Raw genomic sequence first — 60,948 nt, forward strand, 5'->3', positions numbered from 1 at the left:
TGCTTTTTACGTCTTTCCCATTATCATCTTTTGTTTGGTGAGAAGACTCATAAAGATAAACTTCTAAACTAGGAACAAATATTTGTACAAATACAGATATCCGCTTAAAGCAGAAATTGAATTTGTGATTCATTAATCAACATTAGTCACCACTTACTTCGTTTAGCTCGAATTGTCAATCTTTTCTTAATTGTTAGGAAATTAAATCCACACTTCACACGTATGTCGCTGAGTTAAAGAGTGAATTAGCAACGCTAAATTTCTAAATATGTTTAATAATCCATTTCAATGTGGTTAACTACTACAAAAAAGGCATTTTCTTTCAAACTTATACATCAGTTAGTTCAGCTTATTGCAGTCCATTGCTGGACATAGGCCTCCCCAAGTTCGTGCCAGATATCCAAGTTTAACGCGATCGGTACCGTAGCTGGGAATAGTGATGCTGCCGGGAACAGAAGGCCGAAACTGATGCCGCGTGCTCATGAGGATTTTCCCCATAGTCACTACGCTGGGCAGGCGGGTTGGTGACCACAGGCTAGCATTATTGCACCGAAGACAGTAGTAGTTTTTTAATACTTCTTGCACTGTTTCGCCAGCTATATAAAACATTTTCTCATGAGTCCAGCTTTGTTATCAACTTTATAATTACGTTATAAAGTTAATAGCGAAGGTAATGTATGTATATATATCAAAACGTAGCCTTTTCAATGCAATAAAACTTAATTAAAATCGGACTACTCGCAAAGAAATATGCTTGGTCATACTTAAAGTTAATATATAATATTGAAATGATTACATATTATTCATTAAATAAATAAATTCAATGCATAACCAACGACGAATGAATCAAAACAACTTTCATCACGAATATGTACAGAAAATACAAAAAAAAACTAAAATTACTAATTGAATATTTTCGAATTGGACAATATATGACAAGATATTATAAATAAACTAACAATAACCCTTTTTACGCGGTATATTTTACGTTATACTGGTATGTATGTGTTATTGCTACAATTTTTATAATTATACATTTAAAAATCAGCGCTCTGTTGGTTAATATAATTGTCGCACGCTAGAAATAATCTCAAGTTTAAACAAACGAAAGCATTGATGCTCGAACTTGTTAAATTAACGTAAAATGGTTGGACTTTTTAAATCGTTTGCTCAACTCAAATACTATTTAAATGAACTGTTCATTAAGCTGCTTTCTGGTTATAAATATAAGAATGAAAAGTTTAGCTTGGTATGTAACTTACATTACTTATAAAACTAAGAATGAAAAGTTTAGCATGTAAATTAGTACATTACTGTTTTTACATATGTTGTTATAATACAGCTTCTACAGTAATAAAAATACAACAAAAAGTATAAAAAGAACGCGTAGAAATCAGAAAAAAATAAAATAAAAGGAAAGCTATTCCTGTCACCAGTCGAAGCAATGAGTCAATTAAATCACATAAATTAAGTCACATAGATCTTTTGGCGTTGCTTCATGGAGTTCCAATTTTTTATGATTTTTATAAGTGTAGCTATACGCTAAGAGAATCTATACATATAATAAAATGGTAGGAAATTCAAAACTGTATATTAAATATTTTTTTAAATGAATACTTGGGGTGTGTTCTACAATCGATACCGAAGCCAAAAATATAGTTTTTAGAGTTTTTGTCTGTTTGTCTATATTTATGTCCGGGATAAACTCAAAAACTACTGGATAGATTTACTTCAAATTTGGCACGAATATTATTAAGAAGTCGTGTCAACATATATGCTACATATTATTACGCTATCACCTACGGGGAACGAGCAGTGAACCTTTATTTCTTCAACGCATTCTGTAACAACGTGTAACCTAACGACAAATATTCGAATGTTGTTCTTATTATGTTAATAACCATGCTATAAGCTAGCTTCACACTATAAATAAAGACATTCTGTCGTATATTTATTATCAGCATTGCACCCATGCGAAGCCGGGGTGGTTCGCTAGTTGAAAATAAATTACATTCAAATTCGTTTTCGAAAGTTTTGCATTTTTATCTCATTTATCTTCTGTGTCAACCAAATGTTAAACATCAAAAATCCTAAAAGCTTTTCCTAGTATCTCGTATAAATGCACAATGACATAGCAAGAAAATCGGGACAGATGGGTTTTTTGTAATGCCAGGTCATTGAAAAAGTCAAGTAAATTTATCATCGTTTATAGACATTTTGTAAAATTTAAGTGAAAGTTGTAGAGCGATATTTCTTATAGGTATGTTAGCCGAATAACTAACGAATATTTTTACTTTCTTTTAATGGTATCTGGTAAATCACTTTCGGTGGTGTATTTACTTTATTGTTATATGTATATGGCTGAGCATAAAACGTAACAGTAATTTTATACATACCTACCATAATAATAATATCAAAAACGAAGTTTACTCTGCCTCAGGCATAGTTACAATCAAGCTTTTTTAAAACATTGAAAGATAAAAAAGATGTGAAAGCGTTATTTGATTATTTGATGTAGATTTTGTATATAATATTAAATAGAAATATGTTTATAAAAAATGTCAACATTTTTTTGTCGATTGTCGATTGTCTTACTACAAAAAAAGGAAGGCAAGGTATTTATATTATTATTTATTTATTCATAATTATGCGTGTAACAGAAAAGTTTACCGTTAGAATTATAGGACAGTAGAACACGTCAGTTAAAACAACATATATAAATACGTTGAAGGTCACAGTTCACAGCTATAAAGAAGTTTTACTTACTCGTCGCAATGTTCATAAACAAAGTCATTCTCATATCGGTTTTGCTGTGGAATTAGTTTAAATTGTGATATAATTAATTGTTACCAATCCAATAAAGTCATTCATGTCTAGTCTGTACGAGGAAGGTAAAAATTATAGATATAAAATAATGTGAAAATATAAATATGATATTTTTGGCAATATACTAATAACCACGAAATTTTCTGGATATATAAATCTGTATAAAAATATGAATCACCAATATGTATGTACGCGCATAATTTCCGAACGACTGAATAAAAGTGAATAATTTTTTTTTCGTTCGTTATTGTTAGGACAGCATTTGAGTATAAAATAAATTTTAAAAAAAGAACGAAGTTCTTACGAAAAAAATGGCGGTGAAAAGTTTACCAAGACGGTTAGTAAGTAAATAAATATATAAATAGTGTGACATATATTAAAACAAACCGTGGGTAAAGCTGCAGGCAACTTCTAGTATTAAATTTATAACTAGTAGTAAAAATTTAATATTCATACAAAATATCAAATTTTTTCTACTTTATATGTATGTATTTATCAGGTTTTTTAAACAAACAAAGTTAGACAAAGTTCATGTGAATATTTCTGGAATAAATTAGCATTGTTATATTTTCCAAAGAATTTCGGTCACCTTGTTCCGTTGTTGGAAAACATTTAGATAAATAAAACTTTCTTTCTGAAGATTTGTTTTACTTTTCTATTCAGCACTATTTAGCTGTCTACGTAGTAAAAATATTTAATAGTGAAAATAATAATAATCTTTTTTATTGTAATTGCCAATGGTTTTGGTTCCTGCTCTTTTTAACCGATTTCCAAAAAAGGAGGAGGTTCTCAATTCGACTGTATTTTTTTTTTTTTTTTTTTATGTATGTTACATCAGAACTTTTGACCAGGTAGACCGATTTCGACAAATTTTGTTTTAATCGAAAGGTGGTGTGTGCCGATTGGTCCCATTTAAATTTATTTGAGATCTAACAACTACTTTTCGAGTTATATCTAATAATGCGTTTTTACTTGACGCTTTTTTCGTCGACCTACGTTATATTATACCGCATAACTTTCTACTGGATGTACCGATTTTGATAATTTTTTTTTTTTTGTTGAAAAGGAGATATCCTTAGTTTGGTGTCGTGATAAGGAAACTAGGATCTGATGATGGGATCCCAGAGAAATCGAGGGAAACTCTCGAAAATCCGTAATAACTTTTTACTAGGTGTACCGATTTAGATAATTTTTAATTTAATCGAAAGCGGATGTTTATCATGTGGTCACATATAAATTTTATCGAGATATGATAACTACTTTTTGAGTAATCTTTGATAACGCGTAGTTGCTTGACTATTTTTTCGTCGATCTACGTTGTATTACTTGTCGATGTAATTAATTGAAGTCGGTTTTTTTTTTCGTTTGCGAGCAAAGACAATTATGCGTACTCGGAATTAAATTTAATTCATTAGGTTTTGTATTAAAACTTCATAAACCTAAGAATGAAAAGTATAACGTCTGCAGCAATTATGAAAGCCATATTTAGGTTGCTTGGAGCTACCGTTTTACCGCCAAGATCGTGCTTTATCATTTAAACTGCGTACTGGTTTTATACTAGCGAGAAATGTAAAGTATATATAAAAGAGCCAAGAAAACAAACTATTAATTATCATCATCATCATCATCATTTCAGCCTATCGCAGTCCACTGTTTTTTTTTTAAAGTTTTAACATCCATAGGCTCTTGAGTGCCCATGCCTTTTTTATTTACATTTTAATTTTCAAAGCGTTGAGGCGTATTATTTTCAACATTGCATGCTTTTGCAAGCAGTCCACTGTTGGACATAGGCCTCCACAAGTTCGCGCCAAAAATGGCGTGAACCCATGTATGTTGCCCATAGTCACCACGCTGGGCAGGCGGGTTGATGACCGAAGGGCTGACTTTGTCTCACCGAAGACACTGCTGCTCGTCTTCGGTCTGTGTATTTCAAAGCCAGCAGTTGGATGGTTACCTCGCCATCGATCGGCTTTGTAAGTTCCAAGGTGGTAGTGGAACTGTGTTATCCCTTAGTCGCCTCTTACGACACCCAACTCTTAATGCTAACGGAAAAAAAAGAATGCAATTATTATTATATTTCAATGATTTTTACTTATCTTTATAGAAAACCGAAAATATTCTAAGTAGATTGTTATTGTAACGTTAAATTTTGCTAACATTTAACAGTTTCTATACAATGTCACTACAGTAATTTTAATTGTAATGTTACAGTAACGATTGCGTTATAACATTTCAATCCGGTTTTGTTTTAATAGCAAAATAGTAAAGTAAGTTAACATTTAGGATTACAAATTGTTACATAATATTTAATGCTTTTAATTAATTTTCTTTTCATGACAATCGTAAACAAGCGGAACATAATAACAAAGTAGGCTCATTTTGCTTATAATTTTAAACCAAGACATACATTAATAATACCGTTGCCAGCAGCCCGTGAAGAGACACCTATTATGAAAACTAATTATATTGAATATTATGACATTGTAGTAATTATATGTAGAGTGGCGTAAAAATGCATGTACATTGTATGAGATACCGGTACATTTTTTGAATTAATTATTTAATTACCTTAACATGTATCAATATAATTTTCAGTATATGGCCACATAAACCTATCTATTTCCATCATTATCTCATGACGCAGCATTAGTAAAATTCTTTGGTGCAAACCAGATAGAGTTGTGGGTAACAACTAGTCTGTTTCTTACATGGTCTTGTAAGACACATTACAGTATTGACAGCAGGAAGGCGGGCCAATGAGCTACCTGATGGTATTATAATTGGCGTTAGTTCTACCTTATAAGTTAGATACACTACCAAGTATGAGACTTAATTTGTTTTGTCGGCTCAGTGTGCAACGATACTAATTTAATGCAATTAGAAAACTATTCTATAATATAGACTAGACAAGAATAGACTTACCATTAGTACATTTAAACTAACGATATTACTAGTGGACGCAATATTCATTATTTCGCTTTTGAAGAACCAATCTCGAATATAAGATGAAATTTCATCAAATCGGCCAAAACTTTTAGAAAAAATACAATAATACTTAATACATACATAAAAATTCAAAACATTCGATTGGTGATACAAAAACAATATAAAAAACCTTATCTTGTTATCCAAATAAACAAACAAATAAAACAATTGAAATAAAGTTTAAAGCATATCGCAATAAAGAAGGTGAATGAGTTACCAGTATTTAGCTATTTTAGTTAAAGCCATTGTAACCATTTCTAATGAATATTTTATACTAAAAGTTCATTTTGTACACACCATAAAAAGTTATTTCAACGTCGGTAAAGAAATCCAACACACCTTTACCGAGCCACGTGATAAAAAACACACATTTTTCCGCAAACAATACAACCGTGATAGTTCGTCGACCTTTGTTGTCACGAAGTCTTCTTGTACCGTTAACTCAACGTTTACTTTCAGTAACCAGACCAGCGAGCGGAATTTTGGAGTTTTATTACTTCGTAACAGGTTCCGTATGGATCGATCTAAATAGTGTCAAGGATTTGACGCCGTGTTAATATAATCGGATTGAATCATCGCAAATCTACGGTGCGATAGGACAATTTGTTTCAAAAGTTTTGTTAGATGAAAAGTAAAGGATGATAAATTACACAAGTTATGTGTATGCCTGGTCATTTTATTTGTTTAAAAAAATAAAATGACCAAGTAAAATAGATACATTAAAATAAAACTCTGAAGGATTCGATGCTGTTAATTGCCAATTTCAATTTATCTGTGTTATTTGATAAAGTTTATGGGTCTTTGCACGTTTACTATCCACGAGAGAACGAAAGTAACCGACCTAGCCCATATAATCAGTAAGTTGAAGTGCCAGTGGACTGGTCATCTGTGTCGCAGAACCGATGGCCGTTGGACGAGACGTGTCCTGGAGTGGAGACCGCGTCTTGGCAAACGCAGTGTGCGACGTCTTCTGGCCCGCTGGACGGACGATCTACGTAAGATTACCGTTGTAGGCTGGATGAGGGTTGCGGAAAACCGGGATGTCTGGTGCGAACTTGGCGAGGCTTGTGTGGACTGCAATACTTCCTCGGAGGGGACTTGTCACTGCCGAGCATTATCACCGCGATGCTCAGCGACGACGAGTTCTGGAAGGCGATGGTCTCCTTCTGCGAGACAGTAATGTCCCAGAAGGAGAGCGACGAGCGGATGAGAGAGGGGGCTGCCGACGAGGCCTTCGTCCGCAGGCGACGAACGGGGGTGCGTAGGAGGCGCTACTTAATGCGTTTCCAGTAACGCCCCTGTGCCCATGTCGGGCCGGGATGGGAACCCGGTCCTGCTAGACATGGCGTCGTCGGGATTGTTCAGAGGTGAGCCAGACAGTCCCCATGGAGGAGAAGTCTGGTCTTTTCGCCGAGGCCAGCCTGTCGCTGGATGGATCCTGTTGCCTGCAGATCCGGGACCCTCCAATTAAAGCGGCTGAAGGCTCCCGCAAGGGTTTTGGTCGGTAGTGCACCCCTAAGTGCTGAAGCTGACATTCTGGATATCACCCGTAAATGGGTTACCCTGCGATATCAAAAAAAAGGCTGAAATGAACTGATGGGTCATTTGATTGAATGCTAATCTTAGCTTTTGTTCATTTAATTTACAAGATTTTTGAACAAGGCTGTCTAGTTTTAAACAAGATTTTAGTTTTTAAAACATATTACTTATAAACTACACCTAATTATATCATTGACCTCTCATCTTGCCCAATATTTATAGATGTAAAATCAATTCATGATTAATTTTAATAATTAATGATGATCATGATGAAAAATGAATTTAAATAAATTAATGTTATATAATTTATATTGACTTTTCTGCAATCGGCTGTTTCTCATCAAAATAAAACATAGTTAAAAATAATATTGGCCGTAACAAGAGTGAAGTTGTAAACATAAACATCAACGAGGATGAAGCCCCACTGGTCTTCGTCATTAAATAAAAATAAAAAAATTAAAAACCTATGTTTCTCGGTAATAGTATTTTCTCGTGTAAATAATAAAATTATATATTCAGGACACGGAACTAAGGGAGGAGTTTCATCTAATTAAAGACAGGAATGGCCCATAAAGTTTCTAATTACTCAGAGAGTTTGTGTACCAAACTCATTATACTTTTTACTACTGAATTTTCTATGAAGAAATGTTCACCCTAAAAATAAGAAGTAATATTATAATTTGAAAATATAAAAATAAAACTCGTTATAAGTAATAAAGTAATAAACGAAAACATGCATTGTTTAAATTTAATTATGTTAATGTACTCTCTCTTTTCAGCCTATCGCATGCCATTGCTGGACATAGGCCTCCACAAGTTCGCGCCAAAAATGGCATGTACTCATGTGTTTGCCCATAGTCACCACACTGGGCAGGCGGGTTAGTGACCGCAGGGCTGGCTTTGCCGCACCGAAGATGCTGCTTGCCCGTCTTCAGCCTGTGCATTTCAAAGCCAGCAGTTGGATAGTTATCCCGCCATCGGTCGGCTTTTTAAGTTCCAAGGTGGTTGTGGAAGTGTGTTATCCTTTATTCGCCTTTTACCATACCTACGGGAAGAGTGGGGGTGGCTATATTATTTACTGCAGTAACCACACAGTAATATGTTTGTGTACCAAACTGGATAATTCTATTTTGTTTTGTTTATTATTGTGCATAAAAGACCGGTACGAAGTTCACCGGGTCAGCTAATATAATATAATTATGACATTTGAATATTTCTTTACAATAAGCCTGTTTTTTATATCGTTTTGAAGTCTCGTCAGTTATATAACGAGGTAGGAGTTATGTGTAAGAATCTCACGGCCCACCATCCTAACGGGCCAAATTGTCGCTGCCCATCAGAGCGTGGTGTGCCGCTTCCTCTGTCATTCATATTATGGTTTTGCTTAGGTGTCTTCATATTTGTTGTCGTATTCTTGTATAAATTACCTTTTCATTTCCCATTCAATTTATATTATTACTAAGTATATAGATGATTTAATGTTTCTGTTCAATGTATAGAAATGTTAATTCGTCATAGTCACGAGTCGGCTCAACAGATTTGAAAAATTACGAATGCAACTTCCTTATACTTTTGATAAGAGTAGACTTATTGCATATTAATAGGTTCTGAGTGAAATTACTATTAGTATTGTACTTAATTGACTACTTGTGGTCTTATAACAACGATTAATTATCTTTTTAAGCAACTTCCAAAAAAGGATGAGGTTCTCAATTCGTGTGTTTTTTATTATTTTTATTTTTTATTTTTATGTATGTTAACCTCAGAACTTTTGACTGGGTGGAACGATTTCGTAATTTTTTATTTTAATCAAAAGGTGGTGTGTAACATGTTGTCCAATTCAAATTTAATTGCGATTTAACAGGTAATTGTTGAGTTACATCTAATAATGCGTTTTTACTTGACTATTTTTTCGTTGACTTACGTGGTTATTATAATAACTTTGCACTGAGTGTACCGATTTTGTTGATTCTTATTTTAATCGAAGCTGATGCTCGTTTTGCTCAGATGGTTTGGTCATGTCGAGAGAATGAGTGAAGAACAATTGACGAAAAAAGTGTATAAGGCGAGTGTGAATGGAAGGGTTGGAAGGGGTAGACCTAGGCGGACGTTCCGAGACCAAATAAGGGACGTCTTGAAAAAGTGCCAGGTCAAGAGTACCCTAAACCGAAGAGCATGTATGAAGGGAATAATGAAAGTGGACGAAGCGAAAGAAGTATGTAAGGACCGTAGCAAGTGGAAAGAAATGGTCTCTGCCTACCCCTACGGGAAATAAGCGTGATGTATGTATGTATGTATGATGCTTGTTTTGTGGTATCATTTAAATTTTATCGAGATCTGATTACTACTGTTTAAGTAATCTTTGATAACACGTATTTACTTAACTATTTCTTTGTTTACCTACGTTGTATGACTATTGAAGCCGTTTTTTTCGTTTGCGAGCAAACACAAAAAAATCTATAAAAAAAAAATAAAAACAATTATCGTCATTAGGCGTTAGGTAGTTATGGATTTCTTTGATAAAATCAAATTCTTCAAGTTAATATTTATTTTTTTATATTCGATTAATATAAGGAAAAGAAAAAGGAAATAAAAAAAATTATTCAAAAGTCGTTATAAATATATTTTGTTCATTACCTACATACTATTAGCAAGAATTTTTATTTTATGCTTTATTTCGATAAAAAGAATGTGATAATATCTAAAAGATTAGATTTATTACCAGGAGACTGTTAATTGAGAACATTAACATTAGATGAACACATCTATTTTACTTACCGCCTCTCCATCTTGTCGCGTAACTGAGTTGAGTGACCTGTTTAAGGCTTCTTCTAAACAAAATTACTAAATGGTACAAAATAAAGTTATTACACACTTTTTTCCAAGAAAAAAAAAACAAATTCTAAGTTATACGCTGTAATTTAGAAAATCAGCGTATTAAACAAATACACATAATGACAATTCTAAGGACAAGATTAATTTATTTTGTTTTGACACTAAGATATATTTAATTGTATAATTTCTTTGTGTTTTTATTTTATAAGTAAGCAAATATAATATATCTTTATAGATTAATTGAGATATCTTGTTCCAGTCAGTTGAGCGTAGATCTTCATTTTTGTTAGCATTCGCATATATTTAGTTTGACAATGAACCCAACACCCAATTGAACCCAAACTCTTTTATATTAAATTTAATGTAATAAATAATCATAAAATTCGCAAATAATGGATGGAATGCATGGTTAATATATTCCAAGATATATTTCAATAATTTTTTCAGTGCTATGCGAAGGCTAAACTAATCGTAAGGACTAACACATTAATATGTCATAATGTCACGTTGGTGTCATGGCTTAGGACGATAATTTTACAAAACCATTGATCAACGCATTAGACATTTAATGTCATTAGACATTGAATTATGGTGCATCCTCTTAATTTTATGGGTATCTAACGCATTGTTTACAGCAACCATAACTATGGCAATAATGACAGTAAGTCGACGTGAAATTGTAATTTTTCCACCATTTTAACTTAGAACAGCTAAAGATGCGATAAGTGAAAAAATACGATTGTACCCTTGATAATCCTATTTTTTATTATTTTGTCACTATGTACGATGGTATTTTAGCAATGTCGTTAAATAGTTAAATTAAGGGAAATAGTTACGAAGCGATAAGGAAACTTACGAAGAGATAAGGAAAAGATAGTTTAACACAGTATTAAAGACACATCACATAAACAGGTGAGGGTAAAAGAAAGAGGAGACACTCAATATACAAATCCAAGCCGTATATAGTATAGAGGACATGGTTTTAACTTGTAATAAGAACTAAGTGTCAAGTGTCCCAGATCGTTTGCAAGCAACTTGTTTTAACACGACGAGTCACGCGTTCAACGCATTACGAGTTAGAAATTACACACATACAATAGTGTTCAAATCTTATTGTTTGTACGTAATAATTTTCTTATTTATATAGTTTCCAAATTATAACAAAAATAGTAAATTTGCTTATGTTTAATAACTGTACTAACTTCCAGTTACTTTTGTCTTCTTATGTTATATTTATTATGATTTATTTCTGAAATATATATTTTTTAAATGTTATTGTTATTTTTTTTTCCCTTAAAATACACCTATGAATAAGACATAAGGTCAATGACTTCAATAATTACTCATTCAAGAGACTTCATTAATAATTACTCATTCAAAGAAATGATAGAACGTTGGTGCAAAACAAAATAGCAGTACAGGCACACGCACACTCGTGAATTTTTATTAGATACAAGCCATATCTTTGAAGTTGTACTAAATTGTCAATAAACGTTATGACCATTCACGAACTTCACGTACGTATAAACAGCGATAAAACTGTCAGCGTGACAAATAGTCACTAGTGCGCGGTAAACTTTACGGCTATTTGCTCTCGAGCCATAACTTGTAGTTCAAGTTTGCGCGACAATGACCGTCGTTTTACTTGTTTAGCTGGTTTTTAATTTTACAGTTCATTTTTTGTATACAATTCCCGGCTGCGATTATCTCACTATTTATGTTACTCCACCGATGCTCTCACGTCGCGATAATCTGCATAAGACAAGTTTTAAACAAAAAAAGTTTAATTAATATATTGTTTGTAAATAAGTTAAGCTCAAAAACTAAAAATATACTGTATTATCATTTAGGGCTTTGTTTCACAAATAGCTTTCATTCGTGTGGAGTATACGAATTGTTGTTGTTGTTACTGAATTACAAACATACAAAAATGCAAAATTCAGAGAAAAAAAAATAGTCTTTCTTCTTTTATAACATTAGAATTGATTTGTAGCCGGACGTGGATTCCATGTATTCGTTCTAATTAGTTGAGCCATTTTCTGGAGTACCTCATTACGTATCGTTTTATTTACATTTACGGTAATTGTTATGTTATCAGTTTCAGGTGGGAGTGCATCGAGCAGGATGCGCGTCACTCTGTTCGTACTTATCGCGGTAGCGTGCGCGTTCGCCGAAAGCAATCATAATAGGTGAGTTTCTATCAGTCGTAGAGTATTTCGTTGGCTTTCAGGTAAACATATTATTCTTCTTCATTATATTATTTTATCGATGCATACTCTAAATGCTGATATACTATTATACCTATAGATAAATAGCTAAAAGCGCATTCTGTTGTCAAATATTATAATACACTTCTATAATACAAGCAAAAGAATATATATGCGCGTGTGTGTGCCAAATACGCGCTAGTGATTGTGATGTATTTTTATGCGTAGTTTGAAAAAATATTAGCATTCTGCACTCCTTCGCTATATAAACTACTAGCTGTGCCCGCGACTAGGTCCGCGTGCAATTGAACAAAAAAATTATTTATTCGGTTCGCAGATTTATAAAATAAATAAATTTCTAAAACAAATATAGCCTAACTCACGTCTTATTACATCAGCTATCTGCCAGTAAAAGTCCTGTCAAAATTGGTCCAGCCGTTTCAGAGATCAGCCCGAACAAACAGACAGACAGACAGACAAAAATTGTAAAAAAAGCTTTTTTTTTTGTATATGTACTGTGTATACATCCATAATCCATATGCATTAAGTAAAAGTGGTTATTATAATATTACAAACAGACACTCCAATTTTATTTATTTGTATAGAGTATAGATATTGTGCAAAATTTCATACTCCTCCATTAGTGCAATTTTCGTAAAAAGGGGTACAAAGTTTTCGCTTCACGTATTAATATATAGATATATTTCTGACTTTTACCAAACTTTATGCTCATATAAAAGTAAAAAAAATTGCTACAAAACGTAATAAAAAAATTCCACGTAGAAAACAAAAAAATATATGACTTTTTGAAGATAGTAGCACAACAACAAAATTTAAGAAAAATTTATTGAAAAACTGATTTTCACGTTTCAGGCGAACAAAACTACCGTACATAGCAGATGCTGTTGGTAACAGTCTTCCACCACCTTCGAGTGTGCCAGCTACTGTAGGGAGTCCAGTAAACTTGCTTACACCAGATCGATATGAATTCTATACCTTTGATGAGTCCGGTGAACTGGTTAAAAGACTAATGACATTGGAAGAAATACAGGCTATAGTTGCGGCTGGCGAAGAGACAGATGGCTTAGTCACTTTTGCTAATGATAATCAACCTACAGTAGCTTTCAATTTTAGTCAACCATCACATACAAAAGTACATAGCGTAGTGACTAACGTACAAAATGTTCTTAAATCGCAAATGGAAGCACATAAGAATAGGCCTAACATACAACCGACCTTCGATACTCCAGATGTTTCTGATTCCTGGAGCCTTATATTACCCTCTATATTTGGTAACACTGGAGTTGATATAGTACCCGATAAAACATCTGGGTCTTTTATTACACCTGAGACAGAAACTATCGATATAGATAATTTAAATATGGACTATGAAAATTCACAAAGTAAAGAAAGTAATGAAATTCCAACTATTTCTACATCCGAAGATACAAACAAAAATAATGATATCAACAAGATGCCAGGAACTGAATTGTCTTATTCTTCTACTGAATCTGTAACAACAGAATTACCTGTGTCTCCTACAACAATATCACAACCATCGACAACTTTGAGATTAGCTACCACTACGTCTAAACAGTTTCTACGAAAAACAACTGGTATCCCTACTGTTACAACTACCACAAGTAAGCCTAAATTATCAAGTACAATGACTACTGTTCGACCATCATCTACAATGTCAGTTACATCTATGAAATCAACTATGAATTCAACTTCTAAACCTACAATTAACGACTTTAAAAATAAGAGTAATGTTTCACATCAGTCAGAGGTAATTTCACATAGACCTTCAACAGTAAATTTTATTCAATATGAGACAATAAGCACTTTTTCACCTATTTCCATGGGAGCATACGTAACAGAAAAAACAAAACTGACAAACGATGAACAAAACAATTTATCGCATAAAAATATGTCAGCTCATGCAACAACAAGCTCATCATCACCAACTGAGAATATAGATAAGAATGACGAACATATTTCAACAACGATTGTAACTTATTCGATTTTGGATTCAACAACAACCACATTAAAAGGTTTAATACCTACACAAGATAATCTAATCCAAAATAATAATCAAATAAGTAGTGAATCACAGGGAACAGATAATATAAAAGAGGAAAATCTAACATCGTTACCGTTATTTGATGTGGCTCAAAGTATAAGCCAAATAGCTTCTAATTTAGGTAACAATTTCGTTCCTATTCCTACTTCTAATAGCTTATTAGATACAACGAAAGTAAACAACGTTGATATAGAAAGTAAAGAAAATGTAGAAATAGAAATGCCGACTGGAAGTGGAAACGGAAATGAGATAAAAACTACTGAACCCGAAAATTTTGTAAAAATATCAACTTTTGATCCTCAGATGAATAATGAAATGAAAAAAGAAGAAGTTTTAGATGTAAAAGAAGTACAGACTACCTCTTTACCATCAACTGCAATAATAGAACAAACTTCAACCAGTACTGGTATGATGGACCCTATTTTAACGGATTCGATGGGTGATTTACTATCACAAGTCGCACAAAATATTCCAGATCCAACATCAATAATATTTAATGAAAATAGTACAACATCGAATGAACTTGTTCAACAAACTGAAGAAAATATATACTCTAATAATGAAACATTAAGTGTAGTTACGACGACTTCTAGAATAATTGTAGACCCTCCAGTAGTTGTGTCAACCACAAATAAAGTACCCCTGGAAGAGAATATTAATGAGAAAATACCCACAATAAAAGATGTTATGGAGAATTTGTCAACTAAAGCAAAAAATGTAACAAAAATGTCAAGTAACAAAAATATTGACGATATAAAATACGAATCAGATTTAAAAAAATATAATTTTAGCAATGAGAAGAATGGTACCCATATGGTAAATATAAATCATAAAAACTCAAACAATACACAAGAAAAAAACAAAACTGTATTAGATCATAATAACAATACGACAATAGGATCAATAAACTCTATTTTAACACTGGGCAACAAGGTTACCTTGTCGACATTTATTGATTCGACTACTGAAAGTAATATTGTTGCATCGGCTGCACCAGACATAACCACGGTTCAGCAAAATAATAAAGTAAGCAATAAATTACAAAAAATAGAAACAGAAACTCCTAAATTTGATGAATTCAAAAAGAAAATACAAAAAGTTAATATTGACGAAAAAGAGCTTGCTAATGAAAGGAATAATTCATGGAAACTTATATCGACTGTTACTCCGCCTAAGATATATGAGCCTGGTAAAGATAAACACAAAGTAGAGGGATTTTACATTCCCGATAGTAATGATCATAAGGATATAATTTTGGAATTTCCTAAAGAAAATCAAGGATTAGAGGTTACCACTAAAGATCTAGGAGAAGATGTACTTCAATTTACCGAACTTTGCAATGAACTTGCTTTCAAATATTGGAGTATTTTAACTGAGAATGTAGATAAAAAAAGAAGTATTATATTTTCTCCTTATTCTATAACATCTATGTTAGCAATGATGTTTATGGGCGCAAAAGGAGCGACTTCAGGTGAAATGAATGAAGTTCTTAAGTTAGATGACATGGTTACTTTCAATCCACATTTCATTTTAAAAAATATATCAGATTCCATTGAAACTACTTCTGCTTCTGGAGTTGCTGTATCTGGATTTATAAGAGAGCTTTATAGTGACAGAAGTAGGGGTAAAATATTGACATTTTATAAAGAAAGAGCACAGCACTTCTATAATGGTCATGTAGAAGAGATAAATTTCAAGCTAATTAGTGACATTATAAGGCGAAGAACTAATTTATTAGTAAAAAGATATACATGGGGTAAAATACCAGAATTTATGAAAACAAACAGTATAGTTATGAATCCTCCACTTGCAGCATTTTCGGCAAATATATTTTATGTAAGTAGAATTTTATTAATAATTATTATATATTATTTAAGATCTGAATAGTATGTACTCGTTCATTTTAAGAACATACACTGTTGTAGCAAAATGTTAACTCACATTTAGCCTAGAGAACATTCAAATTCTCATTACATCACATTAGAGAACTAAATTGGAAACCTAGCTGGTTCAAAATAACGTTTAGACATCTCTAAAGCACAGCATGAATTAATAGTATTATAGTTTTATATCTTAACAGTATTTAGTTAAAATATATAATATATTTTCGACATTCTGTTTTTTATTTTCGAAGAAACGGTGGTTTATCTAGTTAAATTTAGAACACGTAATACAAATATGATATACAATTTGTCCTTTTCACACTTGTAATAAATTTCTTTTTCACGAATATGTGGTTAAATATCTTTGTTTAAATATCTTTTTATTTAATATTGCCTTGTAATAGTTTTGTAATTAGCGCCTAAGCTACAATAATCTTTCTTTATATAAAGCAGCTGACTAGGCGAACTTTGTCCGCAATATTAGTTCGGGGTAAAATTTTCTTCTTATTGTATATAGAAATTCAAGGTGAGATTTTACAAAATTTATTTACATTAATAATAATATATATGTACCATTTTGTTCGACAACTTGTACCTATCACGTAGGTAGTAACAGTTCTCAGATCTTCAGCTATATTGAAACTACTTAAATGTCGATCTAGCTCCAGTTTTTCAAAAATATCGTCATGTTTATCCGTAACTGGGTGACCAGAGCGAAATGCACTTTTCCTGACTGAAAACGCTTAAAACAATTTTGTGCTACTCTTACCGACACTGCATTAGGTTCATTAATGTCACAAAATTTTATCGTGGCTTGAGTCTCATTTTTTCTTTTTTTTAAAGTAATACTTTAAAATCTCGCTACATTTTTTCGTTGGGTCACCCATTTTGATGGACAGGAAAACAAATGAAAAGTGGCGAGAAACTTTTTTAACTTTTTAATTTTATTTTTTAAAATGTCATCTTTTCACGGTATCAAAAACCAGCCAGTTAGAAATAATAGAACCAAAAAGATTTTACTTTTTACAACAAAATACGAAAAGACTTTTGCTCCGACCTATTATAAATTTTTAAACAACTTACCGATTTTTTAAAAAAATTTTATACAAACCCTGTCCTAAACGTTGTCCAAATAACACAAAAAGCATTCATTTTGGTACGTACTTCGTAAGTTATGAAAGTATATACATATATATATATATATATATATATATATATATATATATATATACATTATTATATCATTATATATATATATATATATATATATATATATATATATATATATATACATTTTGCCGATTAACTTTGTATGCGTAGATTTATTAAGAAAAATTATGGGCTACAAAAAATTACGATATGATATATAAAAGCGAAACAGTAACTATAAACTTTAATCTATAGCCTAGTATCAAATGATTCAGATGTTTGAGTACATTTCAACAAGGACGTAACTCTTACACTATAAAAAGTATGCTACATTTCTTGATTTGATTTATTTTGATCTTGCAGACCGATTGCAGTGGATCATCCGTTGAAGGAAGAGATGGAGAGATGTATTTTGTGGTATCGCCGAACGTACGGCAGAGACGCCTGGTGCCAGTTCCAGCTGTAGTTTACAAAACTAACTTCTTAGCTGGCTACGACCCTGTTCTAGATGCCACGGCTGCCGCTCTAGGAAATACAAATTCTATAATTAGTACTCTCTTCTTAATGCCTGGTCAACAAGGAAACGTAGTACATGCTGAAGATATAGAAAATCTTGAAAAACGTTTGTTAAATTCTGATCTAAGTACACCTGCTTGGAATAGATTATTAAGAACACTTTTACCTCGCAACGGTTTGGAGCTGCAAATCCCTAGATACTCACATAAATCTATTTTCAACGTTTCATCTACATTGCGAAAAATGGGCTTAAAAGAATTGTTTGATGCGGACCATGCCGACTTAGGTGGAATGAATGGACCATCGAAGGATCTTTACCTGTCTGATATGATACAATTGACAACTTTTGTTACTTGTGGTGAAGGGGTGATTGGAGAGCAACATCATGTAGAGGAGTATCCAGAAACATTAAATTTATCACATAGACGCCGAACTTCCAGGTGGCTCACTGGATGGGATGAGCCACGAGACTATCAACGGGCTTTCCACGATCCGCATGACGTAGGTGAAGCTATGCATTTGCCACTACATCTTCGACCTAGACAAGCACGACTTCCAGCTAGAAATTCACAACCAGCTCGATTAAAATTCGACAGACCATTCCTCTTTTTCGTTCGACACAACCCATCTGGTATGATTCTTTATGCTGGTAGATACAATCCTAGACTTCTACCTTAAAGGCCTTTAAGCCTGAAAAAGACTGCTAGTTTAGTTTAATTCTCTTAATTCCTGTAAGGAAAGTGATGATGTGTAATGGTGAGTGTGATATATGTATGTGTACGAAGTTATTAATTGAATTAATATTTATGTGACAGTATTACATTTTTTTTGATATAGAGGGAAATCGAATATTGTTATTTGCAAATGTTCATACCTCTGTACTAATTACAAATGAAATGTGTGAAGTTATAAGACGATGCAAATGAAAAAAAAATGTTTATTATAAGTAAAAAAATATTAGAAGTAATGAAGTAGTACATTTTAAGAACTCATTTCATTTCATTGTCAGTATAGATGCACTTTAAGAATAAAATAAGAAATAAAAGTTACGTTTTCTTTAATCAATTATATAAAGAACTCTCTACATTCGTCGTAAAATTCTTTCCATTCCAGGCATTTTTGGTTATTTATAATTTTTGGACAATCCTGAAAACGAAGGCAGTCTGTTAGTGAAATTTTATTGAGTAATAAAAATACAAATTGAATAAATCTTACCAAAAGTACGTAATTTCTAATACAGCTTTGAAAATCAAAAAATTCACAAACGTTCAGTGGTATTGCAAATCGATTTTGCTCTTTGCAATATACTTTGGCCTTTGTCATGACGTTACTAAATTCTGGATTTAAATTTACCCATTTGTCGAGATGCGAGTAATACTTCTCATTGTTTACGGTATCATCTGTATCTAAGATGCCGTACTTATTTAATACACACTTCCAATGATCACACTAAAATTAAAAGATAGCAACACTTCGAAAATAATATCGAATTATATAAATCTTTTCTTATATTGATTGATTATGTATGACAATTAACTTGTCTAGCAGTAACTTTGAGGTACTAATGAATGAAGAAAATGAAGTCTTTAAACCTTAAAACTAAGTAATCATATCAATCTTAACAGTTATTTCCACCAGTACAAGAAAAAGAAGAGAACTAAATTGATTCTTTAAAAATTGACATATTGATTATCCAAGCGACCAATTCCACCAATATGTGTGTAAGAGTTTGTAAAACCAGTCACATTTTGTAACATATTTTTGATTATTACTTTTAAACGGGATTTATTCTCGATATTTCGACTTAATTACAGATGGTAAGTCCATTTAAAATAAAGTGTCTATAGTTATCGTGAAAGCTTTTAAATCTAGTTTTTGTTAACTTTTTGGGCCGTTGGTGCAGTTTGTAGTAGCCCTGTTTTCTGCTCCGCGGGTTGCTGTTTCGATTCTCACCTGAGTCTAGGTGTAATATTCGTATTTGTATCCGTTTATATATGTATTATTTCTATGTATATTTATCAAAAAAGTATTTAGCTATATTATACATAACCCTACCAACCACACTACCACAATACCTATATTATACACAAGCGTTAAGTTGCTTACCATAGGAACAAACGACCGTGTGTGTGTATGTTATAACATAATTAATTAATTTATTAATTTTTGTATGGTAACATATTTTTTGGCTGGTGTAGATTAATTTGGTTACAATAAATAAATAATAGTGATCTCTCAAAGATATAGATCTCAAGATAGCTCACTGAATTATCAAGTTGAAGTGGCAGTGAGCTGGTCACCTATATCATTAGACCGATGGCCGCTGGAGCAGGCGTGTCCTAGAGTGGAAATCGCGTGTACGCAAGCGCAGCGTGGAATGTCCTCCAGCCCGCTGGACCGACAATCTACGTAATATTGCCGGTGGGGGCTGAATGAGGATTACGGAAAATCAGGATGTCTGGCATGGACTAAGAAAAGCCTATCTCCAGCAGTGGACTACCATAGGCTGAAGTGTGTAGCGTAATAGCATGGTTGACTGAAATCAACAAAAAGCAGTTGTCGGCTACTTACAGTGTTAGCGGTTTCTCTCCTCATTCCTGCAACATTAGAGTCTTTATCTGTAAATACAAGTGCGAAGATTGCTCCACATGCTCTAGCCAGATCGCGTTTGAAAAATGGTGGAAAAATACAACACTTTCTTTCCTGTAAAGAAATGATTTTTCTTTTTATTTCCTTGTACTCGTAAATATTATTTCGTGTAAACATATTATAATTACCATAAGTTCGTCAGTTCCATAACATTTCTCTGGCTTTTTCTTAAATAGAAATTGTTCATTTGTCTTCGAAAAGATGTTAAGTAAAATTAATAAAAGTATGTTTTTCGAAACAGCATCTCTATTGCAATTTTAAATTTTACTTGCTCATACAAATTAGCAATCAAATTATTTTATCTAGAAGGTGGAATGATAGTGCCCCGTTCGAATATAACTAATAGAAAACTTCATCTTCTTTTTTAGGGTTTCATGGCTTTCAATAGTGCGAAATGACTAATAGATAATACCGTTTCTATAGGTAAAGGATACAGTTTGTAACATTGCACAAAAGGCACTGAAGTATATAATCTTCATGTTTCCTTTGTAAATATAACCATATACGACGAGTTTGAACTGTAGACTGGTCACGTTTAAGTTTTGAAATAACTAAGGAAGTATTTTAAAAACAATATTTTTAAACCGTATTGAGCTGATTATAAAACATTAAGCGACAGCTATACGAGAAATGTTTTGAAAAGTGCAATTCAAATATAATCGTTTAGTTTGAAATGTATTTTAAGACATATTTAGTTCTACAAATTACATACATAATTAGTTAAAAAAAATATTTTACACTACCAGAGCGGTTGACAAGCACATATCATACCTGATATTAAGCGTGAATGCTGTATTCTATAGAGGTGTCCATCACCAGAAGTTATGCAAACGCGTCGCCGACCTTACCCCTGACCCCAGGTGTTTTGGCCTCCTTACTCGTCACAGGAACACAAAACTTCTTGAGACTAGTATTATTAGCTGTGGTCTCCTGTAAGGTTAAGTTACTTCCTCAAATTGACTGATGATGATTTTGAGCAGAATATTTCCTGATGTGCCTGCCTTTGCATATGCGTCTAAAAAATGTAGAAAATTAACTCGAGCGCCTCCATCTGGCTTAGGTATTTTCTGCACATAATTGAGGAAGTTAATCAATGATGTGTAATCACTCTTTGCTACTGAAATAAATATATTTAAATAAATGAATCAATAAATATCTACACAATACACTCACGGTCGTCTGTTCCTAAAGTAAGCAACTTAATGCTTGTGTTATAGGTAACAGCCGACTGGTATATAGCTATATTTTTTTTCAATAAACATACTTATAAATAGAACGGGTTGAAATCGAACCCACAACCCTTGGAGCAGAAAGTAGGGTCACTACAAACTGTGCCAACGGGCTAGTCAATAATATTCATTTTTTTACAAAAATATTTTTAGAGTTAATGATAATCGTGCAAGTTAATGATAATCAGCCGTGGATTAAACGTTTGCTTTGAGCAGGCATTTGTGTGTGTATGTGTGTATGTGTATGTGTGTGTATGTGTATGTGTGTGTATGAGTAGTCTGGGATATTAAGCCCCAACCCTTTTTTATGTGAAGAAAAAGCCTTGGACGTTTACAGGCTATTTTGGATTTTATGTAATTGAACACAAAAGAAATTATTTTACGCCGAATTATAAAAGGGGGAAGTTATAAGGAGGGCCATAGAAACGTTTAGCAATTTTATGCGACAAAACATAGGAATGTATCTTCGTTAACTGCTAAACGATTTTAAAAATTCCTTCCTTGGTTGAATGGGTGCACTCTAAATAATCAAGGGTTTACTATAAATTAGTCTTATATTGACGAGATTCATTGGTAAAGTGGTCACAGAAATTGACTGATACGCTAGCGGTAGTGGATTCTAAACTGTTATTTAGGACTATTTTACTAAATAAAAAAAAAACGACTTCAAATACATTGACAAGTAATACAATATAAGTAGACGAAAAAAATTAACAAAACGCATTAGTCGTCACTACTATTTTCGACGGTTGCCCCTCGATTTCTCTGGGATTCCATTATCAGATCCTGGTTTCCTTATTATGGTACCACCCTTAGGATATCTCCTTTCCAAAAAAAAAAGAATGATGAGAAGAATTATCAAAAACGATTCAGAAACGACAAAGTTATCCCCGAATATATATATATATATATATATATATACATACATATACGGTCGAATTGAGTAACCTCCTCCTTTTTTGAAGTCGGTTAAAAAATGATACACACGAATCGTTTTTCGAATTCATTTGATTAAACTATGTTCTATTTATAAAACATTTTTTAATCATTCAAATATAAAATTCCTACATTCTTCAAAGTGATCATAAATTATGTCATAGTTGGCAGATTCTTCCCATTTTGGGCATTCCTAAAACAAAAAATTGTAGAAACTATAATCTATACTAATATTATAAAAGTAAAGAGTTTGCTTCTTTGATTGAACGCGCTAATCTCAGGATCTATTGGTTCGAATGAAAAATTATTTTTGTATTGGTTAGGCCATTTATTGAGGAAGGCTCTATAATATTTTATAAAAATATAGTAGGTATTTATCGTTGTTTGAAAACTTGTTCAATAGGTTAATTTGAACACGACATTCCAATTATTATGATTTCGTAGTCTAGGAGAGTGGCTAAGCTAAGTGACTGCGATGAATCACAATTTTCTTAAGAAACGAACACATTCTTTTGCTTCCGGCTTCGCATGAGTGGTATGTATTATTCAAACTAAACCGTGAAATAAATTATTTAAGCCGAAAAGCTTAAGATACTTGTTTTCAACTTTGCTTAGCTATTATTGCTTATATTATTATTATCGACTTTTTGTGATTCTTTTACTTTATTTAACTGTTAATCTTTTTAAAGTTTTAAACTGGTTTTGTTGATTAGTTTCTGTCATAACATTTGTTATAATATTTAAGTCTATTTTAATATCTATTCAGTAGATTCAGAAGGATAACAAATTTTAATATATTAATACAATTATTATCAGCTCAGCCTATTGCAGTCCACAGCTGGACATAGGCCTCCCCAAGTTCGCGCCAGACATCCCGGTTTTCCGCAATCCTCATCCAGCCTACACCGGCAATCTTACGTAGATCGTCAGTCGACCGTTGGACTTGCCAAGACGCGGTTTCCACTCCAGGACCCGCCTGCTCCAACGGCCATCGGTCCTGCGACACAGATGACTAGTCACTGCCACTTAAACTTGCTAATTCTGTGGGCTATGTCGGTTACTTTCGTTCTCTCGCGGATAGTCTCATGATTATTATTAACCAAATACAATTATTATTATTAATAAATATTAAATTAATTATTTATCTCGCTGTGTGGCTACGGTAGTATTGCTTCATATCTATCTAATAGAATTCAACACGACGTATCAATACACGAAACGAAGTCTTCTGGATCTGTGCTAAAAATGGGCGTTCCACAGGGGTCGATTCTGGATCCATTTCTTTTTTAATATATATAAATGATCTGCCATTTTATGTTAAATATATTTGTGATATAGTGCTATTTGCAGATGACACTTCTCTAATATTTAAAATTGATAGTAAATTATGATGACGTGAACACTTCTTTGTCGCGAATTCAAGATTGGTTTAAAATAAACAACTTTGTTTTGAACGCCAAAAAATCCAAGTGCGTTGTATTTTCGTTACCTAATGTTAAGCATCCAAATTATAATTTTATGATAAATAACAAGAGGCTTATTGTCAATGATACTACAGTTTTCTTAGGGATACATTTAGACTCAAAACTTCAGTGGAATTTCCATTTGTTATCCTTGAATGGTAGACTCAGCTCCGCAGCATTCGCAGTTAGAAAAGTACGACAACTGACCGACGTTGCAACTGCACGCTTAATATATTTTAGCTATTTCCATAGTGTTATGTCTTACGGCCTGTTACTGTGGGGTAATGCTGCAGATATTGAGACTATATTTATCTTGCAAAAAAGGGCTATTCGCGGCATTTACGATCTTGGAGCTCGAGTCTCCCTACGGGATGTTTTCCAAAAGGTAGGCATATTAACAATTGTGTCGCAGTATATTTATAACAATATTATGTATATTCACCAAAATATTCATTTTCTTGAAATAAATAGTAATAATCGCATTGTAAACACGAGAAGGAATAACAAAATTGTAACTCCAAGTTTCTGACTGCGCAAAGTAAACGTTTACTTTCTGGGTCATGGTATTCGCATGTATAATAAAATCCCACAAACGATTTTGGAATCGGAAGAGTAACTGCGGAGTTTCTTGCCGATTCTTCTCTGCAAAATCTACACTCCGAATCGGTGGTAGCTTTACTTCTACAAATATAATAATTTATTTTTAAAGTTTTAATTTGTAAAATGACGATTCGTAAGTACTCTTGGAGCCTATTTGAATAAAGCTGTTTTTGATTTTGATTTTGAGTAAAGAATATAGCCACCTTCTTTCTTTCCGTGGTTGTCGTAAGAGGCGACTAAGGGATAACACAGTTCCACTACCACCTTGGAACTTAAAAAGCCGATCAATGGCGGGATAACCATCCAACTGCTGGCTTTGAAATACACAGGCCAGAGACGGGCAGCAGCGTCTTCGGTGCGACAAAACCATCCCTGGGTCACCAACCCGCCAGCCCAGCGCGGTGACCATAGACAAAACACACAGTTCACGCCGTTTTTGGCGTTAACTTGGGGAGGCCTATGTCCAGCAGTGGACTGCGATAGGCTAAAGTGAGTTATTTTCATGACATTATGATACTGTCATTACGTACCTACTTTGTTACCTCTATATCTACGCATATAAATAAAATTGAGGTATCTGTCTGTGATTTGAAAATATATGTGTTTTTAAGTGTATATAGTTATTTACACGTTCATAAAATACAGATAAACGATTTTTAATTTTTTGTTTGTCTGTCTGTCATCTGTTGTCTGAGTCTGTTTGTTTGACGGGCCAATCTTCGGAACGGTTAAACTAAGTTTAAGGGCACTTACACTAGAAGGTAGAGGAGGTTGTGAAACAACATAAATGTTAAACAAAAACAACTAAAATGCCAAAATAAGACAAAGGAAGTCATCTAGCAACATATATTTTTTTTTACCATGATTCGCACTGGATGAGGATCACGCTGTTAAAAAAAATGAGTTTCCATCTCCGAGGAGAACGTAGGCGCGGGTACTGCTAGTAATAAATAAAAATGAGTAAATTGGAAAAAATCTAACCCTAGATCGTCGAAAGAAAAATTATTTGATTATAATTAATAATGATTTATTTATACTAATATTATACACCAGAAAACTTTTTTTTTATTTAAACGCGCTAGTCTCAGGAACTACTGATTCGAATCGAAAAATTCTTAAAAGTGATAGAGGAAGACTATAGGCTATTTTTTATCTTAAATTAAAACGTGAAAAACCGCGGGGCAGTTACTAACATGTTATATTCGAAACGTTATCGGTTTAAATAGAGTTTTCTTTATTATAAAGTTACACCATATTATTGTTTATTTTTCTTTCAAATAAAAAAAGTAATAAAATAATACCTGAAGTATAGTAAGTAGATAAAAGTTGATAAATTGAAACATACTTGATTGATGACAAATCCACAGTGTATGATGCCGCAGGCTTATATACCAAGGAATATATATCGGTTATATTGGACCATTGTGCGCCGCGGGAAATCAGCAAGGTGTCACATTCACATGTCATAGAATATTTTTATAAATGTGTTATAACGATTCTCTTTGCTGTGCTATTTCTAAAATGTATTATATCCATTTATCCATACGTATAAATAAAATAGAAGTGCCTATCTGTGACTTCAAAATAGCTGTATTTTTTTCAAATGCACATAGTTATTTACACAACACAAAAACACAAACAAACGCTTTTAAAATTTTTGTCTATCTGTCTTTTTGTTTGTCTGGACTAATCTCTGGAATAGCTGAGCCGATTCTTATGGGACTGTCACTGGAATATAAAAACGGTTGTGGAGCCACATAACGCTACTTCTTATCCCGGAACTTCCACGAAATCAGGATTTATGCGAGCACGAGCAAAAACGACTTAAGCCCCGAAAGGTATAAATTATTTAAAAAAATGAGAAACATACAAATTTTAAAAAAGCTAATGAAATTAATACAACCACATTCTGCATATCAAAAATTTAACTGTGTTTTGTCAAGTTTTTAATTAAAAACGTTTTTAAATATTTGTCTATTTGTAAGTACAATCTGTCTCTGAAACGGCTAAAAAAGATAAAGATGGTCACATGATAACACATACTTTTATAGCTAAATCCGTACGGGATCAGGATCACGTCGTTAAAAAAATTACAAGTATCCAGATCTCACACGTTAACGAAGTCGCGAGTACACACACACACATATATATATAAATTTGAGTTGAGTTTGAAGTGGAGATGAATAGGAGTGACAAAGTTCTAATGAATTTCAATAACATAGAAATGATAACTGTGTTTGCTCGCAAACGAAAAAAAAACCGACTTCAATTACATCGACGAGTAATAATACAACGTCGATCGATGAAAAAATAGCCAAGTAACTACGCGTTATCAAAGATTACTCAAAAAGTAGTTATCAGATCTCGATAAAATTTATATGTGACCACATGACAAAGATCAGCTTTTGATTAAATTAAAAATTATTAAAATCGGTACACCCAGTAAAAAGTTATTGCGGATTTTCAAGAAGTTCCCTCGATTTCTCTGGGATCCTATCATCAGATCCTGGTTTCCTTATCATGGTACTAAACTTGGTATATCTCCTTTCCAACAAAAAAAGAATTATCAAAATCGGTACATCCAGTAGAAAGTTATGTGGTATAATACAACGTAGGTCGACGAAAAAAGCGTCAAGTAAAAACGCATTATTAGATATAACTCAAAAAGTGGTTGTTAGATCTCAAATAAATTTAAATGGGACCAATTGACACACACCACCTTTCGATTAAAAATCATTTGTCGAAATCGGTCCACACGGTCAAAAGTTCTGATGTAACATACATAAAATACAGTCGAATTGAGAACCTCCTCCTTTTTAGGAAGTCGGTTAAAAAGGAATAGTTTTGGCTTTGATTCCTTTTATTCTTTGTACCGTGATTAAAGCAGACTAAAGTAAATAAAGAACTGATTGTCAAATTCTTGTTATCATTTTTTTCTATCGTACAGTCAAATAATTATGCTACAATTTAGAAAATGACGTAATTGTATTCATTTGCTTATTTTTCTTTAGAAACCTTCAAATTTCAATGAACCCTTTTTTTTTTAACGAAATATTGAATTTTTTTATTAAATAACCGGATATTTAGTCATTTCCATTCGAGATACTTCATGGGATATGCATTTTAGTAGACACTGTGATCATTTGAACCATGAATATGGACTCACTGTGGAATGAGAAGAAGAATTTTATAAATCGTTAAGCTTTTAATTTTTTTTCAAAACCAATCTGATCTGATGAAATTTATGCATTCGGCAGGTAGACTTCAAAAGCACTTTAATCGTATCCTAACAGAATGTTATGTTATTAATTTAACTATTTATCATATATATTGCGAAATAATTCTTTTTTTTTTCAGATAAAGAGAGTTCGAGATTCTGTCGAGAAGAATCAGCAACAAACTTAAGAGTGTATGCTACCTCAAATTGCTTATTTTCCACTCGGCAGGATGTCCATATCTTCCAAACTACTGAATATTTAAGTTTGTAATTTATGTATGATAAAGTTCAGGACATAAACTATCTTTCGTATGTTTTGAAAACACGATTCCATAAAATTTTCTGGATACAAAAAAATCGCAAAATTACCTCTATTTTTGTATTAAAACCTTAATATTTCAGTAAATATAGAAGTTATGGACTTGAGATTAAGCATGGTAATTTAATGTTATTTTTTTTTCTTTCCAATATATTCACATGTATAATCTATATTTGTAAAGCTTTATATCATATTTTTATGTTAGTAAATAATGTCGTATGTACTTTAGTATTATTACTTTAGAAACACAGTGCACTGTTAAACTGCGCATTGTTTTTGCTGCACTGTTTATCACATAAATTGTATCTTTTTTTCTTCTGTAAATAAATAAATAAATAATTGAAATAAGTATGAAGAACATTTTATATGTTGCGTTTTTTAAAAAAATAACTAATGGTAATGTTTGTGGGGAGAAAATACATACGATATAATTCGCGCGATGAAGAACCAAACGCTCTCAATTCTCATGTGTGTTTAGTACGGGTGAAATCTGAATTCGAGCTGAATAGTGATATTGGACCTTTGTATTGGACACATTACGCGGCTTGTACTATATCCGCCAAACCACCTACCTACTCGTAGTTGTTAAAACCTTATTGGACGGATGAAAAAACATTTGATTAGTTCCGTTGGCGCAATTTTTAGTGGCCCTGCTTTTTGTCCGCGGCTTGTGGGTTCAAATCCCGTCTGAGTATATGTGTAATATATACATATTTTTTTGTATTATTTATAATATTATATGTATAATTATCGAAAAAAAATCTAACTATGGTAAAGTATAATCTATTTTTTGTTTCATTTACAATTGCATAATAAAGATTTATATCCTACAAACAGACATTATATACTTCTTAAAATTATTTAGTTAAATTATCATTAAAAAAGAAATATCCGTAATATTTGTAAAAATATACATCATCACTAGCTAACGCAGCAAACGTTGTTTTGCCATATATGTTATTAACACCCTTAATACTTAGGGGTATGAAAAATAGATGTTGGCCGATTCTCAGTCCTACCCGTAAGCTCACAAAATTTCATAAAAATCGGTGCAGCCGTTTCGGAGGAGTATGTTAAATAACATTATGACACGAGAATTTTATATACCTATAAGATTACATATATAATAAAATAATTAAATTGTGGAAAAGCGCCATCAGTGATTCAGTAGCGTCTGTAAAACGCTTATCTTATTATTTAGTTTTATTATTACTGTGTGCATCAGCTCTAAAGGTGTAAGTCTTGTATAAGTATTTGTTAAGGAACCAACATGGGATATCATTACAATATAAAGTATGATGCATTCTTGCATCATTAAACGTATAAAATATAATGAAAATTAAGACATTTATCTACTTATTATTTAAAGATATAAAGATCGGGAATAGCGATTTTCATCAAAAATTGTTTCAATTAGTTAATGGATATGAGATATCATTATCTAGGATAAAACCGGGATAGGTGCCTCACTTTTTGAAATAGCCACCTAATTTTAAAAATATGATTTTTATACGAATAATTTTTATTAATGTAGCTAGCTCAATCCTTTATGTTGAATTATGACTATTTTTTTTCAACTTAGCCTATGCAGATTAAGCAGAAATTAGCTTTTCGTGAACCCTTTTTTTTGAGGATAGATGCCTACCTATATGGATAGTTGCCCCACCATGAAAATAGTGAGTAGGATAGATGCCCTTTAAACCGTGTAAAAGAAAAAACCCAAACCAAATGTTAGGTTAGGTTAGGTTAGTTCTACTCCTAAAACATCGATTGTCTCCAAAAAACATGAGCTATAGCGATGAAAAAATTTTTGTGTTTTTTTTATATCTTTTAATTGTTATAACTAGAATATAATTTTTATATCACCCAGATTACTATACCTAATTAAATTTTTAGAGCTTTTGTTTAACTAAAATATAAATTCGTAAGTTTCAACATGCTTGTAAAATTTAATTTAATTTATATATATTTTATTTTATTTTTTATTTTTATTTTATTTAATGGTTTACCAACAGATATACATCAAATTTAGTATTAAGAGTACAGTATATAAAAATCGTCATGTTAGGATGTAGATCCAATTACAGGCAAACACAGCTTCCTCATTTAGTCATTAAGTCAAAATAATGAAAGCGAGAGAATAATAATTATAGGATAAGTTTAGAGAATAATTTTTTAGGTTAAGTTACGAGCTTTAAAATGTTTGACTAATTTTCTATATGCGCCAAAACTACTGTGTAATATGTCTATCTTTGTTTTTTGATAAAAAACGTTATGATCCCGACAGATTCTCGGCAACAAGCTATTGAAACCCAAGTTGGTTCTATATCCTTTGACATACAATGGCTTAAAGTTAACAATCCTAGAGTTACGCCTTGGAACAACAAAACCAATCCGAGACAACAGTCGTGGACAGTCCAATAGGCCTCTAGAAATCTTGTAAAACAAGATTTGGTCAGCTATCCAACGGCGATCGACCAATGTGGTGATGTTAAAGTGTTTTAACCGATCCTCATAGGTATGCAGTTCTCTTATTTTTCCTTGGTGAACCGCAAGGTAGAAAAGAAATCTCTTCTGTATACGCTCTATTCGACCAATATGACAATGGTAGTGCGGGTTCCAAACACTAGAACAATATTCTAAGATGGAACGAACTAGGGCATTATAGGTGCATTTTAGAGCAGATATACTTTTAAAGTTCTTACAGTTTCTCCATATAAACCCTAGCATCTTAAAGGACCTGGAGACTATAGAATCAATGTGAGCAGTGAAGGATAACTTTTTATCTAGTATTACTCCTAAATCCCGAATTTAATCGACTACGTCTAAATAATCATTTTGGACATGGTATTTTGTTAAAATAGGTTTGCGTTGTTTAGTGAATGTAATATGCTTGCACTTTTGAATATTAAGGGGTAATTTATTATTTAATGTCCAGTCAGAAATACGACTCAAATCCTCTTGAAGCAAATCAGCGTCAGATGCACATTTAATCGTTTTAAAAATTTTAAGATCATCCGCGAATAAAGAGAAATTTGAGTGGCGAATTTCATTTGCCAAATCGTTTATAAATAACAAGAAAAGAATAGGACCTAAATGTGAGCCCTGTGGAACACCAGATGTTATTTCAAATTCCTTAGATTCATAGCCACAAACCACAACTTTTTGGAACCTAGGTGACAGATATGATGAAAACCATTTTAGTAAGTTTCCATGGATGCCCCCATGGCTTAATTTGTTCAGAAGTAAAGAATGATCTACCCTATCAAAAGCCTTACTAATATCAGCGTAAATGGCATCAATTTGTTCACCTCTGTCGATGGCTTCTGTTACTTCAGTCACGTATGTGGCGAGATTAGTCATCGTGGACATTTTATCACGAAACCCATGTTGTTCCGACACTAATATAGGTTTAAGATGATTGGTTAAAATTGGACACACAACTGACTCAAACAACTTACCGAAAATGGGTAAAAGTGAAATAGGCCTGTAGTTTTGAATATTATTGGCATCCCCACCTTTCGGGATTGGAGAGACATTAGCTTTCTTCCATGTTAAAGGAAAAATTCCACTGTAGAGGGATTTGTTAAAAATAATGCTTAGGGGCCGGGAAAGACTTGACGCACAGTTTACAACAAAAATAGCCGGTATATGATCCGGGCCAGAACTTTTATTTTTATTTATTTTTTTTATTAATTTTTCGATTGCATCTTGTTTGATGGTAACATCGCAAATTCAACGACAAGGGGCGTTATGCGGATTATTTATATCTGTGTGTAAATTTGCAGTACTTAAGGTAGACGGCACTCTTGTGATTCTGTAAACCTGTGAGAATTGATCAGCGAAAGCGTCACAAATAGAAACGGGAGATGAATATGTGGTTCCATTTAAATGCATTTCGGATGGTATTCGGCCCCTTGATTTACGTTTAGATGTTATAAAGGACCAAAATGCCTTAATGTTATTATTATTAATAGAATTTTCAATATTTTCCAAATATATGGAGTACGATATTTTAATCTGACTATGACATCTGGATCTGGCCAATGAAAATTCGTATCCGTCAATAGGGTTCTTATACTTTTTGTACCTTTTGCGAAGTTTTTCCTTTTCTTTCAACAAATTTATTAAGTTTTTATTGTACCAAATTGGATACTGTCCACGTCTGCTGGCTCGTACCTTTGGAACATGTTTGCTAATAATATCATTCAGTATAGAGTAAAACATCACAACCATTTCGTCGACAGTGTCAGCGTGCTCCAATGTATCCTCCCAATGTATGTCGCCTATCTCTTTATTTATGGATATATAGTTAGCTTTATAAAAATTATACTTAATTACGTATTTTTTCTCTAAATAATGTGAAATCGGAAAGTCAATACTAATATTTAAAGGGGGATGAAATTTATCCACGTTAGACAAAGGTACAGGAGAGAGTTCTGTTTTCACGCATGAGATATTACTTAGTATTAGGTCTAAAATTTTACTATCATCATTCAAAATAGCATTAAACTGCTGTAGGTTATGTAAGGCCAAAAAGTCGAGAAAACACTGAGTAAGACTTGTAGACACACAATTGGGTATAGTACAGGTATAGTCAAATTGATCAGGAATTAAGTTCCAAGAAATTTGACCAATATTAAAATCACCAACCACCAATATATCAGAGTTGTCAATTTGAGAAATAGCATTACTGATACAATCCAATTGATTTTCCAGACGAACTAGAGACAAAGGTGGAGGCAAATATACAGAGCAAACAAATAAGCTCTTCGATATTCGATCGTCAGCGGAACGAGATGTTATTTTTATCCATAAGTCCTCGTTGTTACTTTCATAACACAAAAGTCTAGAACATTCGAGTCCTTTTCTTACAGCTATCAGTACTCCTCCACCATCAGATTTAGCACTATTAGTATTACATCGATCTCTTCGGTATATTACATAATTGGGGTTTAAAATCTCGGCATCAAAAATATTATCATTCAGCCATGTTTCACTGAGAATAATTAAATCATAACTACAATTAAGGCTAGCTATATATAATTGCTCCAACTTACCACGTATACTCCTCGAGTTCTGGTAATAAATATTAAAGGAGAATGATGCGATTCCATACATTCTTGGGCCAAAATGTAATGAAATGAAACTGGTATAAATTAATGCATTTAGGCTTATTGATCCCTCGCGGAAAATTATCTATATTTTGGCTATCTGAGAGTGGAGTTATTAGACTTTTTGTAAAAGTGAGGTTATGTTACAATGTCTAAAAAAACCCGATCACTAAGTTCTTGTAGCATTAATGTTTGTTATATTTAGTAAAGACTGTTTGAAAACTCATTACAAACATTGATATACACTTGAAACCATAAATAAATATCAGGAATGGACACAGAATGCATCGGAAAACAGTAAACACTAAACGAGTGACGGACACAGTATTACTGTTAGTAAGCTGTCAAAGCTGTCATTAAAAATATGATTTATTTTAAATCGATACGAAATCGATAATCATTTTGGTTTATCAAATATTAATTGATATTTTCGATATTAATGTAACTTTATTTAAATACACGTTATTGTTTACAGCTTTAATTATGCATCTAAATATCTTGAGTTAATTAACTAGTGCAAACATTTTCTTTTTGAATTCTGTAATCGATTATAGTTGAATCGATACCCAAATAATTTGATGAAAACTATCTTTCTCAATTTTCTCCGCTTCTAGATTCAGAATTGAGGTGATATTTTATATTTTAAAATAAAAAAATATGACCAATTTTTTAAACAATATCTCTACTCATTACATTTTGGCCCAAAAGTCGCATTCTCCTTTATACATTTTTACTTATAAAAAGCTAAATTCTATTGAAATAGTTACGGTGAAAAGAGAAGAATTTAAAACTACTTATTAATTAAGTTTTTCAGAGTTTCGGTATTTTTTACCCACACCGCTGCAGACGAATCGTCTTTCCTTAACATTACTCGTCCATTACGAACCCAAACGTATTTGTACTGGTTGTCATTTTTAAATATGCGAGCTTGGGCGTGCAGTGCACGGTTGTTCGGTGACAGGTGCTCCATAAGATAAATTGGTTGTTTGTCACCCCCAATACCCAGATCAGAACTACTTAACTTATTAGATGGATTAAGTTTGTTGTACTTGTAATAAGCAGCAAGCACACTATCTCGAGCCCTTGGTGAGGCTAGTTTTACAATAGTTGATCTAGGTCTAGTAGACTTTGTGTTGATTCTTGATACCCTTGAACAGGCTAATATCTCTCTCTCTTCAATAGGACACCCGACCACTTTAGTGAGCTGTAGTATTGAATTAACCAAGTTCTCATTCGAATGTTCAGGGATACAATGTACTTCAATATTGCTTTCTCGTGCACGTTGTTCCATTAGAGACATTTTAGTGTTAAGCTCGATGACATTTTCACGAAGATGTGCATTTTCAGCTCGCAGTCCAATTGTTTCAGACCGGAGTTCTGAAAGTTCTTTGTTAATCTCATCAAACTTGGAAGACATAAATTCTACTGATTTAGTCAGCTCAGAAATTAATTTCATATCTTTACGTAAGCTTTCAAAATCCTCCTTAAAACGTTTACCGATTGAATCAGCTATTAGTTTGTCTATTTTTGCAAACATAGAAACTTCAAACTGAGCCAAACGTTCATCAAAAATGTGAAATGATGATGAGGCACTTGGAACGTGGTCTATTTCCGAAACATTTTCAAGAACTTCCTTTACTGGCGTTTCACTGTTATCCCCTTTTCTTCGCGGTTGCTTGCATTCAGGACACTTCCAGGAAGATTTCGCCCTCGTTGTTATTTTAGAGAAGTTTTATTTATTATAATTCACGCATGTATAGTGATAGTTGCGCGAGCAATGAGAACATGTCAATCTTTCAGTGACGCTAATTAATTGGCTACACGCACTACAAGAACTCATGGCTAAACTTTTTGCTTTCCCTATGTTAAATTAAATAAACCAACTTATATATATATATAAATTAAATTAAATTTTACAAGCATTTATTCAACAAAAGTATAAATTCTTAATTGTTGGTCTAAAATATTCGTATCAAGTGTCAACATACACATTGCACAATCATACTTTCTCATCGAAAGCTGACTGTAGGCTTTCTATAGTCCAAGAACATACTCGAGCTCGCATTTCTTCTTTTCTTTCATATTTTCGTGGCATAGTTCTGCTAGAATCAGTAAAACATCCAAACATAAATATACGTAAATACATAAAAATATAACAGACACAAAAAAAATTATACATATAAACTTACTCTGTATATGGTGAATGAAGGGATAGAAGGGCACCTATACCTCAAAAAATCAGGGCAACTATCCTTTGTGATTGGGATAGATGCCCACGTATTTTTTAAATAAATGATAAACAAAATAGCATCTATTTACAACTATATGCAGACTTAATTACCCAGTATATAGACGTGATAAAAAATATAACGGAATTTATCACTATTTATAAAATTATACAACCTTAAATATTAACCTTTAAAACTTTGACGTGTTTGTAAATTTCGCCACGGAGACAATTACACACACGAGCCAAACGCGTCCTTGCCACACGAATATCTGTGGGTATCTGAGGTACGGAGTGACTACGACTCCTACTTATGCGATTAATTTTTATTTGTGAGTTCGGGATGTTAGGTTTTTAGAACATGAGGCATCTATCCCACTGCGGCATCTCTCCCGGTTTTACCATATATGTAAACAAAGTGCGTGACACTTCATTTAAGTTATTAATATAATTTGTAATTGTTCTTTGATGGATATTTGATCTGCGAATTGGTTGCTATGGAGCTTTTTTTTTCATATTAAACGATTGTGAGAATTATATTGTAATTGTAAATATTTAAATAATAGTTATTATTAAGAACTGGTGAAGCAATAGCTTTAAATGTAGTTATGTTGGACCAAGGCATGAGAACAGTACAAGTAAATGCTTAATCAGCGGAATAGGAATAACAAATGATATCTCACGTTGTCTCATGCTTTGGGATCATATGTCTTGAGAAAGTTTAATTAGAATTAAATCAACGATTAATCCAGAGCATGTAATTCTGTTCGGACGTGTCCATTGTAATTTTAAATAATTTTTAATTAAATAGTTTTAGTTTAATTAATGTAATATTTTTTTAAAAAGCCCTTTCGCGCTCCCGTAAACTTGTCTGGCGCAGCCGGTAGGATTGTTTCAAAAAAATTACAGCCTTCGTTCTTAAGAATTCGTCTTCAAAATCAGCGAATAATTGGGCTTTCGAAGGTCTGTAAGAAACAATCCCGAACCAAATAAATAAGACAGTGATCGAGGAGTCCAGGAGCTGGCGATGCTGGTGACCGGTTGGTGAGTAGAACTTTTCACCTTCCTTCTGTCTCTTGTTATTTTGGGATAAGACTTCTCCTATTATAACGTTTTCTGGTTTTCTTATGTATTTTTGTTAGTTATTAATTTAAATATTAAAAATTGTACTTTTGATAAAAAGAATTTGAAGAAATTGTTTAATATATTATTAATTTAATATTTCAATTCAAAATCATTGAAATATTATTAACATAATTTGTGTGTAAAATTAATAATTATAATTTTAAAACTTTTATTTTACAAAAATAAAATGGAACAAATAACTCTGATTCCAAACGAAATATTAAAATTAATTCCTCTTTTTGGTGGCGATAAACGTCAATTAAACTTATTTATAAGAAAATGTGAATATGTAATTAATAAATTTAAAGGCAGTGATGTGCAAAATGTCTATATTATGCATAGCATAACGAGTCGCTTAGTCGATGACGCTGCCGCGCTTATCAGTGAGCGTGAGGATATTGTTTCATGGAGTGACTTTAAAGATTTATTAATACAACATTTTGGAGATCCGCGAAGCGAAGAATGTATCGCAATAGAATTAGAAAATTTAAAAATAAAATCGGGAGAAAGTTACCTTGATTTTTGTAATAGAATCCAATCAGTGCGTTCTGTTTTATTATCCAAGGTTAATCAAATATTAAACGAGGATATTAGGCAAAGTAAAATAGTTATTTACAATAATACATCCCTTAACGTTTTTCTTTATAATTTACCCGAAAATATGGTTAGAATAGTTAGATTAAAATCAGCGACATCCTTAGAATCTGCGTTGAGCATTGTTTTAGAAGAAGTAAACTTTCACGAACAGTATAATCAGCGTAATAAAATTTCAAATTTACCGAATTCAAAATTAAATTTTGCGAATAAGTCTAATCTACCTATGACATTTAATTCATACAATCAACAACCTAAATATAAATTTGGAATACCTCAAGGAAATCAAAAAGCACCTATGCCTATGCCTACAGGTTTTAGACCAAATTTTTCTCAATTTAAATATGGAATTCCGAAGGGACCACAAATACCACCACCGAGAATTAATCCTCAGTACGGACACCGTCCTGTACAACAATTAGGGTATCGACCTCCATTTAATTATAATAATTATAAAACCCCAACACAATTTGGTTATAAGCCTAATTTTAGACCAGACGGACAAGGACTAAATGACGTGTCGATGAGAACGATAACTAATAATAAACCGAGTTTCCCGATTAATGAAACGTATACTCAGGACTGCAATTATTACGACAGCGGCAATAACTATGACCCTGGGTTCTATATTTCAGAAACCGACTCTCATGACAACAATTATGACATAACAGACTATGTAGAACTAACAGACGAGCAGACTGACGAAGAAAATCCTATTGACCTTGATAATGATGATAAGGAAGAAAATTTTTCCATACTTGCCTCAAACCTACAGAATCGATAGAATTAAACTGCGAAACACATTTAAAATTACCGTACATATATATACCTGAAATAAATGCAAAATTTATGATAGATACTGGAAGTACGCGTTCCTTTATTAGCCCTGAAAAGGCGTATTATTATTTTCGTAACTTTTTAACATACGAACCGTTTGAAGTAATAAGCACGCATTCTACTAGTTCACATAATGAGGTTATTAAAATACCTTTAATGCCAACCTTCAATAGTAATAGTTTACAAAAATTTTACGTATATAATGTAGATCCAAAATATGACGGGTTAATTGGTAATGACCTTTTAAAACGGTTAGATGCAATTATTGATTTAAAACATAAAATATTAAGAACTAATTCCGCGCGAATTCCTATTACATATAATGATACAGAATATATCCTTAAGCTTCCGCCGCGTTCTGAATTAAGAGTAAGCATACCAACAAATCAACATTCAGGTGATGCTATCGTTAACTTTACCGAATTTTGTAAGGGTGTGAGAATGCCTAGTGCGATAGTGAGATGTGTAAACGGCTATGCAAAAACAGTAATTCAAAATACCTTAGATGAACCTATGACACTAACTATTAAATCCCCATTTAAAGTATCAAAATTTGAAAATGTCGAGTGCAAGGTCAATTGTATGAAAGATGGAAGAGAATCAGAGGAAAATCGATTGTTATTAGAAAATCTTAATAAATTAAGGCTAGATCATATGAATGATGAAGAGAAGAATAAAATATTTTCTCTTTGTCAAGAATATAAAGACATTTTCTATTGCGACCAATTACCGTTGACATTCACGAATAACGTAAAACATTTTATTAGAACAAGAAATGAAGACCCTATATATATAAAACCATATAGGCAAGCCCCTGCACAAGCCGAAGAAATTAAAAGACAGGTAGAAAAGCTTTTAGACAATAACGTAATTCAACCATCTTATTCACCTTGGAGTGCACCCGTTCACCTGGTCCCTAAGAAAATGGATGCCTCTGGTGAAGTAAAATATAGAATGGTGGTAGACTATCGACGACTTAACGAAATAACTATTGACGATAAATATCCCCTACCTAATATCACGGACTTATTCGATAAATTAGGTAAAAGTATATATTTTTCTACGCTAGACTTAGCTAGTGGATATCACCAAATCGAAATTAATGAAACTGACCGACATAAAACCGCTTTTAGTACTCAGTCAGGGCATTATGAGTTTTTGAGGATGCCATTTGGGTTAAAAACTGCCCCTGCAACCTTCCAAAGAACCATGGACAATGTCCTTAAGGGCCTTCAGGGTATACATTGCATGGTATATCTTGACGATATAATTATATTTTCACCTAGCTTAGAAGAACACATTAATAGCCTTAGAATAGTTTTTGATAGATTACGTAAAACGAATTTAAAAGTACAACTTGATAAGTCAGAATTTCTAAGAAAAGAAGTCCTTTACTTAGGACATACAATCACAAAAGACGGACTGAAACCCAATAACGATAAGATAAAAGCAGTATTAGATTTTCCATTGCCAAAAACAACAACAGAAATTAAAAGTTTTCTCGGATTAATAGGATATTATAGACGTTTCATAAAGGACTTTGCTAAAATTACACAACCCTTGACCTTGTGTTTAAAAAAACGCAATAAAATAATAATAGATGATAAATACATTGAAGCTTTCCAAAAATGTAAAGAATTATTAACAAATGCACCGCTTTTACAATATCCTGATTACGATAAAGCCTTTATACTTACAACCGATGCTTCCGCTGTAGCGCTAGGAGCAGTGTTATCTCAGGGTGTTATGGGTAGTGATCGTCCTGTTGCTTACGCCAGTAGAACCCTTAGTGAAACCGAGTCACGTTACAGCACAATTGAGCGTGAGTTATTAGCAATAATTTGGGCAGTAAAGCATTTTCGCCCATATCTATATGGCCGAAAATTCACAATTTACACTGACCACCGCCCGTTAGCTTGGTTATATTCTCTTAAGGAGCCAAATAGTAAGTTAACGCGTTGGCGGTTACGCTTGCAAGAATATGACTTCGAAGTAGTTTATAAAAAGGGTAAGCAGAATACAAACGCAGATGCTCTTTCACGTATAAAATTAAATGCAATAGGGTCAGACGATAATACCTCCATGTCAGTAAATGTTGATGATAGAGAATCCCAACTCCAAGAACACTTACGTGACGTGACAGACCAAATTTTAGAACTATCCCAAAGACGTAGTACAGACGATTCTAGAACTTTAACTGTAACTGACTCTGAGGCGACAATATCAGCAGGTTCCAGAGATTTATCTGAAGTCGAACCTTCACATCATTCCGATTCTAGAACTAGTATTGAGACAGTCCACTCAAATGTAGAATGCGATTCTTCTGGTATTCCAATTTTAAATGAAGCTATCGATACTAAACCTAATCAGATATTAGTATTTTCGTGGCTTAAAAACGAAATCCAGGTTAAGTATTTAACAAGGTCAAAACAGAAAATCCTTGAAGTTTTCTTACCCTTGAACAATTTAGAATTAATAAAACAATTTCTTAAAGAGTATATCCGCCCCAAAATAAAATATTTTATATATTTCGAACACCAGGAACATAGGAGAGATTTCGCAAATATAATAATTTCCTTATTTAAGAAAGGCACTATAGATATAAAAGAATGTACCGAACGTATAATTTTTATTAAAGATGAGGCTGAACAAAAGGCTATAGTTATGAAATACCACGAGGGCAAAACTTGTCACCGCGGTATTAAAGAAACGATGACTAGAATTAAGCGAAATTATTTTTGGAATAATATGCAGGAAACCATTACGGCTCTAATAAATGCGTGTGAATCTTGCCGTAGAATGAAATATGATAGGAGACCTATTAACCCCGTGTTACAATTAACTCAAACGCAAGATGCCCCATTCCAAGAGATATTTATAGATTTATTTAGCATTGAGGGAAAATACTATTTAACATTAGTTGACGCTTTTAGCAAACTTGGTCAAGCCATAGAAGTTAGCTGCCGATCCACCCCAGAAGTAGTCCGCGCGTTAATTAAATATTTTTCTTATTACGGTATACCTAGAAAAATAACTTCTGATCCGGGTACAGAGTTTAACAACGAATTAATGAAAGAATTAGCAGAAATGTATAAAATTGAGCTACATATAACTACCCCTAATAACCCAAATTCTACAGGTATTGTGGAAAGGTTTCATTCTACACTGATAGAGATATACAGATTGGCCAAATACGAGCATAAGTTCACTGACGCTGCTTCCGTCATGACTTACTCTATTATGGCATACAACCATACTATTCATAGTGCTACAGGCTTAACGCCTTTCGAAGTTGTATTCGGTCATACCGATTCAAACGACGCTTTTGATGTCGATTTTCAAAAATCGTTTTTGCAACAGTTACTTAAAGATCATGTAAAACGCACAAAATATTTATATAAATACATTTCTAGTAAACTATGTGAAAATAAGGAAAAGGAAAGAAAAAAGAGAGGTTGTGAACAGGAAATAGATTTAGGGCTAGGAAAAACCATTTTCGCTAAAGCAGTTAATACAAGAAGAAGTAAAGATAAGCCTCCCTTTCAAAAAGCAACTGTTAGTGGAGAAATTAATCGTAATGTAGTGCCCGTAAATATTAGGGAGCGGAGAACTAAGGTTCCATTAAAAAATATAAAACGACCTCCACAGGTGGTGCGTAATCGCCCTGGCGATGATGAAGGAGACCCAATCCCTTCAACTTCAAAAGATTGAAGGTAAACCAGGCCTGTTGCCTGTCAAACAAGGTCAGGCCTATAAACAAGAAAATAAGTGGTTAATCATAAAAGTATTAGATTTAAGTTCTATATTTGTCGATTTAGAGTTTAATATAAATAAGTATAGTGATTTTAATAGAGTAATTAATATAGATAAACCTTATATGTATGAATTTAGTAATATGAAAATGCAAGTAGAATATTTAAAAGATATAACTATAGAAAAGGCAAAACAGATAGCACCAACAAAAAGATTTCGAAGAGGTTTGCTTAATCCCGTAGGTTCTATTATAAAATCGATAACTGGTAACTTAGATCACGAAGACGCGCTTTACTATGATAATCTTATTAACAAATTATATAACAAACAAAATTTAATCGATAATAAAATTACCCTGGTTTCCAAAATGTTGGATTATTCTATTAATAGTACAGAAATTTTATATAACAATTCTTTAATTATTAATGAACGTTTAAAACGCGTAGAAAGTATGTTGAAAGACATGGTGACAAAAGAAGAAAACTCAATATATTCCACTTATGTTCTAAGTATATATAGTACGTTTATTAATAATTTCCGTTCAATATATATAACACTCAATGAAATTGAGACAGCCTTAGCCTTTAGTAAAATTTCTGTGCTACATCAATCAATAATTAATTCTACTGAATTGTTTTACATATTTTCTTCTATAGAAAAATATCATAGTTTATTGTATCCTGTAACAGAAAGTAATATAATTAAAATAGAGCGAACATTGTCTGTTAAGGCGTATGTAAAAGGAAACCAGATAACATTTATAATAGAAGTTCCTCTTACAGATAATAATACGTATAATTATTATAAAATTTATTCATTGCCTATTTTTGATCAAATTAAAAACAAAACTTTCATTATTATTCCCGAATATCCCTTCCTTATGGTGAAAGGTTCGAAGTACTTGCCGGTCGCGTCTCCGTGTCAACATGTGTTCGGCGATAATCAGTACATATGCACTGAACATAATTTTATCCCTCACTCAACGATAACGTGTATGGAACAATTGATGCAATTTCACAATGACTTAACTCAATGTCATAGACGAGTAGTTAATATCGAAGAAGTTAAAGCACAACGTCTTTCTTCTGCCCGTTGGATAATATATTCACGAAATAAGGAAGTAATGTCTTACAAATGTGAAAACGATATAACAAAAACATCTATGATGGGAACTTATCTCGTTCAAATAGATCCTGGCTGCGAGATTCTACTTAATGATCTTCATTTATATTATCTTCAACACACATTGGAAAAATTTGAATACAAGGTGACACCTATTATTAATTTACCTCAGCCAAAGAAGGAACTCCCTATTCCTGTCGATCCGATTGATATTAAGGGAATTAATTTGGATGACATAAAGTATCTATCTGCGGCCTTAAAAATGAAAAGTTCAAGTGAAAGTGAAAGTGAAAGTGAAATTAAATCAATAATAAAAGTTAACAGTGTCAGTGTAGGAACTCTAATTTTATATCTTATATTAATTACTATTTGTTTAATTTTAGTTATAAAAAGTGTTAAGAATAAAATTTTAAGCAAGGGTCGAAACCTTCAGAAGTCAAATTCTTCCGACGGTTTCGAACTTAAGGGGGGAAGAGTTATGTTGGACCAAGGCATGAGAACAGTACAAGTAAATGCTTAATCAGCGGAATAGGAATAACAAATGATATCTCACGTTGTCTCATGCTTTGGGATCATATGTCTTGAGAAAGTTTAATTAGAATTAAATCAACGATTAATCCAGAGCATGTAATTCTGTTCGGACGTGTCCATTGTAATTTTAAATAATTTTTAATTAAATAGTTTTAGTTTAATTAATGTAATATTTTTTTAAAAAGCCCTTTCGCGCTCCCGTAAACTTGTCTATGTTGTTTCTCTTTTCAGGTTAGTTTGTAAATAATTTAATAATAAATAATATTTTGTAAAATTAGTTTATATGCTAAAATAAAAAAACTTCTCTTTTCAGAGCAACACAATTATTGTTTTACTGTTCATAATATACAAGAATAATTATAAAATAAAACATTATATATATATTAATACGTGAAGCAAAAACTTTGTACTCCTTTTTACGAAAATTGCGCGGACGAAGGAGTATGAAATTTCGTACCCTTATAGTTTGTATAAAGGAGTGCAGAATGCTATTTTTTTTTAATTATGCATAAAATATATTAAATCAATAAAATAAAAAAAACATCACACACACTACCATGTGTTTGACACATACATTATACTCTTTTGTTGATTGTCAAAGTCTGTAGTCAAATTGAAAATTTTAAAAAAAGGTTCTTTATTTTCATTATTTTTTTATTTTTTAAATTTAATTTTTTAATTATGGTCGATTTTTAACCACTGGACGACCACTACTTTTAATTAATTGTTAATACAAATATTTAATTATAAAATCACATTAATTTTAAGATCATTCTAAGTAAATCACAAAATCATATTTGCTACAATAAAGTGAGCGTGGGTAAAATATTAATTTTGTAGCTTTATTTTAATTTTTAGTATTAAGTTGCTTTACATTTTTCTTAATTATATTTCTTAGCAGAAAACGTCCTCCTCACTCTTACTATGAATTAAAAAAAAATACAAAACTTACACACTCATGCAATTTATTAATATGGTTATTATTTTTATGATTTACAATAAAAATCTTCAAAACATTAATTCATTTTATAATTAGATTAAAGAAATATTTATGTTTGAGTAATATATGGTTTACATTCTTCAATAAGATCTTTCAGTTTCTTGCAGTTGTCAGTATCCTCCCATTGCATGTGTTGTGTACATTCCTATTAAAAAAAAGAAACGTGAATTATTAATAACATTTTGGTTCTAATATTACTAGATTGTTGTTCTATGGACAAAGATACTCTAATGTTTAAAAAAATTCAAAAATGTATGGTTCTCTATAGTCTTTTCAACACTTGAAACCAATATGCGATAAAATAAAAACAACCGACAAGTAATAAATAGAGACCATCACTAATGTAGCCGAAGTCAATTAAAATGCACATTTTTAGTGCTAATTAAAAAACTCTTCGTCGAATATTGCTCAAATTTAAATGGAACCATAACCCAAACAATAGAGTTCGTATACAAAATAATCATTAAAATCGGAACACCAAGTAAAAAGTTGAGGTAACCTTTTCCTTTACCTGAAGTCGGTTAAAAATAAGCAGATAAATAAATTAGCTAATGAATATCCAAAATTGAGTTGATATAAAAAAAAATCGTTAGGTGTAGATTATAAGTTAAAATCAGCATTTAATAAATGAATTAGCCAATAGGTAAAAGCAATCAAACGAAAGGTCCAGGTGGTGAGTTAAAGATGACACCAATAATGAAATTTTGTTGACCTTAAAACTTCGAATTGTGATTAGCAACGGTAAAAGTTTGTGACTTAAAGTTTACTTACCACGAAAATTGCATATTTAATACAACGAAATAATGTTGTAGGTCTACATGGGAGTTTTGCATCGAGAATTTCGGTTTTCAGACACTTCTCTTTAGCCTTTTCAACTGCATCTTTATAGTCCTGGTTATTCCCAGCCCACTTGTCAAGAAACTCAATAGTTGCGTCCTTATCTATCTCTTCATCATCTTTCATCATTTTGTATTTATTAAGTAAGCATTTTTCCTGAGAGCACTGTAAAAATTGTAAAATATCTTTTGTAAGAGACTAACAATATTTTAATATGTTCCTTATAAAGATATACTAAATTACATTTAATTACAAAATTAGAATTTTCACCGTGGTAGGAAAAGTACAAACGATTTATTAATTATAAATTACAACTAATACACTTCTTTAATTTTTCTACATTAAAAATACTATTGTATTAATTAATAGATTACGCTTTTACATAGAATAATAAAATATCGTTGGAGATATTAGTCAGTAAATAATATCATTAGTAGTTCGAAATGAACGTATTCATAAATGTATGAATATTAGTAGATAATAAATCAATTCTAGTAATTTTGAACAAAAGCGCTGTACACGCTCGACGTTAAACTTACGTCTAGAGGTCCTCTTTTGGAATGATCTTCATCATCGGAAAATCTTTCAATACCACACTCTTCAAAATCTTCGTCTTTGAATAGACTCGGAAAATTACAACATTTCTCTGGATGTGTCTGTTGAAAAAAATATACGTGTTAAGAAATGGTATTTTAGGACTTTTCCTTAAACTAACTTTACGCATATACATTTCATATGTTTACATGTCATACGTAACATCTAAACGAAAACTAAACGAGATTAAAATGAAAAAAAGATGCACAGTTTTTTGGGAAAGCAGATCAGAGTTTTTAATTATGAGGCTTTTTTATATTAAATTAAATTAAGGTGAAAAAAATAATTTTTTATATAATAATAAATAAATAAAGGCTTCATACTCTACGACCCAACCAAAAATATAGTATGTTTGAGTCATATAAAAAGTAAATTTTCACGTAATTTTGTAAAAAAAAATTGAAAAAAGATGAAAATAAAAACCGATCCGATTAGAAATTTTTCACATAAATTTTGAAATTAAGTTAAAAATACAAATACAAAAGTTGTAGATCTTTTTAACAGACTTCAAAAAAGGAGGAGGTTACTCAATTCGACCGTATATATATTTATGTATGTTCGGGGATAAATTCGTCGCTTATGAACCGATTTTGATATTTCTTTTTTTATCGGAAAGAAGATATTCTAACTCAAAAATCGCATAACTTTTTAGTGGATGTTTTAATTTAGTCGAAAGCCGATGTTTATCATGTGGTCACATTTAAATTTCACCGAGATCTGATTTCAACTTTTGGAGTAATCTTTGATAATGCGTATTTACTTGAATATTTTTTCATCTATCTACGTTGTATTACTTTTCAATGTAATTAAAGTCGGTTTTTTTTCGATTGCCAGCAAACAGAATTATTGAGTTATCTCTAATAATGCATATTTCATCATTACAGCCTATACAGTCCACTGCTGGACATAGGCCTCCACAAGTTTACGCCAAAATAAAACGTGAACTCATGTGTTTTGCCCATAGTCACCACGCTGGGCAGGCGGGTTGGTGACCGCAGTACTGGCTTTGTCGCACCGAAGACGCTGCTGCCCGTCTTCGGCCTGAGTATTTCAAAGCCAGCAGTTGGATGGTTATCCCGCCATCGGTCGGCTTCTTGAGTTCCAAGGTGGTTGTGGAACCTTGTTATCCCTTAGTCGCCTCTTACGACACCCACGGGAAGAGAGGGGGTGGCTAAATTCTTTAGTGCCGTAGCCACACAGCAGTAGCAGCAATGCATATTTACTTGACTTTATTTTCGTCTACCTACGCTGTATTATTTGTCGATGCGAGCAAACACAATTATTATTACTTACAACTTTGCAACTTGACTTTTTTCTATAGGACTCGTAGTTTTGCGGGAAATTTTCAACCAAATTTTTGGATCCTGAATGAATTGATCCTGGGCTATTTATTAAATGGCATTATGTAAATAATACCGTTACGTTTTTAAAAGAACTAAGACTTTTTCTCTACTAGTTTTTTTACCTCTCGTCAAACACTAGGGACATTATCACTAGGGAAGATATTTGTTGTAATATTTAATAAGGCTCATAACATAAAGAAATATAATGTCTACTAAGACACTAGAATCACTACATATTAACTTGGTTCAATTTTGTAAAACCTTTAGTATATATTTATTTATTTAAACTATTTATTATGATTTGACACTATTTATACATTTTCTTTATACTTTTTTTTTATTTATCATTTAGGTGGTACAAATTTTTCATTTTTTTTTGTCACAAATAATTACAACGAGCTAATTATAATTTATTGAAATCTTATACATACCAAACTGCTGCTGTGTGGTTACCACAGTAAAGACTATAGCCATTCCCTCTCTTACCGTGGGGGTCGTAAGAGGCGACTAAGGGATAACACAGTTCCACTACCACCTTGAAACTTAAAAAGCCAACCGATGGCGGGATAACAATCCAAGTGTTGGCTTTGAAATACACAGGCCGAAAACGGGCAGCAGTGTCTTCGTTGCGACAAAGCCAGCCCTACGGTCACCAACCTGCCTGCCCAGCGTGGTGACTACGGGCAACACACATGACACAACGCCATTTTGGCGCGAACTTGTGGACGCCTATGTCCAGTAGTGGACTGCAATAGGCTTAAGTGATGATGAGTGACTTATCACACCGCCGCGATGGTGCAACGGTCACAGCACTGGTTTGTGGCTGCTGCGCTGGCGGTTGCGGGTTCGATCCCCGCATATGACAAATATTTGTATCGGTCATACAGATGTTTGCCGTGGTCTGTGCAGTCCTTGTGGGTCTCCCTACCGTGCCTCGGAGAGCAGTAGGATATTACAGGCTGAAGCGAGTGACCTTACCATACCAGGAGGAGGACCTCTACATTGAGGAGGAGTAGGCTCTGCGATTACAATCTGTGAAAAATAATAATAATTGAATTACATTTTTCTTTTTTTTCTAAAAATGGATGGCCGTTTGTAAAATTGCTAAATCTACAGACTCACTAATTATGAAATACAATATATAAGTAGTTGAAGATTCGTACTAGCACATGTGCTATTTTTATATTATGCTCTTAAATGTACCGCGGGCTGAGAGAAAGTTTGCTGTCAGAATGGGATCAGTATTTGAATGCTTCATCATACAAAAGAATAGTATAAAACAAGGTGTCTTCCTGCTGTCTGTATGCTTAGATCTTGAAAACTACTCAACGGATTTTGATCGGTATTCTTTAGTAAATAGAGTGATTTCAAAGAAGGTTTATATGTATAATAACATGCATAATATAGTAGAGAAACACTGATAGTTTTTGCAAGCGTGCGAAACCGGAGCGGGTCGCAAGTAATATATAAACTGTACCATTCGAAAATAATCGTTAGGACTGTATACATACTGATAACGATTATTGAGAATGAAAAAAAACAACAACATATGTGTGTCGCTATCTGTTATAAAAATTATAATCGTATTAAAACCAACTTTGAAAATTGATTATCTATTAAATAACATATTTTTTAAATAAAAATTATGTGGTGTCATGGGACACCAGGTAGGAAAGAAGTTCCTTCGGATAGTATAGAAACAACACAATTTGAAAAAAAAAATGTTTAATTTTATATATATTTTCTAGGTCTTAATTTTTTTGTAATTTTTTTGATTGATTTTTAATTAAGTGCATAAAAGTATTTAGGTAATTTAGTATTTTAGAAAATAACAAATCCGATAAAATAAATTAAACATAAAAAAAAAAGAATTCAAACTACTAAGTGAAATAAAAAATATGTATCTTTACTTATTTTTGTCGACAGTATAAAATTACATAAATAATTTTAAAAAAAGTTTGTAAGTGTTATTGATAATTTTTATTAATCAATTCTCATCATTATATTCTATTACTGAAACTATTGGCTTGTGGTAAGTATATAAAATACTAGCTGACCCCGCAAACGTTGTTTTGCTAAATATGTTATTAACCCCCTTAATCCCCCCCCCCTCCCTATTACTTAGGGGGATGAAAAATAGATGTTGGCCGATTCTCATAGATACCGGATAAGCACAAAAAATTTCATCAAAATCGGTCAAGCCGTTTCGGAGGAGTATGGCAACGAAAACTGTGACACGAGAATTTTATATATTAGAAGATATATATATATATATATTTTTTTTTTTAATTCATTATTTTATCAAAAACGCCAAACATTTATAGTTGTTAATGATATGAGTTCGGTTTTACATACGTCATATTATACAGTCATGTGACTGATATTACGTCACTTCCGTTATATATTTTTCTTACGGCTTTAATCACACATTTTTTTTCAGTTCGGTCGCCCAACAACATATCAGGCCTGCCGTAAGGAACTTCGTTGCAATTATGGAACTACATTCTTTCATTAATTATATATTATTCAACAACATACATAAATACAATACTTTTGTTTAAAATAAAATTACAAATAGCAAATAAAAGTTTTTACTTTAAATGTACATTACCTGAAGAATAATTAGAAGGCAGGAGCTGGCTAAGCGCAACATGCTTGATCGCTGCTGAGTATACAGTAGCGTTGCGACATGTATTTTTTAGGTTTTATAGCATCATTTATGCTATTGTGCGCCACTGGAAATCACCAAGGTGTGAAATGCCAAAGAGTAATAGAGCGCAGATCTCCCTTCAGTGCTTAAAGTGATTTTGAATATATTTATAAAAAATAAATAAATAAGAATAAAAAAAATATAGATAAAAAAATATGTATATGGGTGGCGTTGAGCACTTTATTCACACAAGCTCTAATGCAGTTCGGCTCAGGTACTCTCCTGTCTCACCGTGCAGGTGATAATCCCGGGAGTCGCGTGGCAAGATTCCGCTATCGACCGGAGGCGGCAGGAACGGATAATTCAAAACCCGGCGGAGAGCACTCTCGTTGTTGGGTGAAAGGGTTGGATGAAAACGTCCAAATTGGTAACCCAAACGTCGAACCCTGGAACGCGCTATCAAAATATAACAATAAGCGTTCCAACACTATTTGCAAACATCCACGGCACTGCGTTATAAAAGAAAGCACCTAAATTGTAGCAGTAGTGCCGTGGAATCATAAAGCCAGAAGCGGAGAGTAATATTATTAAAAAGAAGGTTAACTGATAATGAAATTTTACAATTTTTAAAAAAATATTAAATATGAGGGTAGAATTTGAAAGATGATGAAATCTAAGAAAATAATTTAAATGAGATTTATGCTCGCATATGATTTTACATTAGGCATGATTACTTGCATTAAAACTACATAAATTGCCTGCGACATAAAAATACCACTTACCCAGTTTGGGGGCGATAAACACTGACACTATAATTATCTTTGTTTAATCGAGACAACGCTAAGCAAGGATCACACTAATTTTAGAGATTACGGTTACGATGCTTAAATATATATTCGACATCGTATTAGAGACCGTCATAAAAAAATGTGATGTGCGTTAACTAATTTCTCAAGTCAAAATTCAAAAAATGAATGACGCGGCGGCGACCGGTACTGCCGTTTTTATAACCCGAGACAAAAGATCTATTTGAATTTTGAAAAAGATAAAATGTTGCCCGCGCGAACATATAAATGCCGGTTGATGAATTTATTGGTTTGTAGAAAAAATAATTTATGATAAAATGGTGTTTTACAATCTACTGTAGATTTTAATACAAGATTTAATTATAATAAATTAATGGTGTTTTTTTTTAATTCATTTCACGTATTTTAAATATTAAATTTAAGCATATTTTAATTTAGCAGCATAATGTACGTATAACGTTACACTACTTACTCAAAAATCTAGTACGAAAACTAAATCTTTTACGCGAGTTTTTAAATCGGAAAAATATTTCAAAACCCTTTGGTTGTGTGGATGTGAAGAAAGCAATAAATGATTTTGTTTTCCGTGTCTCGTATTTGGAGCTGGCGCCTGCAGTGGTAGTGAATCTACATGCACGGAATAGCTTTACTATACAAATAAATCAATCGTAATCTCTATTTTTTCGTATATTTTTTGTGAACCCCCATCAAAAATTGTCACGAGCCGCCTATGATTTTATGCTATATATCAGATATTAGATGCTATCTATACCAATAAATAAAATTGGAGTGTCTCTTTGTAATATTCAAATAACCGCTTTTTACTAAATGCACACGGTACATATACCAAAATAATATTTTTTTACAATTTTTGTCTGTTTGTTTCTTCCAGCTAATCTCTGAAATGGCTGAACCGGTTTTGACGGGACTTCCACTGGCAGATAGCTGATGTAATAATAAGTAACTTAGGCTACTTTTATTTTAGATGTTTTTTATTTTATAATTCTACGAACTGAACAACTATTTTGTTAAACTCCACGCGGACGAAGTCGCGGGCACATCTAGCTGGGAAATAATGTTGATTAGAACTCTTTATCATTTATATATATATATATATATATATATATGTAACTATGGCAAAGAAAAAACCTTTTTTTTGTTTCATTTACAATTGTATAATAAAGATATATATCCTACAAACAGACACTTATAATTCGTAAAATTATGTGGTTAAATAACCATTAAAAAGAAATATTTGTCAAAATATATATTTTCATTACATATAAAATAATAAATATATATATTAAAATACTAAAAAATTTTATTTGCACATTTTTGTAGCTATAATAGGTATCTATAATTAACTAGCTGCTCGAACAGACTTCGTTCTATCAAAAGTTCATACTATTTTTTTTAATTTTTAATATAAAAACCTTCCGTCATCTTTAAGGAACATATTAAAAAAATAAATTAGTCGAATTGGTCGAGCCATTCTCGCGTTATGCGCTTAGCAACATTCATTTTTATTTATAAAGAAGATTATTTCGTTTTGGTTAAAATAAGTTTTGAAAAAACGCTATCTATGATTTGATAATGAAAAAAAGTGATTCCGTTCACGTTAACAAATTTTGACGACGCGCCAATGCGCAACACGCACTGCTGCTGTTGCGCTGGCGGTTGGGATCGATCCCCGCACATGACAAACATTTGTATTAGCCATATGTTTATGTTTGTCGTGGTCTAGACGTTTATACTTGTGTATTTTGTGTGTTTCCGGATCCCTAAAACGGGAGGAAATCCTACTGAGGGCCGTTGAGTATGAACTTTTATTTTTTATTTATTTAATTTGTTTGTTACAAATAATTCGTTCTAGTAGGGATGCCTCCAAGGTTGGAGTAGATTAGTGATGTTCTCGACGATGTCGTTGCATGTTTTTGCTTAGGGCGTTAGTTGATTCTTTGAGATGTGACAGACATCTACGCTACAGGCGCTACTAACATTAGTCAGTAGCGCCTGTAAACCTCTTATCTTATTATTTGGTTTTATTATTACCGTGGACAACAGCAATTTGTCTAATGATGTGAGTCTTGAATAAGTATTTTTTAAGGAATCAACATGGGAAATCATTACAATATAAAGCATTAAGTTTTATTCTATTTTATACGTTTGATGATGCATCAAACGTATAAAATAGAATAAAACTTAAGAAAGTAAATAGTTGGTATATAGTTCTAAAATTTGTTTATGCGATAGGCATGAATAAGAAAATCTTAACAATAAGTTACAATATTGAAAAAACCATAACGTATGGATAAGACCATATCAGTGGTACCTAATGAAACCAAATGAAATGAAAACATTCATTTCGCCATAAGGTGGTTCACACACTTACAAATACACACGTCATAATAAAATCATTAACAAAAAAAAACAACAATAAAAAAAGAAAGTTAATGTCAAGCAATAAAAAAATGCGTGTTTCAAAGTACACATGTCAGAAGTGAAACTTCTTTGGTAAACTAATTAAAAAAAAACTAATAAAAAAATTGAATAATTGAAAAAAAATTGTAAGAACTATTTACTGCCACCTATCGTTAACTAGTCTACATTTCGTATCTCGAATTTCTTTAATACGCTTTACTCTAAGTATCTATTCTAATACAAATTCGGTTTAACAATGTAATCTATAATTTATGTTAAGCTAAATTACAAAAAACTTGCAATGAGAATGAGAATAAATTATATTGTCAAAATTCTTTTAACGACATTGTAGTTATATTTTATAGTACACGCTAGGTGAGCCAAAAAAAAAACAAAAAAACAAAAACAACACACATTTTTTTTTTATTTTAATTAAAAGAAATTCAAAATATCACGATAGTTTCCGTAAACAGTTTAAATTAGAGCTTCCTATTTATATTAAAATTTACCATATGTGAAATGTAAGAAATTAAAAAACAAAAAGCTTATACACGTGTTGTGTTGAAAATAGGATGTATATTTCTGTCTCATTCTTCTTTCTATTTTTGTATTTGTGTCTCTTACCTGTCGTTTTTCCGTTGCATCCGGTTTGAAATCACAACGATTCTAAAGAAGTTTCATTTTAATAATAATTTTCATTTTAACATTGGGTAAATTACAAACTTAGGTAATGTACCCAGTGTTATAAGCGCTAACTTAGTCGAAAAAGTCAAAATATTTAGTTACTCAAAATTTTTAATGTCTCGGTAGACATTACCTTACTATTATACCCTCGGCTTTATTAAATATTACAATTATTAAGATAAAGTGTCCTTAGTGTAGGAAAAAAACTCTCGGAGGAAAAAATCCTACAATATCAACTTAAATCACTTGAATATGAAATTGAATATAATAATAATAATATTAAGTAGGTAGAAAAGTACTTGCTGACACTTGGCCGCCTGATGGTCTTTCACTCGAAGCGACATGTAATCACAGATTGATAATCTGTTTTGGGGCTTGCTCTTTTGTCTTTTATCTTACGTTGCAATTGAATTGTTTTTGGTCCTGATTTCGACAACAAAGCTTTGGCTTTTGCAATGGTTGCACCTATTAGACTTAGGTCCTACAACTACATAAAATCTTTATAAAACATGTACTGGCACACTACAAATTGCTGATCTTATCGAGAAACATTTGTCGACGTAGGGTTAGAACCTATTTTAATGTGGTGGGTACAGGGTTTCTTACATCCTCCTTCTCTACCAATTTTTTAATTTGCTTTTTGTATTTAAAAAAAACACAAAACTTACACACTCATCATGCAATTTATTAGCATGGTAATTATTTTTATAATTTACAATAAAAATCTTCAAACATTAGTAGGTACATTGTATGATTAAATAAACGAAATATTTATGTTCGAGTAAAATATGGTTTACATTCTTCAATATGGTCTTTCAGCTTCTTGCAGTTGTCAGTATCCTCCCATTGCATGCCTTGTGAACATTCCTGTTTAAAAAAAGAATCGTAAAATATAAATAACATTTTGGTTCTAATGTTAATAGATTATCCTATGGACAGTTGTTAAAAAAAAATAGTTTAAAAATGTATGGTTCTCTATAATCTTTTCAATACTTGGAACAAACATGCGATAAAATAACAACAATCGACAAGTGCCCAATAAAAAGAGGCCATCACCAATGTAGTCGAAGTCAATGTTTTAGAATTTTTATTTAGGACGCATTATTAAGGATAACTCAAAAACCATCTAACAAGCAATATATTTCGAATACTAAATAATCATTAAAATCACGTTACAAGGTTACGAGGTTATTACCTCAACTTTTTACTTGGTGTACCGATACACATAAAAAATACGATGAGAATTCGAATCGGAATTAAATAAATGAAGTAGCCAAAATTTCAAATCAAATAAAGTAAAGGCCCAGTTTGTAAGTTAACGATGACATTCAAAAATTCCAGTCATAATTAGCAATGGTGGAAGTTTGTAGTCCATTTAAAGTTCACTTACCATAAACATTACAGCTTTAACACAAAACAATATTTTTGTTGGTCCACATGGAAGTTTTGGACCGGGAAGTTCGGTTGTCAGACACTGCTCTTTAGCCTTTTCAGCAACATCTTTATAGTCCTGGTTATCTCCAGCCCACTTGTCAAGAAACTCAATAGCTGCGTCCTTATCTATCTCTTCATCATCCTTCATCAGATTATATTTATTAAGTAAGCATTTTTGCTTAGAGCACTGTAAAAATTGTAAAATATCTATTGTAAGAGCCAGCACAATATTTCAATATATTCCTTGAACAGGATATACTAAATTACATTTAATTACAACATTCTATCACCGTAGTATTAAAAGTACAAACGGTTTATTATCAACAACTAATAACTCGTCATATTTTTTCTACAATAAAACAATAGAATCGTATATATTAGTCAATAAATAATGATAAAATAATCTGCAGTTAAGAATGAACGTATTTTTGTAAAAAAAAAGTATATAATTTATATGCTGGAATATAATACAATGTCGTTCCAGTATTTTGAACAACGCTAGCTGTGTGGCTACGGCTATAAAGAATATAGCCACCCCTCTCTTCCCGTGGGTGTCGTAAGTAGCAACTAGTTTCACTAACACCTCGGAACTTATAAAGCTAACCAATGGCGGGATAACCATCCAACTGCGGGCTTTGAAACACATAGGTCGAAGACGGGCAGCAGCGTCTTCGGTGCGACAAAGCCAGCCCTACGGTCACCAACCCGCCTTCCAGCGTGGTGACTATGGGCAACATACATGAGTTTACATGTACATACATTTTTGGCACGAACTTGTCCATAATCTTCTTGGTCTATGTCCAACAGTGGACTGCGATAGGCTGAAATGATGATGATGATGGTGATGATTTGGAACAAAAGCGTTGTATACGCTGTAAAACTCAACGCTGAACTTACATCTGGAGGTCCTCTTTTGGAATGGTCTTCATCATCGGAAAATCTTTCAATACCACAATCTTCTAAGTCTTCGTCTTTAAACATACGTGGGAAATTACAACATTTCTCTGGATGTGTCTGTTGAAAAAAATATACGTGTTAAGACTTTGCTTTAAACTAACTTAAAACTTACATTTCATGTTAACATGTCATACGTGCACGTAAACATATCGTGGTTTATAAGAATTTGATCTGCATTTGTCCATATTTTTATGAAGCTTATGAGATTTTTTTTGTTGGTGTTGTGCATCTTTTTATTAATTATAGACCAGTGTCGAAGCCTTTGAATAAAGTAAAAATGTGTCTCGAAAACACAACACGGAGACTTACATTTTTCGAGTACATAAAGTATAGCTTTTAATAAATAGTTCAAGGTTTTACATAATCATTAAAACCTTTTTTTCGAATTCGAGTTTTATTTTTAATTTTTCCTAGTATTGTATATTTTTTATACAAATCAGAAAGGAGAAATTAAAATGAAAGAAACGTGCACAATTTTCTCGGGAAAGCAGATATTTTAATTATGATGTTTTTTTGATATTAAATCAAATTAAGGTTGGAAAAAATTAATATTGTATGAAATAATAAATAAATAAAGGCTTCAAACTCAAGGAACCTATCCAAAAAATAAACTATGTTTGAGTAATATAAAAGTAAATTTTCACGTACTTTCAATAATAAAAAAAAACTTTTTTTTTGTGGTAGGTGAAAATAAAAACCGATTCGAAACCAATTCTCCACATAAATTTTGAGGTTGGGTGAAAAAGTATATAAACACAAAAGTTGTAGATCTTTTTAACCGACTTCAACTCAAAGGAGGGGGTTCTCAATTCGACTGTAATTCCTTTTATGTATGTTACCTCAGAACTTTTTACTGGGTAGACCGATTATAATGATTTTTGTTAATCAAAAAGTAGATCGTGTCACGTGGTCCTATTTAAATTTAATTGAGATCTGACTAGTACTTTTTTAATTGTTTCTAATAAGGCGTATTTACTTGACTGTTTTGTCATCATCCTACGTTGTATTATACTATACTTCATAACTTTTTACTGGGTACACCAATTTTTATGTTTCTTTTATAAATCAAAAGCTAATGACACGTGTTTATGTGACGGTGTATACTTTGTCACACCGCTATCTACCGGAATCCATTAAAACTAATTCGGCGACCATCGATAAAATGATTTTACATGGGCCAGGACTACTATAAAGTAGTGAGCTACGAGTATATGATGCACTAGAGGACAGTAGGAGTTTATTGTTTACAAACAATTTTGATGATTCTTGTTTTAATCTTTAATTCTTGCCTAGTCGTCCCATTTCAATATGATTGAAATCCGATAACAATTTTTTGAGTAATCTTTAATAATCCCTATTTATCCGACTAATTTTTCAACTACTTATGTTGTATTACTTGTCGATATAATTAAAGTCGGTCTTTTTCGTTTGCGAACAAACACAATTATTACATTATTACTTACAACTTTGCCACTTGACTTTTTTCTATAGGACATAGTTTTGTTGGAAATCCTGATAAACCGTTTTCCCCTTCCACTTACCGTCCTCAATTTTTTTTTGTATCATGAATTATCGACCCTGGACTATTAACTTCATGGCATTATGTAACTAATACCGTTTAATTTTTAAAGAGAACCAAAAGTTTTTCTATACTAACCTTTTTATCTCTGGTCAAACACTAGGGACATTAGGTTAAGTTATGTTGTAATATTTAATAAGGCCCTAAATAAAGAAATGTGATGCCTACTAAACACTAGAATCAATACATATCAACTTAATTAAATGTTGTTAAACCCTTAACATGTATATTTATTTATACTACTGATTATGAATTTACACTATTCACATATTTTTTAAGTCTTTTATAACATCACGGATTTGAAAAAAAAATGTAGTGACTTTTTATTATTTGTCAAAAATAATTACAATGAGATAATTTTAATTGATTGATATCTTACCACACCAGGAGGGGGACCTCTACATTGAGGAGGAAGCTCTGCGATTACAATCTGTGAAAAAAATTAATTACATTTTTTTCGTTTATATATCAAAAAAAAAAAAAAGATAAAAATGGCCGGTTATAAAATTTTGCTAAATCTACGGACTCATTAATTATGAATTACACCATATAAGTAGTTGAAGATTTGGAGTAATGTGCTATTTTTATATGATGCTCTTATATATGCGATTGGCTGAGAGGAAGTTTGCTGTCAGAAAAGGATAAGTTTTTGAATGCTTCCCTTAGTAAAATATGCTAGATTTAATTTTTTAAATTACAAAAGAATTATGGGACTTCATTCTTTCATTCATTATATATATTACTATCTGTGTTCGCAACATCGTCCGCGTGGAATAGTGACTTTACATGTTCAACGTGATTCTTTAATAAAACAATATTAAAAAAAAAACAATATATAAGTAAAAAGATACAGGTCACAATGATATTTTTTCTCATATATCTTACACGTATAGACAGCGACCCGTTATATTTTATTATATGTATTGATTATGTTGCTCCTATAGGACCGCTTAGTAACAACATACACAAATACAATACCCTACTTTCTGCTCCGAGAGTTGTGGGTTCGGTTCCCACCCTGAGCCTGGGTGTAATATATTTATATATATATATAATACATATATCATCATCATCATATCAGCCTATTGCAGTCCACTGCTGGACATAGGCCTCCACAAGTTCGCACCAAAAATGGCGTGAACTCATGTGTGTTGCCCATAGTCACCACGCTGGGCAGGCGGGTTGGTGACCGCAGGGCTGGCTTTGTCGCACCGAAGACGCTGCTACCCATCTTCGGCCTGTGTATTTTAAAACCAGCAGTTGGATAGTTATCCCGCTATCGGTCGGCTTTATAAGTTCCAAAGTTGTAGTGGAATTGTGTTATCCCTTTGTCGCCTCTTACGACACCCACCGGAAGAGAGGGGGTGACTATATTATTTAATGCCGTAGCCACACAGCTAAATACATATATAAATTTATTAATTTATATATCTATTATTTATAAGTATGTTTATCGGAAAAAAAATGTAGCTATACCAGTCGTCTGTTACTTATAACATAAGCATTAAGTTGCTTACTTTAGGAACAGACGACCGTGAATTTATTGTGTAGATATTTATTTATTTATTTAGTTTAAAAAAATAACAAATATCAATAAAAATAAAAGTTTATACTTTAAATGTACGTTACCTGAAGAATAATTAGAAGGCAGGAGCTGGCTATGCGCAACATGCTTGATCGCTGCTGAGTATACAGTAGCGTTGCGACATGTATGTTTTAGGTTTTATAGCAAGCAATTATGCTCGGCTATTGTGCGCCACGGGAAATCACCAAGGTGTCAAATGCCATAGAGTAATAGAGCGTAGATCTCCCTTCAGTGTTTAAAGTTATTGTGAATAATATTTATAAAAAAAAAACTTATTATTTTAATCCTGGTATTGTATGTATTTTTGTGACCGACTTCAATGCAACTAAAAAAATGGTCATTACATGAAACTTAATCAATATATATATATATATATATATATATATATATATATATATAATATATACGGAATACGAATGAATTTCGTATACGAATTATGTTTATTTTTCTAATATACGTATACAAAATATAATAGTACCTAAATAATAAGAAGAAGACAAAGGTTGACAACTCGAAACATATTATATTTGCATGATGACTAACCTCAGTGTTCACGATTCATCCTATAACGTCATAGTGCTGGGCTTAGGCCTCTTTCTAGGCGTATGAGAAGGATCGGTAACAATCGCTATCAGGTGTATATAATAACAACCGGGTACGACAGCTTAACGTGCTCTCCGAGGCACAGTAGTCTGTTTCACAAGGATAGAAATCCAAACTGAAAATAAATATTTGTACCTATACAAAAATCTATCCTCAGAGGGAATCGCATCAAAATATCAGTGTAGTTTGTTTCAACGGCTTATGTGCCTAGTTAGTTTTTGGCAAGGTGTCTCATCCACATAGACTATTGTTATAGAATGATGTGTTATTATTATAACTATTTAAACTCTAAATATCGAACACTTAAAATGAGCAACAACATACATGGTTAATACGAGTATAGTTATCGTTTAACATAGATATAATTAATTTTGTTATATAGGTTTATTAAGTTTATTTCTAACGTATTTAAATATTGTTATCGTGCCTTGAAAAATGTATACAGCATAGATAAGGGTGGTTTCTGTTTAGGAAGAGGAAATTAGAAAGATTTGGTTTTGGTCAACAAAGAATAAGCGAAAACAATTTTCTGCTTTATAAATAAAATACATATTTGTGTAGATCTACTAAATTGTTGCTATATTCTTTGTACGGCGATTTAAAAAGTCAAAAGTAAATTAAGTATTTATGGTCAAATTTTTGATATAATTTGTTATTTTTACTACACATTTATCTTGTGCTGTAATTCAAAAATGATGTGTTTTTTGCATCATTTA

General features: G+C 32.2%; 5 protein-coding genes across 5 annotated transcripts; 1 reads left to right on the top strand and 4 right to left on the bottom strand.

Moving 5' to 3' along the window:
- The first annotated feature begins 12,309 nt into the window (after positions 1–12,309).
- Positions 12,310–19,107, top strand: LOC123658259 (probable serine/threonine-protein kinase nek3). The gene is made up of 3 exons (XM_045593697.1): positions 12,310–12,374; positions 13,266–16,311; positions 17,871–19,107. The coding sequence occupies exons 1-3, from the start codon at positions 12,310–12,312 to the stop codon at positions 18,699–18,701; spliced, it is 3,942 nt and encodes a 1,313-aa protein (XP_045449653.1). The 3' UTR covers positions 18,702–19,107.
- A 13,064-nt stretch (positions 19,108–32,171) lies between these two features.
- Positions 32,172–33,557, bottom strand: LOC123658260. The gene has a single exon (XM_045593698.1). It carries the CDS (start codon positions 33,555–33,557, stop codon positions 32,172–32,174), a length of 1,386 nt encoding a protein of 461 aa, XP_045449654.1.
- Positions 33,558–34,340: 783 nt separating this feature from the next.
- Positions 34,341–35,087, bottom strand: LOC123658261. Its single transcript, XM_045593699.1, has one exon. The coding sequence runs from the start codon at positions 35,085–35,087 to the stop codon at positions 34,341–34,343; it is 747 nt and encodes a 248-aa protein (XP_045449655.1).
- Positions 35,088–44,687: 9,600 nt separating this feature from the next.
- Positions 44,688–50,190, bottom strand: LOC123658393. The gene is made up of 5 exons (XM_045593822.1): positions 50,125–50,190; positions 48,492–48,545; positions 46,116–46,232; positions 45,511–45,741; positions 44,688–44,884 (listed from the first exon to the last, which is right to left on the bottom strand). The coding sequence occupies exons 1-5, from the start codon at positions 50,164–50,166 to the stop codon at positions 44,789–44,791; spliced, it is 540 nt and encodes a 179-aa protein (XP_045449778.1). The 5' UTR covers positions 50,167–50,190; the 3' UTR covers positions 44,688–44,788.
- Positions 50,191–54,738: 4,548 nt separating this feature from the next.
- LOC123658394 lies at positions 54,739–59,741 on the bottom strand. Its single transcript, XM_045593823.1, has 5 exons — positions 59,674–59,741; positions 58,424–58,474; positions 56,406–56,522; positions 55,465–55,695; positions 54,739–54,941 (listed from the first exon to the last, which is right to left on the bottom strand). Exons 1-5 carry the CDS (start codon positions 59,713–59,715, stop codon positions 54,846–54,848), a joined length of 537 nt encoding a protein of 178 aa, XP_045449779.1. The 5' UTR covers positions 59,716–59,741; the 3' UTR covers positions 54,739–54,845.
- Positions 59,742–60,948: the final 1,207 nt, after the last annotated feature.

Source organism: Melitaea cinxia, chromosome 12, assembly GCF_905220565.1.
Source record: "Melitaea cinxia chromosome 12, ilMelCinx1.1, whole genome shotgun sequence".
In the NCBI taxonomy this organism is placed as follows: Eukaryota; Metazoa; Arthropoda; class Insecta; order Lepidoptera; family Nymphalidae; genus Melitaea; species Melitaea cinxia.

What these genes read in the sequence shown, in the direction of transcription:
- LOC123658394 (XM_045593823.1), bottom strand. Translation starts at nt 59,715, where the DNA reads ATGTTGCGCATAGCCAGCTCCTGCCTTCTAATTATTCTTCAG. An exon ending in GAGGTCCCCCTCCTGGTGTG is followed by an intron (nt 56,523 to 58,423) that starts GTAAGATATCAA and finishes TTTTTTCAACAG; the next exon opens with ACACATCCAGAGAAATGTTG. An exon ending in CCAAAAGAGGACCTCCAGAT is followed by an intron (nt 55,696 to 56,405) that starts GTAAGTTCAGCG and finishes CAATTTTTACAG; the next exon opens with TGCTCTAAGCAAAAATGCTT.
- LOC123658259 (XM_045593697.1), top strand. Translation starts at nt 12,310, where the DNA reads ATGCGCGTCACTCTGTTCGTACTTATCGCGGTAGCGTGCGCGTTCGCC. An exon ending in GCCGAAAGCAATCATAATAG is followed by an intron (nt 12,375 to 13,265) that starts GTGAGTTTCTAT and finishes TTCACGTTTCAG; the next exon opens with GCGAACAAAACTACCGTACA. An exon ending in TTTCGGCAAATATATTTTAT is followed by an intron (nt 16,312 to 17,870) that starts GTAAGTAGAATT and finishes TTGATCTTGCAG; the next exon opens with ACCGATTGCAGTGGATCATC.
- LOC123658393 (XM_045593822.1), bottom strand. Translation starts at nt 50,166, where the DNA reads ATGTTGCGCTTAGCCAGCTCCTGCCTTCTAATTATTCTTCAG. An exon ending in GCCTTCTAATTATTCTTCAG is followed by an intron (nt 48,546 to 50,124) that starts GTAATGTACATT and finishes TATTTTTCACAG; the next exon opens with ATTGTAATCGCAGAGCCTAC. An exon ending in CCAAAAGAGGACCTCTAGAC is followed by an intron (nt 45,742 to 46,115) that starts GTAAGTTTAACG and finishes CAATTTTTACAG; the next exon opens with TGCTCTCAGGAAAAATGCTT.
- LOC123658260 (XM_045593698.1), bottom strand. Translation starts at nt 33,557, where the DNA reads ATGTATGGAATCGCATCATTCTCCTTTAATATTTATTACCAGAACTCG.
- LOC123658261 (XM_045593699.1), bottom strand. Translation starts at nt 35,087, where the DNA reads ATGTTTGCAAAAATAGACAAACTAATAGCTGATTCAATCGGTAAACGT.